This window comes from Canis aureus, chromosome 22 (genome assembly GCF_053574225.1).
Source record: "Canis aureus isolate CA01 chromosome 22, VMU_Caureus_v.1.0, whole genome shotgun sequence".
NCBI classification, from domain to species: domain Eukaryota; kingdom Metazoa; phylum Chordata; class Mammalia; order Carnivora; family Canidae; genus Canis; species Canis aureus.
In genome coordinates this window covers 30184056-30256144 of record NC_135632.1, presented here as the reverse complement: position 1 = coordinate 30256144, position 72089 = coordinate 30184056, and the positions used below count along the sequence as shown (strand labels likewise).

General features: G+C 34.6%; 1 long non-coding RNA gene across 2 annotated transcripts; it reads right to left on the bottom strand.

Annotated features, from left to right (window-relative positions):
• Positions 1-36212: 36212 nt before the first annotated feature.
• LOC144294346 (uncharacterized) lies at positions 36213-62136 on the bottom strand. 2 transcript variants are annotated; one of them, XR_013361753.1, is made up of 3 exons: positions 61785-62136; positions 40794-40844; positions 36213-36704 (listed from the first exon to the last, which is right to left on the bottom strand). It is a non-coding gene; the product is annotated as an uncharacterized LOC144294346 (long non-coding RNA). The 2 variants fall into 2 exon arrangements; XR_013361754.1 differs by lacking the exon at positions 36213-36704 and adding an exon at positions 37245-37599.
• Positions 62137-72089: the final 9953 nt, after the last annotated feature.

Here is a 72089-nt window from a genome sequence, read left to right as displayed (position 1 = left end):
TCAACCATCAACTACTGCATAGGAAACTATGTCAAAACTTAGTAGCTATAAAGAATTTTATTATTTCTTGTGATTCTAAATGTTGACCCAGCTCAGCTGGGTAGTTCTCCTCTACGTGATGTAAGCTAGGGCTACATCATCAGGGAACTTATTTGGGCTGGAACAGCCTTCCTCACATGCTGTCTTTTGACTGGCAGCTCCACTAAGACTCTTGAACAGAATTTCCACTCATGGCCTCCCCATGTGACCTTGGCTTCTGAGCAGCAGATGGATTTTGAGAGGGAGCATCCCACCAGTGATTGCTCCAAAAGTGAGCAAAAAGAAGGTGCTAGATAATTTAAAGCCTAACCTTGCAACTGGCACAGTGTGATTTCTACCGCAGTTTGTTGTTTAAGCAGTCACACAACATAAAGAAACAAACAAACCCAAGGGAAAGGCAATTTCACATGCTGTGTGAGACTGTAACAAAGAACAATAATCATGAATGTACTGCATGCCCAGTCACCAGTTATTTTGGGTGTCATGATAAAATATTCAATCCCCTTAATTTTGTTTCACTTCAAAATTCTGAGATGTACTCTAAGAGTCTCTTTGAACTGAGTTTTCTTCATTCTTGACACGTGTAACATAATGTCAGACATCAACTATGGCTGCTCCAAATGAAATTGAACTTAAGTAAATCTTGAGAGGGAGAATTATATAATGTTTCCTCTTGGCAAGTATGCTACATGCCATCTTTTATATATGCTTTTATGTATGCTTCATTGTTTTCCCTTCCCTGTTTCATTATCATGTATTTGTTTTCTTCCTGTGTCCATGGTTTACACATCTTCAGTGGTCATTCTGTGAATACATAGCAGGAAAAAGTAGGGACATCAGTGATCCTTTGCCCATAGCTGGGATCAACAAGATAATGGCAGACTTGGCAATTTTGCCTTACAGTTTCTCTATATCGTGTCATCATGTCACATCTAGAGCATAGTGGCTGGTTAAAAAAGATGAGAGTTCAAATATGCGTTTTGACATGGAAGGCTAGAGGGGTAAACACTCAAATGGCCTTCAGGAAGGAGAGTGTTTGATGAGTGGTTTTGTGAGTCACTCTGTTCCAGAGTCCATAAAATGGTGCTCATACTGCTCCACCTAAAAATATCAACAGTTTAACTTTTTGGCCTCTTTAAAAATATGAACTTAATTGGGGTATAAGATTTTGTGGCTTAGAGAGCTCACAATGGCCACTCAAGTTTTTCTATCTCCAAATTCCTGCTTCAAGTTCAGCTGCAGTTAATAACAGAAACCCTTGCACTCAAGCCTGAGATAGACCTGAGGATTCTATAGCATTGCCCTAAGTTCACATATCACAAGTATTGCTAGAAGCGAACACTCATTATCTACCTCTAACTCTAAGGAGAGAATCTACACTTTTCAAAGCTGCCTTTTTCAATGGAGAAAGAGGATATATGATGAACAGCTATGCTACAAATGTGCAGCCTGCCCCAACCCTATATCCCCCCCATCTTAGATATTTCACTGGAAACTACTGTCCACTTCTATTTGCAAAGAATATTCTCTAACCCTCAAATGTCCTGAATTATATGGAAAGGAAGCTCAATCAAAGTCCATATTACAGAACTTAATATAGACAATTTCTTTTACTCATAGGTCTTCATTCACAACCTATGTATCTAAGAAAAGTATTATTGAACTTTAGATGTGTATGCAAATAGCTATCAAAGTTTTCCTATTTGGATGCCCCACAGGTCACTCAAAATTCAGAATGTTCAAGAATGAATTATCTCCCCTAAAAGTTTGTCACAATTAATGGCACCACTATCTATCACACCACTCAGGATAGAAAGGAAGACATTTTATCTCATGTTTAATCCCTAGGTTTGGGAGATTCTATCAAATAAATATAACCCAAATCTAGAATTTCCTACAATGTGTGCTATGAAATGCTTCAGTGAAAATTCTGTGTCCATGAAATGCTTCAGTGAAAATTCTTCTACATAGAGAAAAATCTGTTATCCAATACCCAGTTAAGAGTTTTCATAGCATTTTAGCAAATCAGAGTTTGATTTAACCTAATGTTTTTCCAAGTTATTATTTGATTCACCAAACTTTTCTATTTACTACCTAATGAAATCCTTCAAAGCTAACATTTTATGGAATACCCTTAAGGAAATGGTTCTCTAACACATCTTCTCCTGTTATTTTGTCATCACCATCTACCCATCTTAATATGAAAACTAATATAAAACCAATCTTCTAACTAACTCGTCGCCATTCTTCTCCTTTGCTATGTGTCTTTTTCACCATACTAGAAGTGATATTTGTGAAATATAAATCTCATTCTGCTACTTTTCTGCTTTGCCCCATTCTATGGCCTCATAATATTTGCAGGATTGTATTGATAGGAAAATTATCTCCAATTACCATAATCTTAATTAGCAGGAACTCAAACAACATAGATAAGCATTTTATCACATAACAAGTTCAGGAAGGTAGAGAGTTTCAAGATTGGTTAAATTAGCAAAACAAGGATATTACCAGAGATCCATATGTCTCCATCTTTCTGCTTTGCTCTAACAAGGATACAAAAAAGAAAATTCATAGGTGCAGGATACACCTCTCCAGGTATCATGTTATTATACAACAATAACAAAAGTTAGAAACAAGAATATCTCCTGATTTCTCCTTTTGTGTTAGGGGAAAACATTTTTCTATAAGCCCTATAGATAATTTCTTCTCAGTAACTATTGTCCAGCTTAGAATCACATTCCCTGTTGTAGCTTCAAGGAAGATTGGGAAAGGGTAATTCTGATATTTTTCACTTCAGTAACTGAGTAGTCTTATAAGCATGGAAGAAAGTCATGGGGTATTGCTGTTGGTTGGGCAACAGAATTATCCTTGGCATTTGAGACCACTCAAAAGTTAGCCTTAGTCTATCTTTCTAGTATTATTACTGGTCATTTCTGACATTACAACATGTCTTCCAGTACCTTCATCATTTTTTATAATATTGCTTTTACTAAAATTCCCTCTGCACAACTTCTTTATATTCAGGTTTTAAGATTTAGAATAAACATAACAACCTTGACAATCTTAACCACCAAGGGAGTTAATTACTTTCCTGAGAATTACATTTTGGGGGGAAAGAATTTGACTCAGGTGTGTGGCATTTATTTTTTATGGGTTTATTGAAGTGTAATTGATATATTAAAAATGCACATTTAATGTATACAAGTTTTGATGTGTTTGGACATATACATACACCTGTGATACCATACCACAATCGAAATAATAAATATATTCAGCACCTCTGAAAGTTTCCTTGTGTCCCTTTGCTGTGTGTGTATGTGTGTGTGTGATAAGACTACTTAACACAAGATATACCCTCTTAACAAATTTTTAGGTGTACAATACAGTACTGTTAACTGTAAGTACTGTTTTAAAGCAGATCTCTAAAACATATTCATTTTGTATAACTATAACTTTATACCCATTGACAACAACTTCTCATCTCTCCCTGACCCTATCCACTGGCATCAGTGATGTTAAGCATATTTTTATATACCTGTCAGACATTTTTATGTCCTCTTTGGAAAAATGTCTATGTAGGTTCTCTGCTCATTTTTAATTGGATCATTAACTGATTGATTGATTGCTACTGAGCTGTAGGAATTCCTTATACATTTTAGAAATTAACCCCTTTTTAGCTATATAGTTCACAAATATTTTCTTCAATTTCATAGGTTGCCTTTTCATTCTATTGATGCTTCTTTTACTAAAGGGAAGATTTTTAGTTTGATGTAGTTTGACTTGTCTATGTTAGTTTTTATTGCCTGTGCTTTCGGTGTCATACTCATGAAATCACTACCAGGACCACTGGCAGGAAGCTTTCTCCCTATGCTTACATTTAGAGGCTTTACAGTTTTAGGACTTATGTTTGTCTTTACCCCATTTTGAAATTTTTTGTATGGTGTTAGGGGTCCAATTTTATTCTTTTTAAATTTTTTAAAATTTATTCATGAGAGACACACAGAGAAAGATAGGCAGAGAGAGAAGCAGGCTCCATGCAGGGAGCCCTATGTGGGACTCAATCCCGGGGATTACACCCTGGGCCACAGGCAGACACTCAACTGCTGAGCCACGTAGGCATCCCCAATTTTATTCTTTTTCATGTGGATATCCAGTTTTCTCAGCACCAAGCACCATTTGTTGAGGAGACTATCCTTTGCCTATTGTGTATTTTTGATGCCCTTGCTAAAGAGCAGCTGACTGAATATGTGTGGGTTGATTTCTCAGCTCTTTATTCTGCTGTATTGGTCTAAATTTTATCTTTATGCCAGTAGTAGTATGCTGTTTTAATTACTAAAACTTTGTAATATATTTTAAAATCAGGAGGTCTGATGATTCTAGCTTTATTCCTCTTTCTCAAGATAACTTTGGCTATTTTGGGTCTTTTGTTATACTATATGTATATATATATATACACACACACACACACACATATATATACACACACACATACACATATATATACACATATGTTAAGGATTTTTTTATATATAAAAACATATGTGTATGTTTTTATATGTTTATATATACACATATGTTAAGGATTTTTTATATATAAAAACATGTGCATGTTTTTGTATAAACATGTTTATATATGTTTATGTATATACACATATGTTAAGGATTTTTATATATAAAAACATATGTGTATGTTTTTATATATAAGCATATGTGTATATATGTTTATATATACACATATGTTAAGGATTTTTTATATATAAAAACATGTGTATGTTTTTATATATAAACATATGTTTATATATGTTTATATGTGTTTATATATAAACATATAAACATATGATATATACATATATAAGGTTTTTTTCCTATTTATGTAAAAAATGACATTGGAATTTTGATAGGAATTGCATTAAATCTGTAGATTACTTTGGATAGTATGGACATTTTAATAACAGTAAATTTACTGATCCACGAACATGAATGGAATGACTTTCCATTTATTCATGTCTTTAATTTCTTTCATCAGTGTATTATAGTTTCCACTGTACAAGTTTTTCACCACCTTGAGTAAATTTATTCCCAACTATTTTTTAAATGATGTTCTAAGGGTGATTGCTTTATTTTTCAAACTGTTCATAGCTAACATATAGAAACACAACAGATTTTTATGTCAATTTTGTATTCTGCAATTTTATTAAGTGAATTTATTAGTTCTAACAGTTTTTTTGTAGAATCTTTAAGGTCTTCTGTATTTATGATAATTTCATCTGCAAACAGAAAATTTTACTTTATCCTTTTGACTGGGATGCCTTTTATTTCTCTTTAATGCACAGGCTAGGACTTCCAGGACTATATTTAATAGAAGTGATGAGACTGGGAATCCTTATCTTGTTCCTGATCTTAAAGACTTTTTTTCTTCAATTTTACCATTGAATATTATGTTAGCTATGGGTTTGCCTTTATTATGTTGAGGTACATTCTTTCTATACATATTTCATTGAGCATTTTTATCATAACAGAGTATTGAATTTTGTAAAATAATTTTGGTGCATCTATTAAGATGACTGTGGTACTGTGTTTTTTTTTTTGTTTTTTTTTTTTTATCATTCTGTTAGTGTGGATTATCACATTAACTGATTTGCAAATGTTCAATCATTATTGCATCCCCAGGATAAATCCCACTTGATCATGGTCTATAACCTTTTTGATGTACTGTTGAATTTAGTTTGCTAATATTTGGTTGAGAATTTTTGCATCAGGTATATTGGCCTATAATTTTCTTTTACTCTGTCTTGCCTTTGCTGTCATAGTGATCCTGGCATTATTGAATTTGGAAGTGTTCTCTCACCTCTTTAATTGTGGGGGTGAATTTGAAAAGAATTGGCATTAATTGTTTTTTAAATGTTTGGTAGAATTTCCCAGTGAAGACATCTGGTCTTGGGCTTTGCTTTGTTGTTAGATTTCTGATTACTAATATAATCTATTTGTTTTGGGTCTGTTCAGGCTTTCTATTTCTTCTTAATTAATAGAACATAATTTCTCTGTTTTTTCTAAATTATCTTAAGTGTTGGTGTATAATTGTTTATAGTACTCTTGCATGATCCTTTTTATTTCTGTGGCATCAGTTGTCTCCTCTTCCATTTCTAATAATGGTTGAGTTTTCTCTCTTATTTTCTTAGGTCTGTAAACAGTTTTTCTTTTTTTTTTTTTACCTACTCAAAAACATCACTCTGTTTCTTTGATCTTTTCTTTTGTTTTTATTGTCTTTATTTCATTTTTTCCTACTTTAATATTGTTAATTTGGGTTTAGTTTATTTTTTCATAGTTCATTTTTTTCTTGAAAATGCTTTATTGAAATGTGTGACTTATGTGCAGAAGATGTGTTTGAAAAGACCACAGCTTGAAAACTGGTTTTTGAAACGTCTCAACAACCAAATGAAAAGAAAGAAAGAAAGAAAGAAAGAAAGAAGGAAGGAAGGAAGGAAGGAAGGAAGGAAGAAAAGAAAGAAAGAAAGAAAGAAAGAAAGAAAGAAAGAAAGAAAGAAAGAAAGAAAGAAAGAAAGAAAGAAAGAAAGAAAGAAAGAAAGAAAGAAAGAAAGAAAGAAAGAAAGAAAGAAAGAAAGAAAGAAAAGAAAAGAAAAGAAAATCCCCACTGGACTTGACTTCTAGTATAACCAGAAACCTGGTGTAAAATTTTCCTTTAAAACATTTTCCATCACAGAAACTAAGGAAAATAAAACTATTATATTTGGAAATTGTTGGAGTCTGAAGTTTCAGAGGAGGAGAAGCAACAGTTTTTAGACATGTGGGGTGACTTCTTTTTTGGTTACATTTGAACCAACATGGACTTCACAGTTCTTGGAAGAACACCGCAGGGTGTTCAAGTCTGAAATAGAAAATTAGTTTTTTTATTTGAGATCATCTTTTTTAACATAGATATTTATTGCTATAAACTTTCCTTTTGCTACTGATTTAACTACATCTCAAAGTTTTGGTATGCTGTGTTTTTATTTTCACTTGTCTCAAAAAAATTTTTTTATTTCCTTTATAATTTTTTTTGCCCCATCTGTTGTTCAGGAATTTTTTTAAATTTCCATAGATTTTCCAATTCTCTTCCTATTATTAATATCTAGTTTCATATCATTGTAGTAGTTAAGGATATTTAATATTATTTCATATTTCTTAAATTTGTTAAGATTTGTTTAATGGCCTAAGATGATCTATCACGGAGAATGTTTCATGTGTACTTGAGAAGAATGTATATTCTGCTGCTGTTAAGTGGAATATCCTGTTAGGTTTATGTGGTTTATAACTTCATTGAAGTCTGCTGTTTCCTTACTAATTTTCTGTCTAGATATTCTGTGCATTGCTGAAAAGTGGGGTATTCAAGTGTCTTAATATATGCTGTATTACTGCCTATTCTGTCTTCAATTCTGTTAATATCTGCCTTAAATATTTAGGTGCTTTGATACTGGGTGCATATATATTTATAAGTGTTATATCCTTCTGATGGATTTATCCTTTTATCATTATATATCATCCTCTTTGTCTACTGTGACTGTTTTTGACTTAAAGTCTATTTTGTCTGGTATAAGTACAGCCATGTGTGCTCTCTTCTATTCACTATTTGTATGAAATGTCTCTTCCTAACTCTTCACTTTCAGCCTATGTGTGCCCTTAAATCTAAAATGAGTTGTTGTAGACACATGCACTTGAGTCTTTTTTTTTTATTCCATTTAGTTTCAAGTAATTATTGATAGGGAAGGACTTACTATTTCCATTTTATTAACTGCATTCTCTCTCACTTATAACTCTTTTGTTCTTCTTTTTCTCTTTTGTCCTCCTTTGTGTTTCACTGCTTTTAGTGTATATTTTTATTCCTTTATCTTTTTCTTTTGTGTGTCTTTTCTAGATATTTTGTGTGGGTGTATGGTTACCAGAAGGCTAACATAAAACATCTTATAACAGCTGATTTTAAGCTGGTAATATCTTCAATTACATCTATGCTTTGACTTCTTCTCCCACATACTTTATGTTATTGATGTCACTATTTACATAGTTTATATTATGTGTCAATTAATAAATTTTTATAGTTATTCTTAATACTCATATGTTTTAATATTTATACTAAAATTAAGAGTGCTTTTCATACTGCCATTACAATAATACAGTATTCTGTACTTGTCTTATATTCACCTTTATAAAATGAGTTTTCTATTTTCACCTGCTTTATGTTGTTTAGGATCCTTTCATTTCAACTTGAAGAGCTACTCTTAACACTTGTTGCAAAACAGTTCTGAGAATGACAAACTCCCTCAACTTTTGGGGGGCTGAAAACATCTGCATCTCTTCATTTTCAAAAGACTGTTTTGCCAGGTATCAAATTGTTGCCTAGCAACTTTGTCAGGTTGTTGAATATATCATCTCACTACCTACTTTCTTGTAAAATTTCTACTGAGGAATCCACTAATGTTCTTTGGGGACTCCCTTGTACATGACGAGTCACTTCTCTTGCTACTTTTAAAGTCTCTTTGTATTTGACTTAAAATTTTTTAATTATAATATGTCTTTGTAAATTTTGAGCCATCCTGTTTGGAGTCCTTTGTGTTTCATGAACCTGAAAGTATTTTTCCCTTCACAGAGTCATGAAGTTTTGAGCCATTATTTATCTAAGTAAGCTTTCTTTTTCTTCTTCTTTTGGGATTCCTATATTGTATGTATTGACTATCTATCTTGATAATATTTCATAAACCCCTTAAGCTTTCTAGACTGTTTTCTATTCTTTTTTTTTTTTTTTTTTTTTTTTGGTTCCTCTGACTTATCAGTCAAATGACTTTTCTTTGGGTTCTATGCTTCTTTCTTCTGTTTGATTGACTGCTATTGAAGCTCTCTATTGAATTATCAGTTCAGTTACTGTATTCTTCAGCTCCAGAATTTCTCTCAGTGTCTTTTTAATGGTTTCTCTTTGCTAATATTCTCATTTTGACAATGTATCATTTTCCTGATTTCATTTAAATGCCTATCTGTGTTCTCCGGTAGCTCACTGAACTTCTTTAAGGCAAATATTTTGAATTCTATGTCAAGCAATTCATAGGTTTCTTTGGGGTTCATTACGTTTTGTTCCTCTGATAGTGTCATATTTCCCTAATTTGTTGTGTCCCTTCTAGCTTTGAATTAGTGCCTGTCCATTTGAAGAAGCAGCCACCTTTTCCAGTCTTTATGGATTGTCACTGGCAGGGAAAGGTCTTCACCAATCAGATCAGCTTAAGATTCTGAGAGTATCTCAAAACTTATTTTTATGAATATGTGCATTTTATTCCTCCTAGGTGGAAGTCACAGGATTGTGCACCTTTTCCCAATCTCACAGAGCCATGGCAGGTGCTGAATCATCTGCTCCTTTCCCTAGAAAAGTCCACCAAAATGCTGGAACATGAGGTGCAAGCTCCACTTCCCTTCCTTCCTCCCTCCTGAAGAAGAAAACTCATGATTGTACACCCTCTTCCATCCCATTGAAATGTGTTAGGTACTGAGAGCTGCTCTGTTATTTTCCCTTGGGTAGTATACTGAGATTTTGGGATACTAGGTACAGGCTACACTTCTCTCCCTTCCTCCTGAAAAATCTCAGGATTATATGCCATCATTCAATCCTGCAGACCCAAGCTGACTGCTGAGATCCTTGCCATATACTGAGAGTCACCAGCCACTTCCTTGCCTTAGCTGCTCCAAGACATTTCAACTATGCTGGATCCCTCAGCACTCTGGATGAGGTGAGACAGGAATAGTTCCCTCTCCTTGATGCACAAGCTTTCACTCTCTTTTCTCCTCATGGAAAAAGCCACCAAGGGAATCTCACTGTGCTGATTTGGGGGAAGAGGATATATAGATTAAGTAAAAGTATCTTTTTTACCCATTCCAATGTAATTGTTCTTGGTCTTGTGGCTTTCTGGGGTGCTGAAACTTCCTTACTAGAGCTTTGGGGTTGTCATAAAAGTATTATGATCCATATATGATTATTAAATCAGTGTTTTTCTGGAAGGATGAGGGCTGGGACTTCCTATTCCACCACCGTCTTGTAGATGTTGCTTCCTAAATCACTTATTTTGTATTTCTGTGCCTCATTCACACTTGCATTCTATACTCTTAGCCCCACACCAAGCAAGTAATAAGTGGCTAATATATGCTTGTTGAATGAGTGATATAAATTCAATTTTAATAAACATATACCTCTCTTGTGTTCAGCGTCCTGATAGTTGTGAAGGCAGTACACAGGAAAATATAGTTTCCATTATATAATGTAATGACTTATAATTTAATGGTGCAATTAGATATAAATACCTCTGACAGTCAGATGACTGACTTTTTTTTATTTAAAATATATATATATATATATATATATATATATATATATGATGCAATAAAAATTAAATAAGTGCTCTTGATGTGGCTCTGGAAAAAAACAATATTCCAGCTTAGGGTAGGCAAGGTTGATTGTTCATGGAATTGGTAGATCTCTAAAAATATCTCAGTGTTTCGATAAGTGGATATTTTAGAAAAGGACATTCTAGAATTATATATATATTCTTTCTGTTGAACAAGGGCCCTCAAGTGGAGTAATATATTTATTTGGGACAACAGTGTTCAAATGAGTATTATTGTGATGTTGGCGATGGATAGGTAAAAGAAAGAATGAAATATGATAAGAAGTAAGGCTATAAAAACAGCACCTCCATAGTAAAGAATCCACAATTGCTAAGTAAATTATTTAAACTTGGTTTTCTCTCTGAACCTTCTAACAAGATTACTTATAACCCCAAACCCACACAAGTGCCACAGAGAAATAGCATAATAAGATAGGATCACTATCTTAAAGATGCTCTCTTGAAGCTGTATTTAACTTTTATTAAAAAAAAAAAAAAAGACTAGGGAGTGCCTGAGTGACTCAGTCTGTTAGGCATCTGCCTTTGGCTTAATTAATTTTTTTTTTACTTTTTTAAAAAATTTTTATTTATTTATGATAGTCACAGAGAGAGAGAGAGAGGCAGAGACATAGGCAGAGGGAAGAGCAGGCTCCATGCACCGGGAGCCCGACGTTGGATTCGATCCCGGGTCTCCAGGATCGCGCCCTGGGCCAAAGGCCCGCACCAAACCGCTGCGCCACCCAGGGATCCCTGGCTTAATTTATGATCCCAGAGTCTTGGGATCAAGTCCTACACCAAGCTCCCTGCTCAGCAGGGAGTCTGCTTCTCCCTCTTCCTCTCCCCTTTGCTCATGTTCTCCCTCTCTCTCCCCTTTGCTCATGTTCTCTCTCTCTCTCTCTCTCACTCACTCTCAAATAAATAAATGAATACAGACAGACAGACAGACAGACAAAAGGGTAGAGGGCTAAGAACAGCAAAGGTGGCAGAAAGACCAGCTAGGTTTTGGAAATGTCTAAGTAATTCAGTTAGAATTTGCAGTAGAGAGAGACAATGGGAAAAAAAAATGCAGTTAGCTCTGGCTCTAAAAACATCAAAATCAAGTATTTATAAAAAGTTTCTTTTTAATGCTTTCTTTCCCTATGCTCTTTGCATTTATATTTAGATTTTTTTTCATTAATAGATGTTAATGTATGGATGCTTTTGATACCACACTGGGCAACACAATCAAAGGCCTTTAAAGTCACTTGTTTTGCAGAAAAAGATTCCTGGTTTCAATGGGAATTACATTCACTACCATAAAAAGAGCAGAAACCAACAAGTCCTTGTAAAATCCTACAAGAATCTCTATGTAAATAAAAATACAGTTTTAAAGAACTTACTTCCTTACTTTGCTAAAGCAGATACTAGTAGTCCTGAGCATATTGCTCACAGCTATTTTATGGTGAGAGGTAAAACCAAAGGGGAAAATCAGTGTTATTTACACTTTTTTGATTCATGGAAAAAATTATTTCTTTTTGAAGCTTAAGAAAGAAAATCTCTAATTTTTAAAGAACCCTGTGCAATGAACATACACACACATACACAAGCACCCACGCATGCGTGCACATACAAAGAAATGAGGAGATGCATTTTAATTCATCCACAGGTTTCACTGCAAAACATTTCATAAAACCTTCTGGGTCAAATTTGCCAATGTGGATGCCTGAATTATTTCTGCTAGATAAAATCAAGTCAACCTGTCATTTTGCATTATAAACAGATGATCGAGGATGCACAGTTTAACATCTGTATGCATAGTAAGCAGTTGGGCCAGTACAAACATTTGCTGTGATGTGGACAAATGAGTTTGAATCCACACACATTCTCCATATATTATTCAGATGGCTTCATTTGTAAATTAAGGTCTTTAAATATGAAAAAACAGAAAGAAAATAGTTTGATCAAGTTCAAGTATTTTAAGTCAGAATGTTCCTCGAAAAGAAGCAGATTTGTTAATAAAATGTAGCATATTGGAAATTTGGACACAGGGAACACCTGGCACACAATTTTGGCATATAATTAGATAATTGAATACCTATGACAGCTAGTTAATTGTCATAATCAGTGGATAATTTATTTGAGACATAATCTTATTCATGCCTTTCTTATGTACAAATGGACATGTTGCCAGATGTGCATGAAGCATAATTTCAGTTCTACTTTTGCAATGGGATTTGACTTCCATTAGTCTACCTTGGCAAAACATCACCCTTTAACTGGTGGCTTTCAGAAAATAGTGATTTGGAGACAGCTTTTGAAGAGAGGCCTTTACAAGAGAATCATATTGAGTAAACTAAAAGAGAGTCAGTGGTAAAGGGGATGAATAATTACATTTATGTATTTTGTAATGAAAGTTACTTATAAATACTCATTTGTAGTTTCTCAAAGGAAATTTTTTAGATTTCATCACATATTAAGAACTTAGAAAACAGTACACTAATCTGGAGGATACTAGAGATACATTCACATGTGTAAACATTCTTGCACTCTCTTGTAAGATTTAAGGTCTGCATACTTTAGACACAGGCCATCTTACTACAAGTCTCTGTGCTGCTCACTTGAAATCTCTAAATTTCAGGGGGGAAAAGCACATCTCTAGCTCCTTCTATTGATTCATTTAATGGAGAATTGTTGCCATAGAGAATCAACTAGATTTTCAGTAGAAGTTATGAGTCATACAGAAGATTTTGTTGAGTTGAGCCATTCAAATTTGGGATTATTTGATACTACAAACAACATAGCCTACCCTACCTTGCACACAACTTATTTGATCCCTTAGAAATTCTGTATACATTGTTGTGCTCACTATGATATACTCTTCCTAAGGAAGCACCTGAACCTCTGATTTTTTTTTTTTTATACTTCCATGTGGAAGCATCAGTAAACAACTGATATCCAAACCAAAAATAATGAATGACCAATTTTGACACTGGCCCAAAATGAATAATATGTTCAATTCTAACTGGAAAATGTAAAGTATTGCTGGATGAATTTCCCACCCCAATAAAATTGAAGTTCATTGTATAAATAATGAGATAATGATATAGGAAATAAAATTTTCATCTCTGCCACAATCTCCAACCATATTGACATAAACAGGAAAAACTTGATTCAAGGAAGCTGGTTAATTACCTCAAGTGTTAGAATCAAAATTTGAATATTTGAATCCAGATCCCTACATCTCTAGTATATCACTTCTGTTGTCTCAGTTTTGTATCCTACACAAATGTATTTATGGTTAAAAGAGATAATGAACTTTTGTGGCATAGAAGTCTTGGTGTCCACCAGAAATTTATGTCTTATTTCCATCTGAGAGAGCTGGTGCTAGAAAGCACAGAGCAGCCAGGCAATACATTTCCCACCCTCTTTTGCAATAAGTGTGTGTGTGTGTGTGTGCTGTTGCCAACGGAACATAAATAACAATGATGTATGTTGCTTACAGATTGAGGTAATTACAGAATAGAGGCTGGTTGACTAATAAAATAATAAACAAACGGAACTAAATGATTTGTATGTCAATCAGGCATCAGTCGGAGAAATGGGATTCTTTGGGAAGAAGGAACTTTCTTTGGCCTAAAGATATGTGATTTACAGGTCCTATCCTAAGGCTAGACCATGAAGTGATGGGAAAGATCTTATTGAAAAGTAGAAGAAAAAAGTTATTATAAAGTGAGCTAAGAAAGCAGAGTTAGTTAAAAGAAACTCACATTTCAATTAATTATGCAAAGATTATAAGAACAAAGGTTAACTAGCAAAACTTCAGTGGTAACTCTGCAAGCAGATATATTCCCCAGAGTCCATTTAAAGTCTGGAAATACTTCAAATTTTATTTAACTAAAAGTCAAAATAGACAATTAGAGGTCCCAATTGCTCTCAGGCTGTGCTACTTAATCACTTAGCTGTTGAGTACTTGAAATGTGACTAGTTCAAATTGAGATGTACTAGAAGTCTAAAATACACATGAAATATTGAAGACAGCATAAAAAGAATGTAAAATACCTTGATAATAATTTTTACATTGATTATAAGTTCAAATTATATTTTGGACATATTAGGTTAAGTTAAATATAATAAAAATAATTTTATCTTTTTTTCCTTTTTAAAAACGTGGCTACTAAAACATTTAAATTAAATAGGAGGTTCATATGACATTCCTATTAAACAATACTCTGCTAAAAGATATACAGTGTGTTGCATTTGCTCTGGCAAATTTAGGGTTGGGGAAAGATATGTAATGACAAACACTTATGCAGGAAAGTCAACTTTGTCAAAAAATTATGAAAGAAAATAAGGGGTTGAGTTGGTTCAGTAGATTTCTAAGCATGTTATTTACAAATGAATAAAGAGTGCCCTCTCCAATCCATGTATCAGTGACTCTTGAATAAAAACAAACAAAACAAACTTTAAAAATACACACACATCCATATAACAGTTTGATATTCTCTCACCAATAGCACTCTTGGCCCTTACATACAGCGTTAAAGTCATTATGCTTCAGTTTCCTAGTATTTAAAATAGAAGAAATTGGGGCATCTAGGTGGCTCAGTTAGTGAAGCATCAGACTCTTGGTTCAGCCCAAGTCATGAACTCAAGGGTCATAAGATTGAGCCCTACATCAGGATCTGTGCTCAGTGGAGGAAGATTCTCTCCCTTTGGGCAATCCAGGTGGCTCAGCAGTTTAACGCTGCCTTTAGCTCAGGGCCTGAACCTGGAGACCTGGGATCGAGTCCCACCTCGGGCTCCCAGCATGGAGCTTGCTTGTGTCTCTGCCTCTCCGTGTGTCTCTCATGAATAAATAATTTTTTTTTAAAAAAAAGAAAATTCTCTCCCTTTGCACTCCCCTCAAATAAATAAACAAATCTTAATAAAACAAAGTAAAATAAAATGGAAAAAATTTGCTTTCCTTATATAATTATGGCAATCAAATGTGAAAACATGCATTAAAACATGTTAGGAAGTCATATGAGTGCTCTACAACTGTAAGAAAGAAAATATTTGCAAATTAGGAGATTTAATAACTGAACAGAAAATATTACAGCTCTTTCTAAATAATGTTTGAACCTACAGGTATTGCATATAAATGATTTAATGGGCATTTAAGAAATTTTTTTCATTCTAAATCATGCCAAGGATTCAATTAGATTCTCATAATAATAATAAAATTACTACTTCTATCATAAATTTTTTTTTAAATGTGATAACATATTTTTTGCATCAAATGTGTTCTATGTCCCTTCACACTCACTCTAAAGAGTGTAATACAGAGCCAGTCTCAGGAGCCAAGTCACTTACATTTGAGGTAAGCCTGGTATTTTAAAATTTATAAAACATACTGCCATATTCCATGAAAAATTGTTATATACATAAAATTTTGAATGGAAAACATGAAGTCATTAAAAATATATCTAAGGTCGGGATCCCTGGGTGGCGCAGCGGTTTAGCGCCTGCCTTTGGCCCAGGGCGTGATCCTGGAGACCCAGGATCGAATCCCACGTCAGGCTCCCAGTGCATGGAGCCTGCTTCTTCCTCTGCCTGTGTCTCTGCCTGTCTCTCTCACTGTGTGCCTATCATAAATAAATTAAAAAAAAAAAAGCTTTAAAAAAAATATATATATATATATCTAAGGTCTTAGAGAATATATTCCACAACTTTTTTTGGGAAGCACAGTGGGTTTTATGTTTTTTTAAAATCTGTATATCTTCAAGGATTATTTCAGATTCTTGATTTCAAACAAATGTCAACTTATGTAACCTGTTTTTAATTTTGTCCTTAGTCACATTGGCATTATGTATATTCATTCAATGTAGACAATTACATTTCTGGTTATCTTATATTTTTGTTTCATATATCATTCTTTGGAAAAATTAAACCACTGTACATATATGAATGTGTCATTTTCCCCATCTGCTCTTCAAATTACAAACAATTTTTAAAAAATAACCTTTGCTAACTGTGTAAGTTAAACTGGAATTTCATGAGACTTTTAATTGTGTTTTTTTAGCTATCAGAGGATCTAAACCTACTTTAATTGGCCACCTTAAACTTCTCTTTTCTCATTTTAGTCCATTTAATATATAAGGTGTCTATAATTTTATTATTGTTTTTAAATAGCTTTTATGTCAAAGATATCACTTCTTTTTCATCATATATGTTTAATATACTTATCCAAATATGTCCCATTTTGTAACTTATTTTAGCTATATTCTCAATTGTATATGTACTTTATATGTACTTTGCTGATGCTTAGCACTTCATCATGTAATTGAGAAATACATACCCCTTTGGTTTTGTTATGTCAGTCTGTATAATGCAGTGGTACAAAGAGGACTCTGCTGCTAAAATTCTTCAGTTTAAGTCCCATCCTTAATCTGCCGTATAATCATATATATATTGTTTAACTCATTTTAGCTTCAATTTTCTAATTTTAAAAGCAAGGGTAATGCTGATATCTCCACAATAGGTGCTAATATAGGCAAAAGTAGCATAACATTTTATACACAAAGATTACTCATCATGATAGTTATCATTATGATAACAATTGAATTCTTATGAACCCATGAATCAGTTTTTCATCTCTCCATTCTGTTGCATAGATATAATTGAGATTTAAAGTCTTGGGTTAATTTCACAATGAATGAAATCTTGCCATTTGCGGCAACGTAGATGGAGCTAAAGAGTATTATGCTAAGTGAAATAAGTCAAAGAAAGATACTGTATGATTTTACTCGTGTGTGGATTTTTTTATTTTATTTATTTATTTTATGATAGGCACGCAGAGAGAGAGAGAGGCAGAGACACAGGCAGAGGGAGAAGCAGGCTCCATGCACCGGGAGCCCAACGCGGGACTCGATCCCACGTCTCCAGGATCACGCCCTGGGCCAAAGGCGGGCGCCAAACCGCTGCGCCACCCAGGGATCCCTCTCGTGGGTGGATTTTAAGAAACAAAATAGATGAACATATGGGAAGGGGGGGGAAGAGAGAAGGAAAAGAACCATAAGAGACTCTTAACGATAGAGAACAAACTGAAGTTGATGGAGGAAGATGGGTGGCAGATGAGCTAAACTAGATGGGTGATAGGTATTAAGGAGGGCACTTGTTACGATGAGCACTAGGTGGTGTATGTAAGTGATGACTCACTGAATTCTACTCCTGAAACCAATATTGTATTGTTTGTTAACTAACTAGAATTTAAATGAAAATTTAAAAAGAGAAAAATATAATAAAGTTATGGGCTGGAAATCATTGCAGAAATGCAAGGGAAGACTACCAGCGTATCCTTGTCTCCACATCCAGAATATCTGACTCTATCTTACAGAGATGATATGATATTTTATAAATAAATAGATAAATATGCATATCTATAATTACAAGAACTTTCTGAGATTGAGGATTGGGTTTGCCCTTTTTATTCCAAGGAAATAGCAGTATATTAGGGGGAAGAAATTACGGTAGAACACATTATTGAGACCCATCTGCATTTCTGGAGACTGGCATTGCATTGGTGAACCTGTTGAAGGAAATGTTTTTGTTCTGTTTTGTTTCATTCTGATTTTCTTTAGATTCTAAAAGAGATTAATTGATTGGTACATTTTGGATCACATCCAAGTACTTTCTGGTATCTGAGAGGTATTCTTGTGGGATATAAATTTCTATCCGTGCTAAGTTTGAAATTCTCCATGTTGAACTTCCAAAATAGAGAGCATGTATTCTAAAAAAAATTGGACAATCATTCAATTAAGTCTTAACCTGAGTAACAGTACCTTGCCATTGTGTGCCAGTGATTCCCATTTATCACCTTTGATATCTCTCAAGTACTTTGTCTACAAAGTACTAAGGAGCTGTTCACAATGGAAAAAGCTTGAACCCTGGGATCAGATAGTGTGCAATTCATTTTCAGCTGAGTCATTTACTTACTGTGTGACTTTAGACAATATTTATGTTTTCTGACCTTTCATTTTTATATAAAAAGGAATCAAGGTACCTATATTATTGGACTGATGTGAGCACTAGAGAACATGCATGGCAAGAATGTAGCATGTTATTGCTAAATGAATGTTAGTAATATTAATATAAGGTTAATATTTTCATAAATTAATTTTTCTCAATTGTTTTGAGAAATGTAATGGCTGTGGCAGAATAATCTGATTTTTTGGCTTTCAAATAAATCACGGTTCAATGATTTTAGAAGAGAATGGCATTTTTAAATTAATAACTCTAGGTTAAATTTTATCTATGGTACTGATTTTAGACAGGTTATTTAAACTTCCTAAATATTACTTTTATCGTTTAAAAAATAATAGAAATATCTCATAAAGTTGTAAGATAACATGACACTCTTGATAGTGTTTTGCATAGTAACTGTTTAAGGTCATCTGAACCTACTGTTTATATGAAGCAAAAATAACCATCGCAGGGCATTATTAATCCTATTGAGGACCTCAGTCATCATAAACTTGAATTTTTGAAAGATAGCCTAACGTTGTGCTTAACATAAGTATTGGATCTTTACTTAGTCTGCTAGATTTGGCTCTTAGGCAAATTAATATTTTCTTTCTCTCTCACTCTCTCATCATCTGCAAAATAAGAGTGAATGATAGAACAACCAGTTTCAGTGTATTAAAAACATTAAATCTAATAAAATATTGAGTGCCCGAGCACATTGCCAACCATGTAAGTATTCAAAAAATAAATAAAATTAAGCTGGAAATTGAGCTCTACATTATGAATTTTAAAAATATGTATATATTTATTTTTTATTTTTTAAGGATTTTATTTGAGAGAGAATGAGCACGAGAGACAGAGAGAGCATGAGTGGAATGAGGGACAGAGGGAGAAGCAGACTCTCCACAGAGCAAGAAGCCTAATTTGGGGCTCTATCCCAGTACTCTAGGATTATCACCTGAGCCAAAGGCAGATGCTTAACCAACTGAGCTACCCAGGTGCTCCACTAATTTGTTTTAATCATTCATGGTGACTTCAGTGAAAATAATGGATTAGAAGCTTTTCAAAGTCTGTCCCTTTATAAATAAACAAAAACAAACCTGGGAAAATTTTTTTCAGAATCAATTTTTTAAAAATCTGGAAACTAACCAAAGGCTTACAGCAATATAAGAGCATTTAATCAAGAAAAATGGCTATCAGTAAGAGTAGCAAGCTTCAGGGTATTTTAAATTGCACTAGCCCATCTCCCATTCCCCAGATAAGTGGTAGGTTTAAGAATAATGAATTATGTTACCAGAACTAGGAAAAAGAATGAATCTCATTTCCAATGAATTACCCCCATTTTTTTTTTTCTTTTTTTGCCTGATGGATACTTGGAAGATCCCACTCAAAAGGTTTCTCTTTACTTGACCTCACCCAAACTCACCTAGTGCTAAACATGCCTCCCTGGTGGGAACCACTAAGCAGATTGAGTGAACTTCAGTAGCCACCAATGAAAAAGATACAGACTTTATAGAATTTGCTTAGAAAATTACTAAATAAACAAGAACGACTACAACAAACAACAGCCAAACAGCCATGGCAATCCTTGGAAAGAGATAGGATCTGTTTCCCAGAGTTGCCACATTATATTTGAAATATTCAATTTTCAAAAAAAAAATTTTTAATTTTCAAACAAAAACTTATGATTTATACAGAGAGATAAAAATGTAAGGCCTATTCCCAGGGTGGCAGAGGGGAAGTCAATGGAAATTATCACTGAGAAAACACAGACATTGGATTTAGATGAAGTCTTTAGATTAGCTATTTTAAATATTTCAAAGAGCTAAAGGAAATCACATCTAAAGAACTAAGGACAATATGAGAACATAAATAAAGAGACATAAAAAGAACCATCTAGATATTATGGAGCTGAAAAGTATTCAGAAATATGAAGCTGAAGTGAAAATTCACTAGAGCATTTCAACATCAGATTAGAGCATGCAGAAGAAAGAAGTGGTGAAGTTGAGACAGGTCAATTGAGGATCAAAAGAAGAAGAGGAAGAGGAAGAAGAAAACTAAGAACAACAAGAAGGACAAGAACAGGAGGAGAAGTAGAGGACGAAGAGCAGGAGGAAGAAGGAGGAGGAGAGGGAGAAGAGTGAGGAAGAGGAGAATGAGGAAGAGGAGGAGGAGAAAGAGAGGAGGAAGAAGGAGAGGAAGAAGAAAAATCAACATAACCCTAGAAACCTGTTCAACATCATAAGCATAGAAACATATGCATATGGTCAAGAATTAGAAGAGATAATGGTTAAAATTTTCCCAAATTTGATGAAAGATATGAATCTACACGTCTAAAGAGTATAGTAACTCCAAGTAGGATAAACTCAAAGATCCTCTCTGAAACACATTATAATAATATTGGTAAAATAAAAAAGAGAATCTTGAAAGAACAGGAAAGAAGTGTCTTACTACATATAAGGGATCCTCAATAAACATAGCAGCTGATTTCATGTAAGAAATCACAAGGGCAAGAAGATTGTGAGATGACACAGTCAAAGTTTTAAAAGGAATGGTCAATTGAGAATCCTATTTCTGGCAAAACTGTTTTTCAAAAATAAAGGAAAATTTTTTAAATTGCAGATAAAAAAAACTAATATTTTTTGTTGCTAGCAGCTTTCCATTAGAATAAAATCTAAAGAAACCTTTCTGGCAGAAATGAATAACAACATTTAGACAGTAACCTGAATCCACATGAAAAGTTAGAGTATTGATAAAGATAACTACATAGGTAAATATAAAAGACAATGTAAATCTATTTTTGTTTATAACTTTAAAAAATATTTGATTATTTGATTTAAAAGGCAACTGCATAATGCAATATTTGTCAATCTAAGTTGACGTGCATGCAATATATAAAGATATAATTTGTGACAAAAGTATAAAGGAGGGAGGAAAGTAAAACTATATAGGAGCATGTTTTATACAATATTTAAATTATAGGATGCGGTAAAATCAGTGCTTAGAGGGAAATCTATAATTTTAAGTACCTACATTAGAAAAGAAACAAGACTTCAAATAAAAAACCTAACTCCTTAGGAAACCAGAAAAAGAAGAGCAAACTAAATTCAAAGCAAAGGAAGAAGAAAAAAATGATAAGAACAGAAAAAAACATCAGACAAGTAGCTGAAGAAAAAAAATAAGTGGCATATTTATTTTTGGCACAGTGTGGGCAAACAAGTGGTTGACTGAACATGATTTAATCTTCCACTTTTCACCTGTCTATTTTGGCACCATTCAGAGACATTCATAATGAATGTAAAGCAATAAGATTAAATGGGTCATGAAAGACAACAAAAGTCTTGCTTGCCTTTTTTCTTCTACTTAGAATATGTTTGCCTCTGAATATGTGTCATTTGCATTTCAGACTTAAGCACATCTGCCTCAAAGCCTTGGATAAATGGTTTATGATAGAGGTATACCTGAGACAGTTCCCTTGTATAAGATCAGAGAAATAATGTTGGTTAGTTTACTTCATTTACATTACTTAAAATAATTTCACTGAGAGTAACTGCTACTATATTTTCACAATTATTCTTATGTAAGTTCTAAATTTATATTAATAATCTGTTATAAAGCTTCTTTCATGTGTAAAGTATTTTTCACTTATTGAACACTCATAACCATATGATTTTACTAAAAGATGTCACACCCTTGGACTTCCACAAAGCATCAAAAGTAGTTCTCCAAAGTCCTCTAACTAGTATGAACTTTACCACAACCACGGAGAGCAAATATGCCACCTCTGTTCTTTAATTAATCATTCCAACTCTTCATGACTTATTAGCAGAGAGCTCACCAGTCCCCATCAAGACTCATTTTCCTTGCCCTTTAATTATCCAGGATCCCAGGGTAAGCTTACCTAGTCCAAAGTTAAGTCAATTTTCTCCCGACAGTAAGAGTAGAAGGATCTGGAGACTGGCTTAAGTACTACTGCTGTTATTCTTGCAGCAGAATCCTACACAGTCCTTTGGAAATTTGTCCACAGGATAATACCAGGTCCATATGCTTACCATAGTTCCTAACGTGGTGCCACTTGTGTGCCCCAAATTATAGCTGTTATAGTTTGTACTCACATATATAGTTAGTATTCCCCAAAGCAAATTTCTTGTCAAGTATTTGGATTCAGATCAAGTGCCAGAGTAGCCACAGTTAAACCTACAGTAATTCAGGTTACTCAAGTTTAGATTTCTAAGATGATGTATTTCTAGGAAACTTATCATACGTGCTTGCCACCAACCTTGGCTGGAGCTCTGTACTTCACTAAAGTAAATCTCCCTAAAACTGAAATTAAAAAACAAAAACTTATTCTTGATAGCTCTCAAATTCTTGGACTGTATGTTTTGAAAGAGTAGAAACTAGCACTTGGGCTAGTATCATGCCTTTTAACAAAAGATCTGATTATTAAAATATTATTTTCATGTACCTTCTATGGCAAAAAATTTAAATAAAAATGCTCTCTTATATTAAATGAGAAAGAGGAAACATTGTTCATTTACTTCCAGGTAGAACCTGAGGTTCTTGGGCAAAGTCTTCCTTTTCATTCCCACTTAGCAAGTTTACATATGAGGGATCACAGGAGTTGTGACTGCGCATGCCACAGAAGGGTCCATCAAAAGCTAATCTCTATGCCTGAGGTTATTTAAAGGCTCCTAAACAAAAGTTACAATCTGTATAAACTGAAATCTCAACCTGCAAACATAAGAAATGCTGATATTTTAAAGACTTCCTTTGAAAGGAATTCTTCACTAAAAATTATTGCCTTGGCAGGTATAGTCTACCCCCTAGAAAAACATCATCCAAAAAACTAGAGAGCCATCAAAACAGTATTTTCATTCATAAGTCTTCAACATACCTCTCATTCCTTTGTTCTTTTAAATTGATTCATTTCCAATAAATGAATTTAGAGTGAGCTATATACCCAAGGATATAGAGGAATTGGACTTGTCCATAGATATGCACATTTCAGTAGATATGTCAACAAATGACTAGAAAACTATATAATACATGCTTTAATGGGACTATGAACCAAATACCAAGGAAACGCAGAGAGTGGCTGACTGCCTACAAGAAAGCATCAGAGCAGAAATAGAATTTGAGTTGCTCCTAAGCTAGGTGTGAGCCTGGCCAGACTCCACACCTGCCATGCTACTAATTAGCAGGATTGATTTATTAGATTATCTATGGTTTAGCACTGTCTCCTTACTTTCATACATCTCCCCTCTGGAAGGTAAAAGCTTTGCCAGAGAATAACTTTCTCAAATAATGATAAATTTATACTTGTGTTTTTATATTAGAACCTACAGATATGCTGTGAATATCCACTTACAAGGAGTACCAAATGATTCCTTAGGCAAAGATGAGGCAGTAAGTCACTCTAGGCAAAGGGCAATATATATATTTCTCTAAAAATACACATAAAGGCATTAAAAGAGGTAGAAGTTTCAGAAATAGATAAAATAATTCCACTGGATTTATTAATAGAGACACTGCCACTGCTCATTATAGAAGTTAAGGGTGGAGGAGAGGAGTTGTGAGCTGTCTAGAAAAATAGGTTGTGAGGTCCTTCTGTGTGTAGAGATAATAGAGACAAACATAAAAAAGGTTTTGTTCAAGAAAGATATATAGCCAAGTTTGAGTTTTAGAAAGATAATCATCTAGACGATAAGGGAACATGGAAGATGGACTAAAATGAGAAGGAATGATAACAGGAAGATCAGGTAGGACAGTCTCACAATGAGAAAGGTGGGAGGAAGAATTATTGATCAGATAAGAGCACTTGACCTACAAAGACAACTGGATTTGAGATTCTATGATTGGACAACAAATGATTTGGGACTGATTCCCTGATATGGGGAGATGAAGGGAGAGTGTTTCATGAACAACTTGGAGGATAGTGGTTCCATAATCCAGGATGGGAGCAAAAGATGGAGAGCAGATTGTGATGGATTGTGGAGAAGAAATTGTTGGATATGGTAAATGTTAAGTTTCAGGGGCCAGAGTGAGACTTTGATGGTGCATAGTAGGCAACTAAAAATGTGAGTCTGGAGCTTTATGCAAAATTTGGAACTAAAAATCCAAACATAAATAGTTGCCAGTATAAATAGAGTAGTTACAGTCATGACTAAGAGAAAACAGAATTTGGAGTGAAATGCATAGTAGCCTAGGATGAATCTGGAGAACAATATTTAACTGGTGGCAGAGAAAGAAAACTCAAAGGAGGAAATTGGAGATATCTAGTTAGAGATGAAAGAAAACAAAATTCAAAATGAGTTTTCATTCATTAAGTCATTCTATAACATTTATTATATGCTTGCTACATGCCTGGTACCTCTAGAGTTGGAAATGAAAACATACACAAGGGAAACATATTTCCTGCTTGCATAGAGTTTACGTAAGAATGAAGAGATAAAAGTCATGAAATATTATAGAATTGAAAATAGTCAGTGAGATTTGCTAGTATGAAGGTCGTTGGTAACTTTAACTTTAGAGAGAATATCTATAATAAAGAGGAGGCCAAAATGCAGATTACATTGAGAGAGAGAAAAAAAGAAATGTGGCAACTGGATACAAGCACTTATTTCTATACCTTTCTGAAATGACATAACAAAAGTATAAACCCACTGGGACTGGAAGAAAAATGGGAGAATGATAGCAGTAGCATTTTTGTGGCTGGAAAGCATCCAAATGAGTAATTATGATTGAGGTTGCTGAAGAGAACTGAAATCAAAGCTGATGGCTGCAGAGAGGCCAGTTACCTAGCCTCTAGATTCGACCAGATTTATGAGTTGCTCTAAATATATTGTAAAAGTCTTATCACTGGAAAAAATATAAAATAGTAAAAAGTATAGTTTCACTTGTTTATTCATATAATATTTACCAAGGACTAGGCAATATGCTTGGTAGGAAGAATAGATACAATTTATGACAAAACATACAATCCAGAGAAATGTTTTCTTTTTTTTATAATAAATGTATTTTTATTGGTGTTCAATTTACCAACATACAGAATAACACCCAGTGCTCATCCCGTCAAGTGCCCCCCTCAGTGCCCATCACCCATTCACCCCCACCCCCTGCCCTCCTCCCCTTCCACCACCCCTAGTTCGTTTCCCAGAGTTAGGAGTCTTTTTTTTTTTTTTTTTTTTTAAAGATTTTATTTATTTATTCATGATAGTCACAGAGGAGAGAGAGAGAGGCAGAGACACAGGCAGAGGGAGAAGCAGGCTCCATGCACCGGGAGCCCGACGTGGGATTCGATCCCGGGTCTCCAGGATCGTGCCCTGGGCCAAAGGCAGGCGCCAAACCGCTGCGCCACCCAGGGATCCCGAGTTAGGAGTCTTTATGTTCTGTCTCCCTTTCTGATATTTCCCACACATTTCTTCTCCCTTCCCTTATATTCCCTTTCACTATTATTTATATTCCCCAAATGAATGAGACCCTATAATGTTTGTCCTTCTCCGATTGACTTACTTCACTCAGCATAATACCCTCCAGTTTCATCCACGTTGAAGCAAATGGTGGGTATTTGTCTAATGGCTAAGAAATGTTTTCTTTTTAAAATTATTATAATTAAGATGGGTCAGCCCAGGTGGCTCAGCGGTTTAGTGCCGCTTTCAGCTCAGGGCCTGATCCTGGAGACCCGGGATCAAGTCCCACGTTCGGCTCCCTGCATGGAGCCTGCTTCTCCCTCTGCCTGTGTCTCTGCCTCTCTCTCTCTCTCTCTCTCTCTCTCTCTGTGTCTCATGAATAAATAAATCCTAAAAAAAAGAATTCACTTTAAAAAAATTATTATAATTAAGAAATATAAGAAATCACTGAGAGTTAAACATTAAGAGATGTCACTGTAGCACATATAACTGTCTTATTCAATACAGTAGCCACTAGCCACATGTGGCCTTTGAATATTTGAATGTGGCTAGCAAATCTAAGAATGTAACTTTTAATTTAATTTAAATTTATTTATATTTAAAAACTTAATTGGCATAGAATATTTTTTGTTATACTACCTTATTATTTTGGTAGAGCTACATTTCATTTTAACTGTTGGATCATATAAGATATTACTGTTATATTATAATGCATATTTTGGAAACACTCATTAATTCTAGGATTATACATAAGTCTATCATATCAATATCATTGATTAAATCAATGTGAATATTTTTATGTATCAATGTAACACTGTAACATATTTATTTTAATTTGAATATTTTATGAAGACAGCAAAAGTTGCAATGGTACCTGTGTAAACTGTAATTGACAATTAAGTTGAAATATTTGTTATTTTAATTATAACATAATTAAATTATTTTTAATTACAAAATACATATGGCTATTAAAATTAACTGCAGCAGAGCAAAATCTAAAGGTTGCTTCATTTGCAAAAACATTCTTAGGGATAATAAAGAGAGAACAGTGTTAAGCGGACATAATAAATTTGAAAAAAAATTTTATCTCAGTAGCCAAAAAAGAATTGAAGAAATTAGTCATTTAAAATAAAAATTAAGGTGCCTGAGAGACTCACAGTCAATTAAGCATCCAACTCTTGATTTTGGCTCAGTCACAATCTCAGGGTTATGAGATCAAGCCCCACATTGGGCTCCACACTGGGCATGGAGCCTGCTTAAAATTCTCTCTCCCTCTCTCTCATCCCTCCCCACTCTAAAAAACTAATAAATAAAATAAAAATTAAATACTAAAAAAATTATAAATTATTTTTAACAGGTCTAAGATTATAACATTGACTGGCCATAAAACAACTTGGGTTCTTGTACACACACACACACACACAAAGCTATTTTTAGATCAAGAGATGGTAAAATAAATTATTTCAGTTATGAAAATTTACTGAGTCATGAGGAAAAGATTTTTATTTTTCAAACTTGAGAGATCTTTAGTGAAGCTACCAAACAATTGCCCATAGTACACTTTTCCAAGAACGTCAAAGATTGGTTGATTCAAAATTTGAAAAATTGCAATATCCTGTTTTTTTTTTTGTTTGTTTGTTTGTTTTTGTTGTTTTCTTTTTTTTTGCTTTAGATAAGTCATGCAAAACAAAACACTATCCAATTAAATATTTGGGCTCACATACTATCCAATTAAATATTTGGGCTCAATGGACTTTCAAATTTATAAAGCAACATTGTCAATTTGCAATCTAAAATATCCACCTCAGGGCATCTTTACCTTTGAATATTTTGCATCTTTCAAAGAAGGATTTCAGCTGAATATAAAAAATAAGTTTTTTAATCACAATGAACAGTACCCTATATTAGGTCAAAAACACGGATTTATTGAGATTTTTTTTTAAATTTTAAACCACATTTTGATTTTTTTAAAGATTTTATTTACTTATTCATGAGAAACGTAGAGATAAAGGCAGAGACATAGAGGTAGAAGTAGGCTCCTTGCAAGGAGCCATAAGTGGGACTCCATCCACAGACTAAGGATCATGCCCTGAGCTGAAGGCAGATTTTTAACCAACTGAGCCACCCAGGTGCCCCAATTTACTGAGATTTTAAAACATGACATTGATATTTCCCTTATTGCTTTATCCCACTATATAACACATGTTAAAAATATTTATGCTTTGGCTTTTGAAGTAGATGATCAAAAGTGTCATAAATACATGAATCATAGCCAATTTTTGGAAAATTTAAAGATATACAGACGATACATTTAATAATCTTTAGTGCTTTGTCAATGCTCATTGGTTAAGGCATGGAAGAGATTTAAAAATTTACTGTATTATAAAATCAAAATCAGAATTTTCTGAAAACAAGAGAAATCCTTGATATTCAAGAATCAAAGATATATATAGCAATATGAATTAGGATTTATTTCACTGCCTATGAACAAATTAATGTATTAAATGTATTAGTATATTAATATTAATACACTATTAATATTAATTATGCATGTTTAGTTTTACTTTGTTAATGTAATATTAGAAAATGTTAAAATAAATAAGTGGCTCACATATTTCTATCAGATAGTTCAGATTCAAGAACCGCATATAATTAGAACACAAATAGCAAAATGATAATCATACTAATATTTAATATCTGATACCAAAAATTAGTTAAACACCATCTATGCCTAAAAGAATATTTTCATATGAGCAGAACTAAGAGAAAATTTTTTTAAAGTAGAAGAAAGACAAGTTGTTTCAAATAGAAAATAAACAGGAATTTTAAGGAAGGCTAGAGAGCAGAAAAGAGAAAGGAGAGGGGAGGCTCAAGACTATGTTGGCAGAAACTTTGAGACACTTTACGAAACAACCAAACTAATAATGAATATTTTGTTGTCTTCAATATGAACACTAAACATGAACACACACATGCCCAACATTACAAAAAATCTTCAGTGTTGTCTTTGGGAGAAATATTTTTGTGAGTGGTGTCTTTGGGAGAAATCAAATTTAACAATTTCACATCTAGACTTCAGCAAAGCATAGTGGGAAAGAAGATAATTCTTTCTCTATTCCAGTGGATACCACAGATCAGAGCAATAATTAGCTAGGAAAAACATAAACTACTCAGGATGCATAAAGAAAACAAAAAGGATATGGAGCCTCCATTACATGTAGTCACACAATTTTGTTTGCATCAAGAAAACCTTAATAACTCAGCTGACTTCTGTTACTCATTTCCAATTTATAATACTTTTCCATGTAAGAATTTCCACTTATTCACATGTTGACCTTCGTTACCATTATTTTTACTTACAATTGGCATATTTAACCAAAAGCAGAAGGTATTTGAAAAAATATTTTCCGGAAACCAACTCCAGAAAACAATTTGAGTAAGAAGTTTGTAAAAAGTGAATGAGATTAGATTTATTTACTATAATAGAGATTGTTAGTTTTCACTGTAGAATATGCTTTTGTCTTCCATAGTAATAGCAGCCCTAATTTTATACAGGTATATGGCCTTCATGATAATGAGTGTATTTCTCAACCTCCCTTAGAGTCAGCTATGGTTGCCACTAGTTCTGACCAATGGGTTCTGACCAATGTGATGTGTGCTCTTTTGAGAGCACACTCTCTTCTTCCCTTTGTGCCCTTCCCACGGGATGGCAAGTAGTACTGAATTAGAGAAGAACCCTGGAGATCGAAGGGCAGGGGTGAGATCTGGGTGAAAGATCTAATCTAGCTCCGAACCATTTATGCACATATTGTTACCTTTTTAAAAAATTGTTTTGTTGATTAAACCATTATTATTTTCACTCTTTGTTAGAAGAGCTCATCATAATCCTGCCATCCTACATTTCAGAAACAAGTGTAAAAGTTTGTTTTCTCATATATATTTCCACAATCTTTTCAGAAATTTCATATAATCAAATTTGTACATTTCTGTTAAGAATACAAATTGGGGGGTGGGAATAATCAGAGATAAGGCACTTATTTTAATATGGCTGGCAAAATAAGTACACAAGTGACTGATGTTTTTATAAGATAGTCTGCAAGGCTCTATCTAGGAGAATTTAATCAACTTGCCTAGTGTTTCCTCTCTAAACAGAAATTTTCTGTTGTGTAATTTACTTTATTAATATTTGCTTTTATTTATACTTGTAATTCTGATAACTACCACAATCAGCACTTGGTGTCTTCCATGAAAACACTCTATGACCACCCTAATTTCACCATATATACTTTCTCTCACCTAAAACCTCTCAGAGGCTTTCCTCAGGACTTTTAGTTTCCTGATATCATGGCTTCATATCAGCATACTACACGAAGAGATGAAAGCATGCACAGGCTTATTGTTTTATGTAACATATGAACATTACAGAATTAATTACTGATTAACTTGCCATTATACTTGCTAAGAGGAAGGAAATAATTCTTTATCACTCCTGAAAAAATGTCACCATAGTTATGATGCTCAAAATGTAACTCTCATATAGTTTAGAAGACTTTCATCAATATGCTATAAGGAGAAAGAAGAGAGAAGAAGGACAGAATCAGAGAGGTGTCAACTAGAATTTAATCTTCAGTCACTCATCCATCCATCCATTTTATCCATCCATCCATCCATCCATCCATTCATTCATAAATATTGGTGAACACCTAAAATGTGCAAAGAATTATTATATGGCCTCAATATTTGTATTCCTCCAAAATTCATACATTGAAACTCTAATTCCCAGTGTAATGTTGCTTGGAGATGGGATGTATGGAAGATACTTAGGTAATGAGGATGGAGCCCTTAAAAATGGGATTAGTGTTCTTTTAGAAGAGAGCTCACTTAGCCACCTCTATCATGTGAGGATACAGTTAGAAGTTGGTAGTTTGCAACCTGGAAAGGAACTTGGAAAGGGCCTCCACCAGAAAACAACCATGCTGGAACATGCTCTTGGACTTCTGGCCTTAGAAACTGTGAGAAATAAATTTCTGTTGTATATAAGTTATCCATTCTGTCCTGTTCTGTTATAGCAGCCCAAATGGACTAATACAAACTGTTTAAGTGCTTGAGAAACAGCAGTGAAAAAAATAGTCTCTTCCCATATATAACTGATATTTTATCAGGGAGATATACATTTTTTAAAAAAGGACTATAAAAAGAAATGTATGATTTTATGAGAGCTTAACCATGACACTGACCAGATCTGGAGAGTTCTAAAACATTATCTAGAAAGATCAGTGTTTGAGCAGAGCTCTGAAGAAGGCAGTAAATTAGGAAAAAAATAGAAAAGGAGAGCATTTAAGGCAGAAGGAAGGCATGTATGAATGTCTGAAAATAGAAAGGACATAAAGTTTTTAAGGAACTTGAGTTGACTTTTACGACTAAAATTAGGAGAGCTAGGGAGAAGTTAGCACTAGATAAAGTTGGTAATGTAGGCAAAGGCCAGATCATACCTGGTCTTGGAAGCCATATTAATGATTTAGTATTTATTCTAAAGACAATAAAAAATATTTAAATCTTTGAGCACAGTGATGGTGGTATGTGTGTATTCACAGTGACAGAATTATATTTTGCTGTTTCAGCTTGGCTGTAGTGGGAAGAATGGATAAAAGAGAGGAGAGAAGATTTTAAGAATCAGTTAAGGACATCTGCCAGCTGAGAAATGATAGAAGTGTGAGCATGGATGTTGACAGTATAGGTGGAATAAAATGAAGAGATCCCATTTACTCAGAAGTGACAGAATTTTAGATATGGTAGAAAGGAGTGTTATAGATAACTCTGAAGTTCTTCGTTTGCATAATCACATATAAAATATGGTCATTCACTAGAAAAGAACACATTGGAAGAGGTGTGGCCTTAGTAGGAAGATAATGAATCATACTTTGAATAAATTGAGTATGAAATTCCAGTAGGACACTGATGATGTAGTTATAAAGACAGAAATATATAGAGGTCTGAACTATTCAAAGAGGTCTAAGTAGAAGGAAAGAAAGAGATAAAGAGAGAGAACACTCCATGTGTAAATGGTAAACAGAGCCATTAATTTATCCATTTCACAAATATGTACTGAGGATCTATTATGTCTCAGGAACTATTCTACACACTGAGAATACATCAGTAAACAAAACTGACAAAAATTCCTGGGCTTATTAGCTCACATTCTATTATTAGCAGACATGTACATAATTGGTAAGTGTATTATATAATATGCTAAAGGCAGTATATACAATGGAGAAAAAATGCATGGAAGCTAAGCTTCAGAGTTCTAAGAGTGGGCACTACAATATTAAGTTGTCAGGGTGGAGATAATTGAGAAGATAGCATTTGAGCAATGACTTAAAATAAATGAGGTGCATATGTATTTAGAGAGTATAACAGAGGGAGCAACCAACACAAGATCTTAAGAGAAGACAGTTCAAGGAATAAAAGTCATTGTGGCTATTGCAAAATAATGAGTAGCGGAGTTGTAGCAAAGTCAGAACAGAGAAAGCAGTGGGTCTAAGCCATTGTAAGGATATTAGCATTTATTCTGAGTGAAGTAGGGAGTCACTGAAGGATCTGAATAGAAGATTCACTTGTATTTTTAAAAGACAACTCTGGGCATGATCTGGAGAATAAATGCTAAGGTGACCATTTGTCCCAGCTTCCTGGGACTGAGGGGTGTCCTGGGACATAAGACTTACCTTAAACCCAGCTAAGTCCCAGGAAAACCAGGGTGGTTGCTCAACTTAATAGTAGATGAGAAGATGAAGAATAGAAATGGGACAATGAGTTTTGAGGCTATTGCAGTAATATCAAGCAATTGTAGTGCTTAGAACCACAACGGTAGTCATAAAGATGACAAGATATGATTATTTCATACATTTATTCTGAAATTACTGTCAACTGGATTTGCTGACAGATTGAATAGCACGATATGAGAGGAGAAAAGTCAAGGATTACTCCAACTGAATAGAATGATGCTAGAAGGAGCAGTGACATGGGTGTGAGCATGGTGGTATAAGATGTTCCTCCTTTTGTCCCTATTTATTTTTTTAACACTGAATTAGATACCCACCTATTAACAAAAGCACCTTTGTGGGTGTTATGGCCATCTAGTGCCAGATGCCAAGGGACCTGGAAGGAGTCTTACCCATCTGTGTATCCAATAATAACCAGATAGACCTCCATAAAGGCTGCAGTATCAGCAGAGCCAGCAAACATGCCACAGCTCCTCACACGGTAGTACTGAAAAAACTTGGAGAGTGCCACCTGGGCAAATTATCATGGACAAAAGAAAATTTACAGAAATAACAGTTTTCCCAAAAAAATTTCAGCACACCATTGGAGCAGTAAAACAAATGGATAAGAAAACCAAAATCAAACCAAACCAAACCAAAACAAAACCCGAAGATAAGTTTAGTCACAGTGGTAAGAGGAACTTTCCCAGGGTCACTCCACCCTCACAAGGCAACATAGCATAGAGGTGAATTGTATTATGACAGTATTTTTCTATGTATTTATTGGCCGTTTGGATGTCTTCATTGGAAAAATATCTATTTTGTTCCTCTAGCCACTTTAAAATTAGGTTGCTTTTATTTTGGTCATTGCATTGTATGAATTCTTTATAAATTTTAGACATTAACCTCTTATCTAATATATAGTTTGCTTATATTTGCTCCCATTCCATATAGATTGCCTTTAAAAAAAAAATGTGTTTTTTTTTTTTTTTGTTGCAGAAGCTTTTTATTTTGACGTAGTTTTACTTACTGATTTTTGTTTTTGTTGCTTGAACTTTTGATGCCACATCCAATAAAAAAAAATAATTGCCCAGACCAGTTTCAGCTTATCCCCAGGTTTCTCCTAGGAGTTTTATGTTATCAGGTCTTCAATGCCAGATTTCAGGTTGTACTACAAAGCTGTGGTCATCAAGACAGTGTGGTACTGGCACAAAAGCAGACACATAGATCAATGGAACAGAATAGAGAACCCAGAAGTAGACCCTGAACTTTATGGTCAACTAATATTCGATAAAGGAGGAAAGACTATCCACTGGAAGAAAGACAGTCTCTTCAATAAATGGTGCTGGGAAAATTGGACATCCACATGCAGAAGAATGAAACTTGACTTCTTTAATCTATGTTGTATTAATTTTTATGAGTGGTACAAAACAAGGGTCTAATTTCATTTTTCTGTGTGTGGTTATCCAGTTTTCCCAATCCCATTTGTTGAAGTAACTGTCTTTTCCTTATTGAGTGTGAATCTAAAAAAGCTGAACTTGTTAAAAACAGAGAGTGGAATGGTGTTTATCAGAGGGTGAGGAGTGGGTAAATTAGAGAAATGCCTAAGGGTACAAACTTGGAAATAATAGATAAATAAGTCTTGGTGATCTAATGCATGCTATAATGATTATAAACATCAATAGTGTGCTATAAACTTCAAAGTTACTAAAAGACTAGATCTTAAGTGTTCCCACAACAAAAAAAGAAATGCTAATTAAGTGACATGATAGAGGTGTGTGTTAATGCTATGGTCCTAATCATACTATAATATATAATATATCAAATCAACATGTGCACCTTAAACATACATAATTTTATGTGTCGATTATATCTCAGTAAAAATAAAATGTGAAAAACAATGATTGAATTGCCATTAACTGAGATGAGCAAGGCTATCAACAGAAGTGAATATTTAGAGGGAAGTATTTATTTGGGCCATGTTGAGCTTGAAATGTGCATTGGACACCACATGAAGATATTAATTAGGTAGTCAGATATATAAATATGAAGTAGAGGGGTAAGGTCTCAGCTAGAAATCTACTTTGGGGACGTAGAAGCAAGAAAACTGTGTTTAAAGTCATAAGATTAGCTGAAATCTTATAGTTAAAGAAAATAAGGACTACCAGAGATCACTGGATTTATCGACATGGTGATTATTGGTAACTTTGCAAAGTCCTTTCAGTTCAGTGCTAAGTGAATCAGACTACAGTAGCTAGAATAGGGAGTGGGATTTAATGAAACTAGAGACGGTGATGAATCAATACTTTTCAGTAAACTTTTCATTCATTCATTCATTCATTCATTCACTTAAAGTAGGCTCCACACCCAGCATGGAGCCCAACATGGGATTTGAACTCACAATCCCGAGATCAAGATCTGGATGCTTAACCAATAAAACCTTTTATTTTAGAATGTTTTTAGATTTACAGCAAAATTGCAAGATAGCAGAGTTCCAGAGTATTCCACACCTAATTTTTCTGATTGTTAACATTCTACATTAGAGAACACTGATCTCAGGCATCTCATTCTAAACAAAGGGACAATGGGTAGCCAGGCTTACATAGCTAGAGGGGAAACTGAGGTCAAAGGGTTTAGCTTTTTGAATCAATCGCTGATTCCTTTTTTTTTTTTTTCTTTATTTTTTTTTTTTATTGGTGTTCAATTTACTAACATACAGAATAACACCCAGTGCCCGTCACCCATTCACTCCCACCCCCCGCCCTCCTCCCCTTCTACCACCCCTAGTTCGTTTCCCAGAGTTAGCAGTCTTTACGTTCTGTCTCCCTTTCTGATATTTCCTTTCACTGGTTTTGTCTCTCTGTCAGTTTGTTAAAGATGAAATGGACCTGATATATAAATGATTAGAATAATCCTGAAGACAGAGGATGACAAATGCTTTGAGATGTGACTTCTTAGAGTATAATTGACATTTTGATGGTTTTAGACAAACTGTTAAAAGCTATTTGGCTTAATGCACACCACATTGTCAAGATATTCTAGGGAAGTTCTAATGTGCCTTTCCTATTCTAAAAAATGAACACTGGCCTTATAACTGAAGTTATTATTACCAGCTTATGTCCACTATAATGGTACTTCTATGTACCAGGCTATACAGAGAAATTCAGTTTAAATCTTTTATCCCATATCTAAATGCTATATATTGACTGATAATCTCTTACGGCTTCCCACCAAAAGGTGACAGAACTTAAGGTGGAGGACTTCACAACTTTCTCTGATGACTTCACTTCAGCTCATCTTACTGTAGCACATTAAGAAGAGAGAAAAGTGAAATTCAGTATTTACTATAGTGACTAGAACATTTTGGCTCCTTCCAATGATGGAGAACATATCATTCAGTAACATTTGTGATTGCAAATATATGAAATGAATTAATATGTTAAAGAATTCAATTTGAATCAATATGATGTTTTAAGAAGTTTTCTCAAAGAGATTTGGAGCCAAAAAGTAAAGATTTTAAGAAAACTACCTGGGAGGAGAAATAAAAATGCACTAAAGTGCATTAGAAAAAGTTCAAACAAAAAAAAAAAAAGAAAAAGTTCAAACAAATCTAGGAGGGCAGTTCATGGTCTGAGCTTTTGAGAGCAGTTGTCAAGGACAAAAGCAGAGTGCAAAGCAGAACTTGCTCTTGCTTCCTGCCTTACTCCATTTTTTTTCACATCAGGGAGCTGGGAGCATTCTCTCCTTCAAACTAATGCATAATTTCATTTTCTTTCTCTAAAACCAAGGCTGATGTACAACACAGCCAGGTTTCCCCCAGATAGAAGAACCATAGTGTAAGAAAAGGCACACTTAGGTAGATCAGGAGACTTCACATTGTTGTAATAAACAGCTTGTAAGGTACATGAAATCGGGGCCAAGCAACCTGGCAATGTCCTTATTTTCTGCTTCACTGCTCTTCTTTGATCGAACCCTTTTCCACATGTCTTGCCTCTTCTTTTATTCACCTTGTACCTGTATTACTGAATGCTGATGAGGTCTGACTTGGGTCAGCTCCAGCCTCTCATTTTCAGGTAATTTGCTTGGGCACTAAATACTGGCTGAAATTGCAAGAAAATTTGTAGGTTAAACATCACCCCCATGGATAGAGGAAAAAATGCTACCCATGGGTGTAGAGTAGCTCTGCAAACCCTCTCAGTTGGAAAGAGCATACCTGGAATATCCAGAGGTTAGGAATGTAATGTGAGACTGACAAACACTCAAGTCAGATGTCACAGCTTTTGTCTTTCACTAACAGAACAAACTAAATTTAGAGAATAGCATGTACACTGTAGAAAAAAGCTCATGTCAACAAAAGGCTAAAAAATAAACAAACAGGCCTGCATGTTGCCTAGAATCTTGCTAAGTTTGCTCCATGTGATTCCACTTCAGGAGCATGAGTCATTTTATCTAGAAGAGGGGAGAATATTTCAGGACACAACATGGTAATATTACTCTTTGTTATTTCATGCAATTCCAAACACTTTAAGGACACCTGCACACTGGGGATATTTTTTCGATTTGCATTTTAGTTTATTTGCATGCTATCCTCTCTGCAGCCTCAGAGCATAGTCCCATCATTGACCTGTCCCATTGTAGCAGTGTCGGGCAATAGAGAGAGCCCTGGAGCAGGAGTCTACAGACTCCTGAGCAGGACACAGATGTTCCACTTAGCAGACACATACATCTGTGCAAGGCACACAATCATAGCTTGTAAACTGGGGATGAAACATTGGAAACATAACATTTCTTATGTTATTAGAAATCACCTGTTATTTTCACCTCCATTTTGTTGAAAAGGAAGCTTCCTATAGAGATTATAATTTGTTGAAGGCTACACAAGGATGGAATGATTGGAAGAGTCTCAAAATCTGTTCCTTTTTCTTTAAAATGGGAATGATACCAGCTTCACTGGCTTCAAAAAATGTCACAGAGGAGGGATATAGGTGATAATATCTGTGAAGTATAAAACATGATACAAAAATAAGGAGGCGTTACATGTAGAGACCTGAGTGATTTTGAAAGAGGAAATGTCTCCACCAAGAAAAAGCACAAAACCTATCATTTACCCAGCTTCTCTACCCCAGGCCCCACCCCAAACTGTTCTGTCCTAGAGAGAGTTGCCTCTGTGAAGGTTAAAGCCTTCTTAGAGGCTTCCCACAACCAATGATTGATTGGTCAGTGTAGTGTATAAAGGTCTGACTCTCATCCCCAGCATGTAGAAAAAGTGAATAGCTATCTCAGTCATTTTCATCCATTAGGATGGTTAAAAATTTAATTGAGACTGCATCACAGCCCAAGCTTTCCTTATGCCCCATCTTTCCTCCTCCCCTTTCTGATCTAGGAGTATTGCTCTCAAGAGCATTCCCTAATAAATTTGCCATGCACTAACCTCTCTTCAAGTGACTGCCTGGGGAACCTGACCTGTAACACCAACATCTTTACCCAAAGACAAGGAGTATGTTTTATAAACATTGTTGCATTGGTTAAGGTGCATTTTTGTTCTGTGAATAAAACTAATTTTTATGATCCCACCATTGCAATTGGTATCTATAAAGGAGCTATGCACTCAAGGATGGTGACTAAATAGCTAAGTAGGCGAGCACCCCCTGATAAAATGTAGTTTGGAGAATGTGGCTCACTCCAGATGGTGTCAGTGTCCTTCTGCCTCCCATGTCTAAGGTCACCAGTCTAAGGTCACTGTTTCTAAGGACCTCTTGTGTCCTTCTGCCTCCCAAGTCTAAGGTCACCAGTCTAAGGTCACTGTGAAGTACACTTAAGTCTGGATTACAGGCTGGTCATAGGCTCAGGGTGCAATTCCAAATCCATTGCACTTTAATACTGTAAAAGTATCCAGATGAAACAGGACTTATTGTCCTCTCTCCCTATAATGGCCATTTTAAGAAAGAAGAAACTAAAACTTAAAAGAATTAAATAACACAAGGGCCTCCCCTTTTATTAAATAGCAGAGGTGGAACATGACTAAAGCTGTGTCTAAAATTCTTGGTGGAATATGAGTGAAATCATATGGTATTTGTCTTTCTCTGACTGATTTATTTTGTTTAGTATGGTACCCTCTAGTTCCATTCATGTTGCTGCAAATGGCAAGATTTCATTCTTTTTGATGGCTGATTAGTATTCCATTGTGTCTATATCCCAGATGTTGTATTATTGCCCAATATTTTTTTTTTACTTTGCTTTTTGTGTTTTTGTGGTCCTGAATTGTTTTTAATGTCAAACATTGTTGTATATTTTTAATAATAAATTCTGATTCTATTGCATTAAAAAAATTCTTGGTGGATATTTCAATAAATATTCATGGGAAGACTTGTGTTTGGGGGCAGGGGCCTCATGTAGATGCAAGAAAGTGACCCCTCATGGTACAATGTGAGTGACATCATAACACCTATTGAGTGAGGACAACAGCTTTGAAAAAAAGAAGATTCTGGAGGAAACAGGTATATCCTGGACTATTCCAAAAAAAAAGAAAAGGAGCATAGCTATCTTAAAAAAAAAAAAAAAAAAAAGGTTCCACTCCACCACTATCCCACCCCAGTGACCTCCTAGGTACCAGAGTAGAAAGAATTGAAGGAGGAACCGAAAAGTTTATTCAGGAAAAAAGAAAAGAAGCCGCTGTATCTTGCTGAAGTTGAGGTGAAAGGACTCAGAAATAGCAAAATAAATGGTATCCCCAGAACTGTGTTTTTCTTCAAATTGAGTGTGGGGTGGAAAAAGCTAGCTTTCTAGCTGATACCAATTGCTCTCACAATATCTTAGTCACATTTATCCATGCATCTTCAGTGAGCTGTGCCACATCAATATGCAGTCAAAAGCCCAGGACAAGGTCGGCTATGATAATAAATTGTTCTGCATAATGATGTTCCATGTCCATGCCCCCACTGACAGGACATCATATCACTGCTTTGTTAATCTGATTGCGAAGATTTTGTCAGGCTCTGCCAGGTGTGGAGAGCTGCTTCCTGAGCCTTGAGCCCTGATTAATCATATCCTGCACTGTCAGGTCTGGATCCTGAGCAGAGGAAAGACATGAATCTCTCCTTATAGGTTACAAACCCAAATGCCCAGCCTATTGTTGTTATACGGTAACACTGGCCCAGAGGCTCCAAATCTTTCAGTTTTTCAAGGAAATCCATATTGTCTGTAACCTATGGGTTGGATGCCATATGTTGGCCAAACAAAATAGATCTGCATATGGCACATAATCCTCAGATTACCTTATAATATATATAGTGCTCAGTTGTTATCAAACACTTCATTACTGTTGGTATCAGTAGAATCTTGGAAGGTAGGTAAGATAAATACCATTCCTATTTTATATGTGAGGAAAATGCGATTTATAGGAGTGAAGGGTCTTGCTTATAATTATATACCCAGGAAGAGGAAAGACTAAATGCTGGTTTGAGCCTGGACTCACGGTCTTTTCAGCAACCTGCCTTCTATATTAAATACACTGTTTCTCTATTAATGTCTTCTCCCTAGTAACTGCTTTCATTCTCTTGATCCCAGTCCCACTGATGCACTGCTTTGCTCAAATTAGTGGCTTCAATCTGTTAACATGGTGCTAGACTTACTGTTTGGCTTAACCTTCGGCTTCATTCTTGAAATCACAAGTCTTCTGGGTTTTGTCCTCTGGCCCTGTTCACTACTGCTCAAGCCTAGCCCAGCTGATGCCCAACTAAAAGTAATAGTTGATTACTGATTCTTGGTTTCAGCTCAGGTCATGATCTTGGGGTCCTGGGATTAAGCCCTGTGTGGGGCTCAGTGCAGAGTCTTCTTGTCCCTCTCCCTCTTCTCCTCCCTCTTGATTTCTCTCTCTCTAAAAATAAATAAAATCTTATTTTAAAAAGTAATATAGTGTGACACATGGCTTATTACATTGCTCATTATTTAAGTCAATGCCAGTGGAATACAGAAAAGTGAAATTTAAATGTGGGTTGACAATTCACTATTAGACAATTAAGGCTGGAATAGGGGATCAAAATTTATATATACTTTGACTCTTTACATGTTTATTTTCCTTTCCAGTTCTGATAAGCAGCCAAGTCTCACAAAGTAAATGCTAATTCTACCACTTCTGAGATGAGAAACGCTGAGCACTGCTATCAGAGAAAAATAATTTAAATGCCTACCTTGCACTTCACCTCTGTTGAAGAACCTTTATAGAAGTTTTCATGGGGTGCCTAAAGCAACAGAAGTACTATCATTAGAAATATACAAAAACCAGAAATGATATAGAAATGATTCATAATTTGTCCATCACCTATGCTTTGAAAATTGGAAGCTGAAAACTCAAAACATTCTAGTAAGTGTCAAAGCTTAACCATAAGAGGTAGATGTTGACAAACAGCTGTGGTAATAACAAAAATATCTGCCATTTTCCTGAGCTTCTACATTGTGCAAGACTCTCTACTCAGAACTATGAAGATGATACCAACAATACTTATAACAGCCCTCCAAGTTAGGTTTTAGAATTTCAACATACTATGTTTGATAGAATTGTGATCTAGAGAGACCACACAATTAGAATGTAATGAATCCAGGATTTAAGCAAGGCCAACCGAGAAGGACCACATATAGCATAGAGGCTCTAAAGATGGTAACACTCATAAAAGCCACACGTGTTAAAAAAAAAAAAAAAAAAAAAAAGGACTCTGCAAGGGGCTTATTGATAGCCCAAGGCAAACACAGTTTTGAGATAAGTACAGACGTTTAAAGTAAATACATGAACACCAATAAAAAAATAAATTAAAAAAAAATAAATAAAGTAAATACAAATAAAGTAAGGGCTGTATTGTATGCCTCTGAAGCCAATCTATGGCTGCACTGAGCACCATGAATCTCTCTCCACAGTCTCCCTTTCCTCCATGTTTCACATTTTCTCTATTCTTTCAGGCAAGTGATTAATTTAATTTAGTTTTTTTTTTATTTCTCATCTTTTCTTTTCCTTAACACATTCCTTTTAGAAAACAAGTTTATTTGGCCAAATTTAGTAGGGATATGTCCCCATTCTACCCAGGGAGAGTAATGAACGCAATCAGGCAGAATGGAGACAGCATCAGTTCCAGAAGGAGAGCTGATGGCCCATAGGAAGATAGACACTGAAAAGACAAAATGAGAGACAGCTATGATTAGTTAAGAACTTCCTTCTGCAATTTTATTCTCTCCTTCATTTATTGTCCTTATAAAATCCCAAAGTTTCACTCAAATGTATACTCAAGAAATATCCACCTAACCTCTCAAATTGCTTAGATTTAGGAATTCAGAGGAAAGGGAAGAACTGTGTCATCTTTCTGTTACTATACTTTGAAGAGGTCCCACTTTATGTTTTTTTATGTATCCAAAAAATGTGCAGAGAAAGAACAAGCCTTCAATAAATTGTTATTTATTCCTAAAAGACAATTCTGATTTTACCCTATCTTAAATCAAGGTAGCCTACTACTTTGAAAATCAAATGGAACACATATACCCATAGGAACTTAAGAGCAACAAAACACAGAGATTGAGCCCCAGGCTCTCCACTCCTCAGAAACTAACACTTTCAAGCATGGGGAGGGGGGTGATCAGCATTTGTGTCAGGCTGGCTCTCTGTTATACCAATGTGTATAGAAAAACATGTGGCTTTACTTCAGCAGTTTTCTTGGCCAGAGAATTATTGCTTCCTTCACTTTGTAAATTTGCTGAGTCCTCAGGAAGGACAGCTTAAAAAAAAATCAATGCCAGGTGGTTCTAGAAGAAATGCTTACAAGGATTCTGATGTCATTTTACCTTGGGAGAGAGTGCAGGGGATGTAATATCATCACTGTTTATCAACAGAAATGAAACATCCTAATATCTACTCTTCTCCTTGAGATGACAATGAGAGGTTCCAGACAGAAATTAACACATCCCCCCCCCCATTAGTAGTAACTTTTGTCATGAGAAGAACTTCCCTCAGTGGCTTCCCCAAATTACTCACACAAAGCAGACAACTCTGTTGTGAAGTACAGGTTGGCAAAATGAAATATACAATATAGGGACCCTAGTCTTTTTGTTATATATAAATTTATTTTTTATTGGTGTTCAATTTGCCAACATATAGAATAACACCCAGTGCTCATCCCCTCAAGTGCCCCCCTCAGTGCCCGTCACCCAGTCACCCCCACCCCCTGCCCACCTCCCCTTCCACCAACCCTAGGTTCGTTTCCCAGAGTTAAGAGTCTCTCATGTTATGTCTCCCTTTCTGATATTTCCCACTCATTTTTTCTCCTTTCCCCTTTATTCCCTTTCACTATTTTTATATTCCCCAAATGAATGAGACCCTATAATGTTTGTCCTTCTCCAATTGACTTATTTCACTCAGCATAATACCCTCCAGTTCCATCCACGTCGAAGCAAATGGTGGGTATTTGACATTTCTAATGGCTGAGGAATATTTCATTGTATACATAAACCACATCTTCTTTATCCATTCATCTTTCGATGGACACCAAGGCTCCTTCCACAGTTTGGCTATTGTGGACATTGCTGCTATAAACATTGGGTGCAGGTGTCCTGGAGTTTCATTGCATCTGTATCTTTGGGGTAAATCCTCAGCAGTGTAATTGCTGGGTTGTAGGGCAGGTCTATTTTTAACTCTTTGAGGAACCTCCACACAGTTTTCCAGAGTGGCTGCACTCACATTCCCACCAACAGTGCAGGAGGGTTTAGGGACTCTAGTCTTGAGATGCTCCTTAATTCATCTATTACTTTATTAGACAAATATTGGGGGGGGGCAATTAATATGTAATAAGCACTGTGCTACATATTGGGATTCAAGTGATCATAACAATATAAATAATGACAACTTATTTATTAAATGCTTCATAACATTCAGTAAGCCATGAACCATGCCTTAAATTCACATTCATTTTCTTATTAACTGTCTCCAAAAAAAAGTACTGAGATACAAATATTACTTTATTGCATAGATTTAAAAACCTAAAGCTTAGAATAGGTAAACATCTTGCCAAAGGTCCCAAAGATAGAACTCGATGGTATCAGGATTCAAATCCATGACCTCATCTGGAGGTTTTCAAGAGATGTGGCATATCAGTAGATTCTGAATATTGTATTTTGTTAAAAAGGGAGAGTTGATCGGGCAGTTATCTTTAAAATAAACATATTAGTAAAGGTGATCACACATTAATTCAATTTATCTTTAGTTTTACTATAAGTAAAGGGAGTTGGGATCACTCACTTATCAAGAATACTCAGTGTGGCTATTAACCTAGTACTAGAAGTCCTAGCCTCAGCAATCAGGCAACAAAAAGAAATAAAAGGCATTCAAATTGGCAAAGAAGAAGTCAAATTCTCCTTCTTCGCAGATGACATGATACTGTACATAGAAAACCCAAAGACTCCACTCCAAGTTTTCTAGAACTCGTACAGCAATTCAGCAGTGTGGCAGGACACAAAATCAATGCCCAGAAATCAGTAGTATTTCTATACATTAACAATGAGACTGAAGAAAGAGAAATTAAGGAGTCAATCCCATTTACAATTGCACCCAAAACCATAATATTCCTAGGAAGAAACCTAATCAGAGTGGTAAAGGATCTATACTCTAAAAACTACAGAACACTTCTGAAAGAAATTGAGGAAGACACAAAGAGAAGGAAAGATATTCCATGCTCATGGATTGGAAGAATTAATATTGTGAAAATGTCAATGCTACCCAGGGCAATTTACACATTTCATGCAATCCCTATTAAAATATCATAGACTTTCTTCAGAGAGTTGGAACAAATCATCTTAAGATTTGTGTGGAATCAGAAAAGACCCCGAATAGCCAGGGGAATATTGAAAAAGAAAACCAGATTTGGGGGCATCACAATGCCGAATTTCAGGTTGTACTACAAAGTTGTGATCATCAAGACAGTGTGGTACTGGCACAAAAACAGATACATAGATCAATGGAACAGAAGAGAGAACCCAGAAGAAGGCCCTCAACTCTATGGTCAACTAATATTCGACAAAGCAGGAAAGACTATCCACTGGAAAAAGGACAGTCTCTTCAATAAATGGTGCTGGGAAAATTGGACAGCCACATGCAGAAGAATGAAACTGGACCATTCTCTTACACCATACCCAAAGAGAAACTCAAAATGGATGAAAGATCTAAATAGGAGACAAGAATCCATCAAAATCCTAGAGGAGAACACAGGCAACACCCTTTTTGAACTTGGCCACAGCAACTTCTCACAAGATACATCTATGAAGGCAAGGGAAACAAAAGCAAAAATGAACTATTGGGACTTAAGATAAAAAGCTTCTACACAGCCAAAGAAACAGTCAACAAAACTAAAAGACGACCTACAGAATGGGAGAAGATATTTGCAAATGACATATCAGATAAAGGGCTAGTATCCAAGATCTATAAAGAACTTATTAAACTCAACAGCAAAGAAACAAACAATCCAATCATTAAATGGGCAAAATACATGAACAGAAATTTCACAGAGGAAGACATACACATGGCCAACAAGCACATGAGAAAATGCTCCGTATCACTTGCCATCAGGGAAATACAAATCAAAACCACAATGAGATACCACCTCACACCAGTGAGAATGGTGAAAATTAGCAAGACAGAAAACAACACATATTGGAGAGGATGTGAGAAAGGGGAACCCTCTTGCACTGTTGGTGGGAATGTGAACTGGTACAGCCACTCTGGAAAACTGTGTGGAGGTTCCTCAAAGAGTTAAAAAGGGAACTGCCCTACGACCCAGCAATTGCACTGGTGGGTATTACCCCAAAGATACAGATGCAGTGAAACACTGGAACACCTGCACTGCAATGTTTATAGCAGCAATGTCCACAATAGCCAAACTGTGGAAGGAGCTTCAGTATCCATCAAAAGGTGAATGGATAAAGATGTGGTCTATATATACAATGGAATATTACTCAGCCATTAGAAATGACAAATACCACCATTTGCTTCGATGTGGATGGAACTGGAGGCTATTATGGTGAGTGAAGTCAGTCAACCGGAAAAGGACAAACATTATAGGGTCTCATTCATTTGGGGAATATAAAAAATAGTGAGAGAATAAAGGGGAAAGGAGTGAAAATGAGAGGCAAATATCAGAGAGGGTGATAGAACATGAAAGACTCCTAACTCTGGGAAACGAATAAGGGATAGTGGAAAGGGAGGTGGGCGGGGGGATGGGATGACTGGGCGATGGGCACTGAGGTAGGCACTTGATGGGATGAGCTCTGGGTGTTATGCTGTATGTTGGCATATTGAACTCCAATAAAAATATATATATACAAAAAAAAGAATACTCAGTGGGAATTGCTGGTTATAGAAAAGATAGAGATTCAAAGAATAACTGATATGGAGCAGACTTAGAAATCTTCATGTCACTAGTATAGAAGTTATTATTTTTAATATAGAACAAATATATTTATTTAAATTTAGTATAGCATAAAAATGTATTTATTTCAAATAAAAATTTGATTATAAATACATGTTTTAAAAAAGCTTACAGTGAAATAATTTTCAGGTATAAAAAGAAATGAAATATGGATACATGTTACAACATGTGAAAACATTAAGCTAAATGAAAGAAGCCAATCACAAAAGACTAACAATTATGTGATTCCATTCATAAGAAATTTCCATAAAAGAAAAATCTGTAGAGAAAGAAAGTAGTTTAGTGGTTCTCTAAAACTGGGGTGACAAGTGAGGTGTTAGAGTACTAGGTAGAGAATTCAGAGTTTCTTCTAAGATGAAAATATTATAAAATTGACTGTGGTAATAGTTGCACATATCTGTGAATATGCTAAAAATCATGAAATTGTATGCTTTAAATAAATGAGTGACTTGTATATAAATTATATCTCAATAAAGCTATTTTTTTAAAAAAAGGCCAGTGTTGAAGCATAGAGCCCCATTCCTATCCTTTCCTTCTACAATGAGACCTCTGAGTCAATTCTACAGAGCTTTATGTTAAAAACAAAACAAAACCCAAAAAATTCACAACACTATTTTAAGCAATTTTATGAAAGACAGAACAGAAACCACTTCTCAAAATTTGTGAGGTAGAGCAGGAAAAACCTTATTTCTCTTCCTTATTCACTCTAGACCTAAAGAAGATTATTGATGAGTTAGTCATGCCATTAAATTAAATATACAATGGAATATTACTCAGTCATTAGAAATGACAACATGTAAACCATGTTGCTAAAGTTTGGAGCTTTCCCACTCATGATGGAAGGCATTAAAGTTCAGAGCTGATATGGAATATTCTCTTTATCCACTGTTCCCTTCAGTCATTTGAAGAGCAAAACGGGCTTGGAATTGTTTCCACGTAGGAGGTAATCCTTTTCTAGAAAGACTTAAAACAGCTCAATTTAACTCAAAGGCCTAAGAAAAAGTGTTCTCTCCCCTCCTTTTCTTGGCTTGGTGTTTCATGGAATTATTTTTTTTACCTTTAAAGTAGTATGATATCATGTTATCTCCTTTTCACTTCTCAAAGATTTTAAAGATGGGGCTATGCCAATCTCTTTCAGTAGCCTGTTTCAATGTTATGTGTAAGACAAGCAAGGAAGTCTCTACAATGGTTAGTCAAGTCATCCCTACTGTGCTTATGCCAAATTGTTCTTTTTGTCATCCCCCAAAATAGAGAAATACATCTTACCTGCTCTAAGAGATCTTTATTTTCTACATTTCATATTAGAATGAAAGTGAAAAATAGAATCTTGCTAATGGGCCATGAAGCTTCCAACCTCCAATTTTATTCTGATGAAGCATAAGTAAAAGTAAAAACTCTTGGTACACTGAAAAACAAAACTACCATATAACCAAACGTCAGACTCTTGGCTGCATCACCATTAATTTAACACTAATTAATCACTGGGGTGTTAGGAAGGTTGCTTCATGTCAAATGAAGATTTCATCTCTTGATACAATTACTGTTTTACAAAAGAGAGGTGGTAATAAGATACTTTTTGCTTCACTACTGTCCATACCTGAGCCAAATCTGCATCAATAAGAATATTAAGTAGTTGTTCCTCATCTCCGGTGATGCTGATTTTGGAAAAAGAAAAACCCACTTTAAGATGAAGGAAGCTACTGAACTTCCAGGGAGATGTGTATATCCAGTCCTTCCAGATGGAAGAATGGGGTTACACTCTCTTAGGCAGCTGACTGCCACAAAACCAGATGAGCTCTTGGATCCTATCCAGAACATACTGTCCATTGCCCACATTCTGCAACATGTATTCAAGCCTTCTGCCCACTTTTAAGTTGGTCTTTTGGGGATAGTGATGTCTGCAAATGGTGGTAAAAGAATTTTAGTGGACATTCCCTCCCAAAATAATCAATTTGAACAATTATCTGCATGAAAATGCCATTACAAAGGTTAAGAATTCCCATGAGAGATTACAACACCTAAATCAAGTACAGAAATAAGAAGACACAAAGAGGAAAGTAGGAAAAATGGATTTACAGTACTCCCATCACACTTCCACTAAGCCTGAGCAGACCTACACGTGGAGACATTCTCCCTATGGGAGAAAGAGTGAAATGAGTACCTAATTTCATCATAGACCTCCTCCCCCATGAATGCTCCAGCACCAGGCCAACTCCTGTGGTTCTAGGTAGTTCCCAGTGGATTTAGGCCTCTGGATTACCCAGTAATCTGCTGGCTCCATTGGTCCTAGGTGGCTTCCATGGCCCGAGATGACTTCTATGACACCAGGTTCCTAGTTGGTCACCATGAACTCAGGCCCTTGGCCTACCTTGGCATCATCCCTGGGTGGTTCCTGGGGCAACAAGCTCAAAATCAGCCCCTGTGGATCCAGATCCCAGCTAGGCTCACTACCATAGGCCTTTGGCCCAACCTGGCAAGTTAACAGCCTAAAATTCAGTTACATGTATGGGGTTTTTTATATAAGAATCATGGTAACCAGAATACAAAAACCTAAAATAGATACAGAAAAAATAAAGAGAAGAGAATCAAAGAATACCACTATATGAAAAGGATCAATACGTAAAGAAAAACAGCAAAAAGGAAGAAAGGAACAATGGAACTACAAAACAGCCAAAAAAATTAAGATGGCATTAGTAAGTCCTTACCTATTAATAATTACTTTAGATGTAAATGGAATACATTCTCCTATCAAAAGGCATGAAGTGGCTGAATGGATTAAACAACAAGACCCAATCATATGCCAATATGATCAACAACAATGCCAATCAACAAAAGACTTCAACTACAAGGACACACACAAATTGAAAGTGAAGAGATGGTAAAAAATATTCTGTGCAAATGGAAACTAATAGAACGCAGGGATAGCTATATGTTCAGGCAAACAGAAGACAAAAACTGTAACAAGAGACAAATAAGGTCATTATATAATGAAAATTGGGTCAATTCATCAAGAATATATAACAATTGTAAATAAATATGCATTGATTATTGGAACATCTAAAAAATATAAGAAAATACTCAAAGATCTGGAGGGAAATATAGACAACAACACAACAGTAGTTGGAAAGCTTTCAATATCTCAATTCCAGCAATGCAGAGATTAGCAAAAAATCAATAAACAAACATTGAATTTGAAGTATACTTTATGCAAAATTGATCTAGCAAATATAGAACATTTCATCTCCAAAGTATCTGAATACAATTTTTTTTTCAAGTAGACATGAAACATCCTCCAGGATATGGAGATTAAACAATATGTTATTGAATAACCAATAGATAAAAAAAACCCAAAATTTATTTATTTATTTAGTTATTTATTTATTTATTTATTTATTTAAATTTGAAAACAGTTATGTGCTTTATTTTTTTTTAATTTTTTATTGGAGTTCAATTTTCCAACATATAGCATAACAGCCAGTGCTCATCCCTCCAAGTGCCCCCCTCAGTGCCCATCACCCAGTCACCCCAACCCCCCACCCACCTCCTCTTCCACTACCCCTTGTTCATTTCCCAGAGTTAGGTGTCTCTCATGTTTTATCACCCTCACTAATATTTTCATTCATTTTCTCTCCTTTCCCTTAATTCCCTTTCACTCAAAAAATTTTTTAATCTTGAGATAAAAATGAAAACAAAGCATATAAAACATAAAAGATGCAGCAAAAGCAGTTCTAAGAGGGAATTTTTATAGTGATAAACTTCTACCTTAAGAAAATGATGAAGATCTCAAATAAGCAACCGAACATTATGCCTAAATTTAGTAACTAAACCCAAATTTAGCAGAAGGAAGGAAATAAACAAAGAGCAAAAGTAAATGAAACAGAGACCAGAAAAGTAATGGAAAAGTTCAGTGAAAATAGAGATGGTTTTGTGAAAAGATTGTTGACAAACCTTTAACTAGACTAAGAATAAAAAAGACTCAAAATCAGAAATGAAAGAGAAGACATTATAATTGACACCACAAAATCAGAGGATCATAAGAAACTGTTATTGATTATAACACAACAAATTGGATAATGGAAGGAATGGATAAATCCTTAAAAAATACCATCTACCAAGACTGAATCATGAAAATGATCAGGCTAGTTACTAAAATGGAGATTAAATCAGTAATCAAAAATTCCCCAGGGGGAAAAAAAAATCCCAGAAGCAGATGGTTTCACTGGTAAATCTTGCTAAATATTTGAAGAAGAATTAACAGCAATCCTCCTGAAACTAACGTTTGAAGAAATGAAATTGAAAAAAAAAAAATTGAAGATGAAGCAATACTCCTAAACTTATTTTATGAGACCAATGTTATCCTGATGCCAAAACCAGACTAGGACACTATAAGAAAACTAAAGGCCAATATCGCTGATGATTATGCAAAAATTCTCGACAAAATACCAGCAAACCAAATTCAATAGCACATTAAAAGATCACACACCATGGTCAAGTGTGATTTATCCCTGGGTTGTAGGGATGGTTCCACATAAGCAAATCATTAAATGTGATTAAATTTAATTAATAGATTGTAAGAGAAAAATGATATGATCATCTCAATAGATGCAGAAAAAAGCAGTTGAAAAAAATTCAATATCATTTTATTATAAAAACTCAAGAATTTTGATGTAGACGAAGCACACTTAAGAATACAGTCCATGCATAACAAATCTATAGCTAACATGATACTCAACGGTGAAAGTTTGAAAGCTTTTCCTGTAATACCAGCAATAAGACAAGGATGCCACTTTCACCACTCTTATTCAATGTAGTACTCAAAGTCCTAGCTGGTATAGTCAAGATAAAGAAATAAAAGGCATCCAAATTGGAAGGGAATAATTAAAATTGTCTGTTTTCAGATGATATTATCTTTTATATAGGAAAGCCCACATACATACGTTAGTAGTAATAAATAAATTCAACAAAATTACAGGATATAAAATCAATATACAAAAATTGGTTCTGTACACTAACAATGAGCTGAGAAAAATAAAAAGACCAATTCATTTATGATAATATCACAAATAATAATATACTTAGGAATATTTTTTTTAAATATTTATTTATTTATTTTTTATGATAGTCACAGAGAGAGAGAGAGGCAGAGACACAGGCAGAGGGAGAAGCAGGCTCCATGCACCGGGAGCCTGATGTGGGATTCGATCCCGGGTCTCCAGGATCACGCCCTGGGCCAAAGGCAGGCGCCAAACCACTGCGCCACCCAGGGATCCCACTTAGGAATAAATTTAACCAAAGAAGTAAAATATCTGTATACTAAAAATAACAAGATATTGATGAAAGGAATTGAAGGAGACACAGATAATTAGAAAGATATCTCATGTTCCTAGATCAGAATAATCAGTATTATTAAAATGTCCATACCACCCAAGGTAATCTACATATTCAGTGCAATCCCTATCAAAATTCGAATGGTATTTTCACAGAAATAGAAAAAAAATAATCCTGAAGTTTGTATAGAACCACAAAAAACCTGAATAGCCAAAGGAGTCATAAGAAGGAAGAACAAAGTTACAAGCATCTCAATTCCTTATTTCAAATTTATTGCAAAGTTATAGTGATCAAAACAGTATGGCACTGGTATAAAACCTGACATAGATCTATTAAATGGAATTCAGAGTCCAGAAGTAAACTCACAGATAAATGGTCAACAAATAAATATTTGATGAAGGTGCCAAGAATACTGAATGGGGAAAGGATAGTCTTTTCAAATAAATGGTGGTGAGAAAACTGGATATTAACATGCAAAAAAGTGAAATTAGACCTCTATCTAATACCACTCAGACAATTCAAAATTAAAGTCTTAAATGAAAAAAAAAAAAAAAGTCTTAAATGTAAGATCCCAAACTATAACAGTATTAGATGAAAACATAGGTTAAAAAAAGCTCCTTGATAGTGGTCTTGGCAATTATTATTTGTATATGCCCCAAAACATAAGCAACATTAGTAAAAAAAAAAAAAAAAAAAGACAAGTAGAACTTCATCAAATTAAAAAGCTTCAGCAAAGCAAAAGGAACAATCAGCAAAATGAAAAGGCAACCCATGAATGTAGGAAATACTGGCAAAGCATATATCTGATAAATAGTTAATATCCAACATATATAAGGAGCTCATAAAACTCAATAGCAAAACAAGAGCAACAACAACAAAACCCAATCTGATTAAAAAATAGTCAGAGGACTTGAATAGATATTTTCCCGAAGACATCTAAATGGTCACTAGGTACATGAAATATACCCAAAGTTAAATGAAATTACTATCTGGAAAAGATATCTTCACTCCCATGTTCATTGTCACATTATTCACAATAGTCAAAACATGGGAACCACCTACATGTCCACCGAAGGATGAATGTGTAAAGAAACCAGGGCATGAAACACACAGAGGATTATTACTCAGCCATTTAAATATAGAAGGAAATCCTGCCTTTTGTAACAACATAGATGTATCTTAAGGGCATTATGGTAAGAGAAACAGTTTATATATAAACTTTATGCATACATAAAGGCCGAATTCATAGAAAAAACAGAGTAGAATGGGGGTTGTCAAGGAATAGAGGATGGGGGAAATAGAGAAATGCTATTCAAAGAGTACAAACTTCCTATATAAGATAAATAAGTTCTGGAGATTTAATGTACAGTATAATGACTATGATTAACAATAAGTAATTATATACTTGAAAGTTGTCCGAAAGATCTTACATGCTTTTTCCACAAAAGCAATTTTAATTATGTGAACAGATGGAGGTGTTAACTAACTTTGTTGTAGTAATCGTTTTTGTAGTATATACACGTGTCTAATTATCACATTGTACACCTTAAAGTCACATTTCATATGTCAAATAGTATCTCAATAAAGCTGGAAAAATAAACATATAAGTAAAATGTCTTTTTTTTTCCTATTGATTTATAGAAGTTCTTAAATATCTAGATGCTTGGTACTTGCTTGATTTATACTTTTTCATTATTTTACTTTCAACCTTCCCATGTGTTTGTTTTATAAATGTCCCTTTTTTAAAGCATAAAGCTTGACTTTTTGTCCTCCCTTAATGTCCAGCCTATCAGCAATTCCTGTAAATTCCCCTTCATTAATATTCTTTGACTTGATCCCATTGTCTACACTCAGTGCTACAATACTTGCTCAATTTACTGTCTTGTCACTTGGACCACTATTTTTTAATATATCTTTTTTATTCAGATATATTCTCCTTCAACCCAGTCTCCATTTTCAAGCACATCTGAGATTCTTGAAATGTAAAGCTGATTACATCACTCTTGAAGTTAAGAACTCTTTAATTATTGCTAATATAATCTCCAAATCCCAGCATGGATTACAACACCCCTCAGGATCTTAATTCTGCTAATCTCACCATCCTTACCCTATGTCATTCTTTTCATTGATCTCTATGCTGTAGCCATACATTTGTTCTGTTCCTCAAATATGCCTTCTGACCTGTGAGCTTTCACATATCCTGCTTCCTGCATCTCTGATATTTTTGTCTAACAGATGTTAATCCATTTATTTAAGGAAACCTCAACTGCTCCCATCCACAAACATACATATTTCAGATAAAGTTAGCTATAACAAGCTCCAAAAATTTACTAATAACGTCTGCTTTTAATACTTTTATTTTGGTGCTTTATGAAATGTATAATATTTATAAAAAATATATACATAAATAATAATAAATAATGCATAGCCACATTTTCAATATTAAAAAGTAAACCAATCTGTACCAGTTCATACTCTGTACAAATATACAGAGTAAAAATGCAAAAATTTCTCACATAATTGCTCTATTTGTCCTTCTCCAAGAACATTATTTCTTGTCCCAGAGATAAGTATTGCTATTGATTTGATATATAGCCAATGGACCTTCATTTATATGCACTTAAGTATAGAAAGGTTTTTTATTTCATTTTCATAAAAAAGTATCGTATCTATTATTTGATGATTTTTCCCACTGGATGATATGTCTTGGAATCCTTATTTTTAAATTAAATATGTCATCATTTACCTGTTCACCTATTGAAAAACATTTGAGTGATTTCTAAATGTGAATTATTAGAAACAACGCTTCAGTAAGTTCCTCTATACAAATGTCATTTTGCGAAAGTGCTAACATTTCTATAAAATATATATCATAGAAATAGTATTGCTAAGTTATAAAATATGCACGTTTTTGTTGCTATTTTCTTTTTTTTTCAAAATATTCTTAAGTATTCTTACACTTTCCCCCTTCCATTGAACTTTACAATTTGTCAGTTCTATTAAGAAACTGTGCACACAAAAGAATCCATTAAAAATGATATGCTAGAAGAATGACATTGAAAGGCATTTAGAATATATATTATTACATTTTAAAAAGTAGATAATAAAACTTTTTAAAGTGTGGTCCCATTGGAAGAGAAATAAATCTATTTATCTAGACAGTCCAAAAAATAAATAAACTAAAACATTACTAGTGATTATCACTGGTGGATAGGAACACTGATTTTTATTTTCTTATATTTTTAACTGACTCTTACATTTTACATAATGAACATTATGACATATAATATAAAACAGTATTTCTTCTCAAAACACAAAATGAGTCTGCTAACATGGGTATCTCTAGAAGAAGCAATGTATCTGAAAAACTCTTCAACTGAAACAAAGAAATTAGTTTAAGTACAGTCTATTTGCTTCCAGAAGGAAGAGTGGATGTGGGCTGCCTAATTTTATCGTCGAATTTTCATGTAAATAAAATCCTTTCCTCATTGCCTGAAGATATTATGTTGGGTGGCAGTAAACAAGAAAAGATGAAGTGGAAATTCAATAAAAAATTTTTATTTCGACAGAAAACCCTAATATTGTAGTACACATAAATGTGCTAGCTGGTCTCACTTTAAATTTATGACCACAAACTTCAAGTAGGCCCTCAGGGCTGCCTAGCAATCCTCCTCCATTTCCCCACCCAATTTGCTCTCCCTTCTTTGGAGCTCTTGCTACTCATTTCACAGAGAAAAAAATGCAATCAGAAAATAACTGCCATATTTTCATGCTTTTTCCAAGTTTACCAATTTGCCTCTATTGACATATACTCCACCTTCCATTTAACAGAAGGAACAGATTAATTTGTATAATCCTGAACTCATTTACCCACCTGTGTCCTGGAGCCTACATACAGCCTTTACAGTTACACCTTCTCTTCTCTCTCTCTCTATTGCATAAATACAATGAGCATAAACAACTTCTAAATAGGAAAAAAATTATAGTTATATTTAGGTTTTATTCTACATACTTTTTTCTGCATGTTCATTATGACAACAGAAAACAGAATTAACACTTGTCTTCTTAGGATCAATGAATTGTCAACATACAAGGAAGCAATATCCTCATTTTTCTCAGCCCTTGGATCTCGTCTATTAACAGGACCTCAAAGTCAAGCATCCCACTGTCTTACCTCTCACAGTTCCAACTTACTCTTTCCAGTAACATGTATCCAATGAATTTTAAGCTGACAAGAACTTTTAATCTGTGAGCAATATACATTTTTACTGCCTGTCACCCCTGTCAATCCCTTGTCCCCTTGCCTGACAGCCCTTCTTCATTACATTATTCCCAACAGCCTTCAAACATGATGTGCTATCTCATACATTAAAAAATTATTTATTCATCACTATCCAATCACTGTCCCATTTCTCTAATCTTTTCTTTAGGCTATCTAAAAATAATTTTTTTTGCATCTTTTTCCAATATCTGTCTTCTAACTCGCTCTTGAATACTCTCTGAGAAGGCTTTCATTCCTACCTCTCTACTAAAACCATTTTGGTTCAAGTCACCAAGGACCTCACCACCAAAGTCCACATTACCCAGTTCAACAGTCACTTATCAGTCCTTTTTTTTTTTTTTTTTTTATCAGTCCTTTTTAAATCCAGTTTCCTAGTGGCATTTGACAAAGGTAATCATGCTTGCTTTTGAAATACTCTTTACCTGTTCCTTGAGATCCCATACTCACCTAGCTTTTCCTTCTACTTAGTTTACTATTAGGATCTTTCTTTACTTCCAAACATCTAAATATTGCAGTACCCCAGGGCTAATATCTAGGTGTGAACTTGACCAGATCTGTGGTTTTAAATATCTACATACAAATTTCTCCAAAAATATGTGAAGTTTCAACTTCTCTGAAATAAACACTCACAAATCCTACTGTCTACTGAATAGCTTCTCTTAAGTTTCAAGTAAACATCTCAAGTTTAATTTGTCCAAAATTAAAATTTTACATCCTTCCCCATTTTTTTCCCCATTTGTGTTCTCTAGCTCAATAAATTATATCACCGCTTAGGTACTAAGGCCAAAAAACTTGGAATCACCCGACTCATTGACCCTTTTATTCTTTTATACTCTGCATCCAATCTATTAGAAAATAAGTTCTCTTCATCTTCAAAATAGATCCAATCTCCAAACTTGATCCATCACATCTACAACAACCAAACCCTACGATTTCTCACCTCAGCTACTGCAATGCTGTCTGAACTGTCTCTTCTCTCAGTTATACTCACTATGGTCCATTCTCTACAGTGCCATTGGAATGGAAATATAGTATATAAATTACAGCATGGTAGTGCTCTGCCTCAAACCTTCCAATGCATTCCCTCCTCAATGAGAATAAAATTCAAGGTTCTTATCCTGGCCTTGGAGCCAACAGCTTCCTCTACAACATGATCTTCTGACGCTACTCCTTACTAAGCATGCTCCATCCCTACTAGCTTGGTTGCTATTCCATAAACCTGCCAAGCATGTGGTAGCTCCAGGCTTTGGGGCACACTAAGTCTTCCAGCTACTTTTTTTTTCCAGCCGGGCCTCTAACTTTATTTAGGCTTCTTCTCAAATGTTACCTCCCCAGAAAGGACTTCCCTGACATTTGTATATAAAAACTGCAAACTCTCTACCACCCTCCCCAAAATAAATAAAATAAAAATAAAAATAGCAAACTCCCTGAATACTGCCTATTCTCATTTCCTAAGCTGATTTTCTGATTCTCCATTATATTTGTTAATACTAATTTTATATAATACATTTTCTTATTTTCTCACCAGACTGAAATGTCCATTAACAGAGGACTTTGTTTTGTGGCTATATTCTTAATGTCTAGATCAGTGCTTGGTAGGTAGTTGCCACTCAATAAATATTTGTTGGATAAGTGAATGAAATAAATCATGATTTATATGCCACCTACATTTTTAATCAGCAGTTTTAAATTCACTAACCTCATTGCTAGGGCATGACTTCAAGCTTAGACATTTTATCCAAGAATTACAAAGCCATGTTAACAAGGTGTCTGGAAACTTAAGGACATTTTTAATATAAAAATCATCATAAGGATTGAGATAATATACTAATGTGTAAGAAATAAATGGCTCCTCAGGAGCCCACCCTGCTCAGTGTTTTTGGGTAGCAATGTAAAACCTCTGGTCTTTTCAGAGGAATGTCTTTCCCCAAGGCTCCTAGTCCATTGGCAGGCTGTGGTTATAATTTTGTTTGAAAAAAATCCCAGGACTTGGAATGCTGAATTCTATTCCCAGCTCTGCTAATTACTAACTGTGTGACTTTAGCCATGTGGCTCCACCTTCTCTGGGTTTCAGATTTCTCACCTGTAAAACTAAGACAATTATACTGACATTGCTTCCCAGGGATGTTATGAGGAACAGTTAATGATAATAATCATTAAAGAATTATTTCCATCTCCATTGGCTATTAATTAAGTTCCACTATGTGCAGGACTCTATTAACTCTTTAACAGGCAGAGTGGATGTGTAACATAAAACAATTCAGACATCTTTTTCTGCCTAAAGAAATATCTGCTAGAAAATATAAGAAAGCAATAGCATTATGCTGAAAAAAATAACTGCTCTCTTTATGGCCATAATTTCCTGTCATGTTTCTTCTTTACCCCAAACTTCACTCTCTCAGCTGTTAATTGGTAGGAGGATATTATGACATCATTTCACAGAATTTCAGAGCCTTGAAGACCCCAGCAGTTCTCTGCCTCTAGCTATACACTTTAACTTAGAGATAAAGTAATTGACAACTAGAGAGATTTGAGAGTTTTCCAAACTCACCAGGCTGGGTCTCTAATCTCTGATCCCCAATTCATTGTGCTTATTGATATATTAGGCTGCACTTTATTGTCCCAAACAATAACATGGTGGACAGATAATATTTCAGGCAGCATGAATGGCCAGCTCTTTTTTGATGAGAAGCCCAGTAATTTAAGGCTATTGGCTTACAGTTAGTTTTGGCCCTAAGGATGAATTCTAATAGAAAATAATGAATAAAAATTCACATTTTTTGAACTCCATAATGTTTTGTATTGAAAAATTCTACTAGCTCTTTATATCTACTATTTCAGTTCACCCTCATGATAACCATACAAGAGAGGTATTGTCATACTTAATTAACAAAGAATAATGTTTGTATATTTATTCAGTAACTGAAATTCCAGAAGTTTAAAAGAATGCATTCATTAAGCAATAGGGTTAAGATTTGAATCCAGATTTATCTAGTTCCCAAATTCTTATTTTACCATTACACAATATAGAGGAAAATTTGTTTTTTAATGGAAACTTAGACATTATCTATAGCAAGGGTCAGCATACGTTTCCTTAAAGGACCTAACAGTAAACATTTTAGTTAGGCTAGAGACCATTAGGTTGCATCTATTCAATTATGCCATTTAGCATCATAAGCAGTACATAAACAAATAGGCATGGTTGTATTCCAATAAAACTTTATTTACTAAACAGATGGTTGGCCCTCAGCTATACTTTGCCAACTCTTACTCTAGAGCTTACTTTTGAGTTATGGGGCTGACTCTGTGGGAGCTATCTCACAACTAGCACTGTTACTTATAGATAACTGATAGCAGTGCTAAATAATTCATGTCTATAGACATGTACACTTTGTTTCTCAGAGGTTCATTTGACTTTCTTTTCCCACTGTAGAAGCCAATTTTTCCTTCCATTTTTACATTCATTCCAATAAGCTTCATTTACACATATGCCTGTTCTTTTGATTTGCCTTTGAACTGGCTTGATACATGCTGATCCCCTTATTTTGTTAATGAATTAAATAAAATCTTTAATACACATTCAATTTATACCTGTCTGAGAGTCATTATATTGCCTTTTTTGAAAGTGATCCTTTAACAACAGTACAGTAAAAAGCATTAGCACACTCCCTCTACTACATCCTATCTCGTAAAAGTGTATCCATGTTTAAAATGACTTCATCTTTTTTTCCTCTTCTTCTTCTTAGCTTGAGGAGAAATGAGAACACAAATGTTTCTGGACCCCCGCAGAGATTTAGAGAGCTTCTCTGTGCCAGACACCCTCCATTGGCTGCAAGGTGCCATTATTTTCCTCCTCCTATGCAATATGAAGGTTGCTTCATATCAATCATGTCAGTACAAGTCATAACAGAGAACATCAACTCAATTTACTTGTCTTTTACAATCCAAAGTTGATAAGAAGGAAAAAAGTTGCCAATGTGATAAAGCAGTTTCCTCCACCGATTTGACAGAAGTATTCTCCATTTTATGCTTAGCTGGTGCACTGAAAACAAAGCACATTGATTCTGGAAATAAACATATTTCTTCACATTTACCATCTACCTCTCCCTCTCTCAGCTCCTTCTTGAAATGCACTGTTCAGTAATGGATTCACCAGGGCTAGCAAATGACAGCTATTTATTAGCAAACCTTAGAATCTCAGAGTTGGGAAGAAACCTTAAGGGTCATCTCTTTCATGACAACAACTAAAACAATAGTAATATCACAACAATAATAAGATCTAAAATCTCTTTATCATTTGTGTCAGGTAATTTCTTAAATGTTTTCTTTATAAAATTCCTATGGTAGAACACCTGTTATCTTGAAAAAATTATTTATAATCCTCTCTTCACTCTGAAAAGTAACTCAGTTTTGAAGATAAATTATATGATTACTCATTTATGTATAATATCTTATTTGACCTTCACATAATTTTATGAAGTAGGTATGATGGTGATAAATACAGAAAAGTAATATGTCTAATGTGCCTGAGTGGCTCAGTTGGTTAAGGGTCTGACTTGGAATTTCAGCTCAGGTCATGATCTCACCAGTCATGAGATTGAGCTCTGCATGGGGCACCACACTCAGTGAGTGTCTGCCTCAGATTCTCACCTTCTGCCCTTCCCCCAACTTGCGTTTGCTCTCTCACTCTCTCCCTCTCCTTCAGATAAATAAATAAATCTTTAACAAAAGTAATGTGCCTAAGTGCATGAAACTAGTGAGTAAAATTGTGATTTGAACCTTGGAAGTCTGAGCATTCATTAACTACTATGTTTTTTTCCATTTATATACCCATCACATCTGGAACAGTATACCCAAGTGGTTGTTCACGGAGAGTGAAATCATTATCTGTGATAAGAACCAGTTCTATCTTTGGATAATGCTGTTGAAGTTCACTTGCTTATTAGGCTGAAATCTATTCTCTCATAGTTTCAGAAACCTGGGCAAAAAAAAATTAGAACCAAATCATAAAAGGTCTTATTCCATGTGAAGAACATTATATTGTATTTGAACCTGAAAGCAAGAAGAGGCAAGAAAGTTGCATTTTCTTTTTTAAAGAATGTTAAGGTCAGAGGCATTGATTATGAATTATACAGGAGGAGAAAGAGAGTTTCACTAATCCTGAGGACAATCATTAGCATTTTTTGCTCTTTCACAGCAATTTAGAGCTTTATATTTGCTTTTACACTTAGAGCCAAAGTTCATAAAAAAATGTGGATGAACAGCTATGTTGTAGAATGATGGATGTTAAGGGCTGTTGAGATCTTTATCTTCACTAATACATAGACACAATTTAGTAGATACTAGATAGATTGCAATGATCTCCTGAACTTGACCAGCAAGTAGAAGCTCTAATATCATTAAGATAATGAAAACATACACACAAAATGTGTTTTCTCTCCCTTTTCAGAGGTTTATGTGGCAGACCTGTCAAATTCATCCTATAAAACATTATGTCTTGGAGATAGTTTTGTTTTAGAGAGGTTTAGCCAACTGCATAAAACCATGAAGTTGAGATTCAACCAATGGAGGATACACAAATATATGAACATGTGTGGGAAATGGGAAAATTCATTGGCCAATAGGGGAAAATTTTCAAAATATCTTGAATAGCTGTAGCTTTGTGTGACGAAGCTAAAGGAAATATGTGTGAAGAGAGCCAAGTCCTCATTTTGAAAAAACATTTCCCAGATGCATTTTCCTTTTTCTTCCTGGGTTTTGTGATCAGATTATCCAGCTCTAAAGTAGCCAAAACATCCACTTGAGTATATTTACTACTTTTAAGAGCATTACATTAAATTCACTGTTTTTCATTTAAGAATGGGAGAAGTTTGATTGCCAACTTTAGAACCCTCTCAAAAACAACAGCTTTGGAGTTCAGCGTAGCACGGAAGCTTTTTAACTTCACGTTCCATTTGCCTGTGGCAACATCTGACCTCTTTCCTCAAGCCTGCCATTTAAATTTCTTCTTTATTCCCCTCACAGCCTTGGAAACAAGTCAACAATTACTTTTAAACAGGAATCTTTATAGTTTAAATATCACACGCTCTTACTTGGTTATGAAAACATTTTACCTTTAATTAAGCTTTTTTCAAAAATCCATGTTTTCAATCAAAGAGAAAATGTGCTGTGAAGTTCAAAAATGATTCACCATTGGAAAAGGTGATGTGTTTTAGAATGTTTCCGAGGGATTTTGTGGAACTTGGAACAATAATTTGTTCCATTTAAGGGGAGCTATCTCAGTCCATTCAGCTTCTCTAATGCAATACCACAGACTAGGTGGCTTATAAACAACTGTTTCACAGTTCTGGAAGTCCAAGATCAAGTTGTTGGCAGATTTGGTGTCTGATAAGGAATTTTCTCCTGGTTCACAGATGGCCATCTTCTCATTGTGTCTTCACAGAGTGAAAGGGAGAACTTTGGGCAGTAACTCCATTCATAATGGCTCTACCACCACATTGGGGGTCAGGGTTTCAAGGTATGAATCTGAGGACACAAAGATCCAGTCTACTGCAAGAGCTATTTGCTTCTATACATTCTAAACATCAGTGCCACCACTTTGCACAATCTAAGGAGCATCATTCTCATCAGATTCATTACACAATGTCATGTGGCCTCCTGGACTTAGTAACTCCATGTAACAATTTTGATGACATGGGCTATGATCACAATTGCCAAGGTTGTCAGATAAAAGGAACATGATAAAATTATTAAAGGGATCAACTGTAAGGAAGTGTGCATCTCAAGTTAGAAGACAATGATTAACTTCAGGATGCATAAGTGGTATGGAAGTGGAAATCAAATTTTCTGTGTTCTTGGATCTTCAAGTTGAATCATCTTGGCAAAAAAAAAATATTTGTAATGGTGTAAAACTGAACAAAATTCTTGCTATTAAAGAACTAAAGTGCTTCTGATACCTAAGGAAAAACATACCTTTGTTTATACTTTTGTTTACAAACATTTTTTACCTTTGTTTATAAACTTAATAAATTATGGCACTAGCTTCTCCATTTCCTAGAATTTAATTGTTTTCTTGCTCACCTATCCACTTGTCCTAGTAGAACTGAGTTCATATTCAGTACAGATTATTACACGATTTCAGTTTATTGCCAAATAAGTTAACTTTTCTTTTTAAATTCTCTGAAGTTCCATGATTACAGAGGTCTTAAAATGACCATCATTTATAGCCTAGTGACAAGGTTGTCTATTAGAAACACCTGGCAGACATATCTGAAGTTTGGATGGGATGACCACTCAAAAGCAGGTGTTTACCAGAACAGGGCAATAAGTGGTATTGCAATTAGGGATGTCAAGGGTATATTTAAAACCCAGTGCATGGCTAGTGCCAATTAAAATACACCGACCTAACCAAAAGCCCATAACGAATTGATCTCACAATGTTCAAATAAATAAATTTGACAGAACTTGGCCATGAAATAAATGTCTATTTTAGCCCAGGAGTATGCTCACAACCACCTCGGGGCTGGTAGGGATTGAGAGAAATGTTATTAAGGAACAGAACTCCAGATGGTCCCACAGACAGAGTTTGTTTTGTTATAATAAACATAATGGAAGGCTGACAAGCTCTATGAATGACAGATAAATACAACAGGCAATAAATGAGATGCTAACACTGATGCCTTACAGAAAGAAGCTGAGCAGCTTCAAGTAAATATGGCATATAAAAAGGAAAGAAATTTGCTGGAGAATGAGGAATAAAAATATTCCCAGTGAAGGCCCAGGAAGAAAGAGGAGACAGCCTATTTCCATGTATGTCATTTGTGCATACTGCTGTCCCCAGGATCAGCATACACTTATTATTATTTTAAGTTTTAATTATGAAATACTTCAAGCATATACAAAACTAGACAGAATGATAAAATGAACTCTCTTGTACCACCAATGAGCTGTTCTCAATTCATGGTTAAACTTGTTTTATTCTGATTCCCACCCACTTTCCACATCTCTTATTTTTTTAAATCAAATATTAAACATCATATAATTTCATGTGTTATGTACTTGTTATGTTTGTAAAATATGAGGTTTTTCTAACATCTAAAAATTTTCAGAATATCTAAAAATGTAACAACAGTTTCTTAGTATCATCAAACATGCAGACAATTCAAATTTTCAGTTACATCTCTCTCTTTCTCCTTGGGATTTATCTACTCAGGAAATGTGGTCCTATAGAATAGCCACGATTTCAATTTTGCTGACTGAATCTTCATGTTTTTTTAACATGGTCCTCTATGTTCTACATGTCCTATAATTTGATAGCTGGATTTAGAAGCTTAATCAAATTTAGTATTGCTTTGGTTTTGGTATTGTTACCTCAGAGATAATATTGAGTTCTTTCATTAGGAGCATAAATGTCTAGTTGCTTCTCATTTTGTGATATTAGCAGCTGCTGATCTTTAGGGCAGAAAGCCATTAAGTGTTTAAAGGTTGTAAAATGACATATAAAGTGCATATACATTGAAATATACAAATGAGATGGCATATCACTGCAAAATTACAATATCATATTTCTATTTTTTTTCATTTACTAGCAGAATATTTCTTTAAAAAGACACTTATCCTCAATGTGTTTCCCCATGACACAGTTAATATTAAAGGGGAAGAATAAATGATTCTTTTAAGTCTTAAAAATAGGGTTTTGAGTTGATTGGAGCACCTGGGTGGCTCAGCAGTTGAGTATCTGCCTTTGGCTCAGGTTGTTATCCTGGGGTCCTCGGATCGAGTCCCTCATTGGGCTCCCCATAGGGAGCCTGCTTCTACCTCTGCCTGTGTCTCTGACTCTCTCTCTGTGTCTCTCATGAATAAATAAATGTTTTTTTAAAAAATAGTGAGTTGATTAATTATCATTCTTTGCTGGTGATCAATCTTTTTAAAAATGATTTTTAAATCATTGATTCAATGTACTTGAAGTTCTAAATCTTACTTGTAATTGTTACTTTGATTGATTTAAAAATTATCTTAATTTTGGCCATGAGAGCCATTTCAAATTCGTCTTTTTAATTATTTTGACCCAACTCTAGGGCCCAAAGATAACTTCCTTGCCATCAGATCTGTAAAGTTGTTACAGACTTACACACCTATTGTCCTAGATCTGAAATCAGCAATTTCTCCAAATGCCCTGGTTATTTATGATGTGGCCACAATATAGAAACTAAGGATACTCATGTCTTCTAATTTGTTTTTAGTCCTCTTCATTGGATAAATCAAGACATATTTTTGTGATATAATAAGTAACAAAATCATGAAGATACTTTAAAGTCAAAGTCCGTATTACAAGATTTTTATATAACTTCTTCTGTCTTACATTTTCATCTACTCTCTTTAATGTTGAAAAAGTCTAGATGTCAAGAAAAGTGGAGATGCTAATATTAAAATATCATGTGATTACCCATTAATTTTATTCCACTTACACATAGTGAAACAAAATTATAATACTGATAACTACACTAAAAATATTACCATAAATTGTATAAATTTTTATTTTGTAGTTCTTGCAATTCAATATAATTTTTAGTATTATCAGATTAATGTGTTCCAAATGACTTAAACTAATCTTTTTCTGTGTCACCAGGGACATGCCTTGGTTTGGCCACTTAGTGAATCATTTGAAATTTTAGAAGCTTAAAAAATATTTAACATTTCATTTTTACAGTAGATATTTACATAGTTCCATATTAAATCTACCAAGTAAGTCACATTTTAAAAAGCATAAACTCTATCCCTGTTTCTCTCTTTCCTCCCTCTCTTACAGGTTAATTAATTAGTTATTTGATAGTTTATCCTTCCATCATTTTTTAGGAAGAACAAATATCTATAAAGTACCACCTTTTATGTAGAGGGTAGCATATCATATTTTAACATATGTTTCTTTTAGAAAAGTTTGCATTTTGTTCCCATGTTTACTTTCATATTAACACTATCTTATGATATATTTTCAAGAATTATTTTCAATTAGTACTTTACTAAGAAAAAACTGAAAGTAGCTAATGAACTTTTCTTCTTTTACTTCAACATCATTAGGCTTCAACTATAGCATATAATTTGAAGTAGTATCATTTTATCTACAGGTAATAACTGGTATAGTATATTTTAATGTGCTCTTCTTATTGTCCTCTTTTTTTTATTTTTTGGGAAGATTTTATTTTTAAGTAATCTCTACAACCCACTTGAGGCTTGAACTTACAATCACAAAATCAAGAGTTGTATGCTCCACTGACTGAGCCCACCAAGCACCAGTGTCCTTTACTTTTTTTAAATAATTGAACTGTATCTTCGTCAAAGCATATACATAATATACTATACTTTCTCCCTTTTAATCATAATTTATTCTTAGTTCCAAATACACTATTTTTATATATTTAGTCTTTTTATATCTATCTTCCTAATAATTTTCGTAAAGTTCATTCTATAGCAAATGCCTTAGAAGTCTCAAGGGAATAAAATTCTCTGGGTTTTTTTTAAGATTTTATTTATTTATTCATGAGAGAGAGAGAGAGAGGCAGGGACACAGGTAGAGGGAGAAGCAGGCTCCATGCAGGAAGCCTGATGTGGGATTCGATCCCAGGTCTCCAGGATCATGTCCTGAGCTGAAGGTGGCGCTAAACCGCTGAGCCACACTGATTGGAGAAGCCTCCCAATCCTTCTCTGGGATTTTGCTAACTTTAGTTCTACTTTTATTTTGAAAATGAGTTTTTAGGGATGCCTGGGTGGCTCAGCAGTTGAGAGTCTGCCTTTCTCTCAGGGGTGGTCCTGGGGTTCAGGATCCAGTCTGCATTGGGATCTCTGAGGGCTAAAATAGACTAAGGAAAATAATAAAGACTATGCTTCTCCCTCTGCCTATGTCTCTCACTCTCTGTGTCTCTCATAAATAAATAAATCTTTTTTAAAAAATAGTTTGTAAAAATATAATATACTTGATTCATATATTCTTTCCCTGAATATCTTTCCTTTAGTAAGCATTGTCATCTGAAAACAAAGGTTGCTATTAAAAAATTCTGATGACATGATCATTCTTTAATAAATGACTTGCTCTTTTTGTTTAGATTGCTAAAGAGTATTTTTAAGGTTTATTGTATTTTTACCAGACTAAGTCTTAGTGTTTATCATTCTAATGAATTTTCAATTTCTTTAATTTCTATTATTAGTATGTGGGTTCTTTGAATTTTCTTCTTTGGGAATTATACAAATATTGTATCCTCTTGGCATATCTTCTACATTTACCATTTCCCCCTCTTCATCTTTTATTTATCTTGAAGAATTATCTGTTGTTTTAATTACCATTTATGCTTTTTTTAGTTTAATATTAATTTCTGAAATATTTTTCTTTTATTTCAATTCTGTCTTGATTTCTATAATTTCACTTCTGATTTTTCATAATTGTAGTTTGCATTTTTATTTCATAGTCTTTGTTATTTTCCTTAGTCTATTTTAGCTCATTTTGAAATATTGGGTTATAGTTTCATCAGTTTGGCATGCTATTTTTATTTTTTGGTCTCTAGGTATGTTATGTGGTTCTTCCCCCAACCCCCCTGCCTTTTTTCTTATAATACCATTGTATGGGATTCAAACACAGTATTTTCCTATTCCTAATTTTTCTGTAATTTTAATTTTCCTAAATTTTAAGGAGGAGGTTTGGATCAAAGAGATCATTTCAGCTTCACAGTGTATAGCACCAGTTTCTCTTGCTTTTGTAAAGTGGCTAAAAATATGGTGTCATACTTGCAAAGATCTCCAGGCACTGATTCTCTTGCCCATATCTATCTGCTCTTCTCTTTCCTTCGCCCTGTCTTCAATATAGATCCACATCTCAATATTCTCTCCTTAGTGTTTGGTCTTGTTGGAGAAGGTAATTTTGTCTTGTTGGTTTTCAGACTTCATAGGGAAAGCACAGACTCTTCTGCTCCTTCAGATCTTACCATGAACCACTTCTAGTGTGCAATAGTCTTTTATTTTCAACTACTATGTTCAAATTGCCTCCAGATCTTTGCAGTATCTGTTAGCTATTTGGGTTCTATTATTCTTAGTTCTTCCAGATGTTCTATTCATTATTTTTATTTTACACTTTACAGAGACTGATAGTACTTGTTTAGCTGTTACTGGTTTGTCTCCAATCATTCATATTTAGAAGTTCATTAAGATGTATTTTACCCCAATTTTGTTCTACATGTTTTATGTTGGCTTCTCCACCATTTTTCTAGGGATTTTAAGTACACCACCATCATCCATCCAGCAGTCCCAATGACTATACTTTCAAAATAAACTAGAAAACACCTAAACCTGAAAAGTATTTTTTAAATACTTTTACATGGATCTCATATTAGGCTTTTTTGATTATAGCTCATAAGTCATCAAAATGTATTTTATATATGTAAATCTTTAAAAATAATCATTTCACTCTAAAACATGGTTTTCTTAATTAGATCTATGCTTCCAGATAGGAAGTTAAATCTCATTAGTAGTTCCCTGGACAATGTTTTGTTGTCGAAAGAAAAACAAAACCAAAAATGTACAATTATTTTGCTTCGTCTGAGTGAAATTGATAAAAATTGATAAAACCGAATTTTTTACATAATGACTGGGGTCTTTTTACATAATAAAAGAGGCATATCAAGGATCAGGAGTCATTGCTTTGCAGAACATTTAATCTTATCAGGTAGGCATCAAAGTCTTTATTTGTAAGTAAATAAATTACAGTAAAAGTATTTGACAGGTTTCAATACCTATTTATGACTGCAGTCATCACAAAACAAGAATGGAAAAATCTTTTTGTTCCATAAATTCCTTATAACTAAAATTACCACATGGAGGTATTTGCTCTAGCAAAATCAAAACTATATTTTATAAAGTTTTAGGAATTAAGGGAGTATAAAGGATGAGAAATATTGGTACAAATTAAAAAAAAATAGTCTATTGAAATAAAACCAAAGCCCAGAAAGAGAACCAAATAGACACAAAGACTGAAGTATAGGGGCACCTGGGTAGCTCAGTGGTTGAGTGTCTGCCTTTGGCTCAGGTCATGATCCAAGGGTCCTGGGGTAGAGTCCTGCATCAGGCTCCCCACAGGGAACCTGCTTCTCCCTCTGCCTGTGTCGTCTGCCTCTCTCTCTCTGTGTGTGTATCTCATGAATAAATAAATAAAATCTTAAAAAAAAAGACTAAAATATTTGAGATGCATTTGCATAGAAGTCAATGAAGAATGGACTAATCAATAAATGTGACAATTGGTTAACTACATGGAAAATAAATAAGCACAACTGGAGCCTTACCAAATATCATAAAGAAAAGCCAATTTCAATTTCAGGTAGACTCAAAGCTTATATGTATAAAACAAGTTTTAATAAAATATAAAAGTAAAATTAGTATTCTTAAAGATGATACAATCACAAAGACATGGACTATTAGAAACTTTGTATATTAAAATATATAACCTTTTATAAGTTGAAGAATGCACAGACAAGGCACACACTGGAAAAAGTATATAAAACACTTAAAAATGATACAGGGTTATTATCTAGAACAGGTAAAGAGCTATTTTGTATCAACACATAAAAGAAGGAAAGAAAAATTTATGTAAGAACAGATTAATGAGTTTTCTGTCAATATAAGAAAAAAGCTCAACCTTAAAGTAATCAGAAAAATAAAAATTAAAATAATGTGTTATCATTTTTCAACAATTAGATTGGCAAAATAGGCCAGGCAATTTAAAAGATGCAGTAAAAAAGGCATATGCTACAAAACATCAAGGTGTATTTATAAAGACGTAGCAATTAAGAGGTATGGTATGAACTCGAGGATATACAAACTAACCAATAAAATAGAATAGAGAGCATATAAAAGGGCCTATGCATATAGTGTCATCTGATTTTTGACAACAGCAAAACTAATTTTGTGAGTATAATTTTTTGAATGAAAATAGTCATGTGAAAATATGACTCTTACCCCATACCTTCAACAAAATAATCAGTTCTGGATGATCAAATATTAATTGTGACATGTAAAACAATAAACTCTTTGGAGAAAAACAGAAAATCTTTATTCCCTGAGTGTAGTTAGAGATTTCTTAACAGGGTCCCCAAAATGCTATGTATATGTATTTTTAAAAAGGCAAATGGCTATATTTTAAGAATTCATAATTACCTGGACACCTGGGTGCTCAGTCAGTTACACAGCTGACTCTTGACTTTGGCTCAAGTCATGATCTCAGAATCCTGGGATCCAGCCCTGTGTCAGGCTCCATGCTCAGCAGAGTTTGTTTCAGGATTCTCTCATCTGTCCCTCCTGCTGCTTGCTTGCTCTCTCTGTCTATCTAAAATAAATAAACATTAAAAGTATTTATATTTATCAAGATACTGCCACCAGCTAGCCCCCAAGACCTGGTCTTCACTGCCTACCTGCTTATACTCTCTAACCTTTGTCTTACTTTTTCCTTACATTCTTCTTTCTAGCTTTCCTCTTAACTCAGGGAAATGAAACCCAAAGCAACACCCTAGTTGATGGCAACTGCCCTGAGAAGACCCCTGGCCAGCCCAGACCAACCCAGGCCATTTGAACCAAGCCTGACTTGTGTCTCCACAGACCTTTAGAATGACCTACAATCATCTTTATCTCATTATAGCACTAAAATCTTCACCCAAGGAGGAGCCTCAGTCTCATTTACATAATATACAATATGTGTCTAGGCATGTTTCTTTAAGGCACATGCACGACTTTAGGCTCCCCTCACTATGACAGGGCTTCTCTATCTAAATATTCATCTTAACCATAAACAAAGGGAACCACATTCACCCTCTCTCGGAAGGGTTGGGGGCCACAGGGGGTCACAGCTTTGGAAGCTATTCCTTATGAGCTTCGTATCTGCTGCAAATAAAAGTTTTCTTTGTGCAACAACTCAAATTGGAACAGTTTCCAACTCACCAATGAGTCAATGGACCTTCTGGTTATAACATGATTAGTAGAATGAAAAAGCAACACATAAAATGGGAGAATATATTCACTCTTCTTGTATATTTTTTAAAGATTTTATTCATTTGTTTGAGAGAAAGAGAGAGAACACAAGCTGGAGGGAAAGGGAGAGAGAATCTGCAGCAGACTCTGCACTGAGCCCTAAGCCTCACATGAGATCATAAAACCAAGAGCTGGCCACTCAACCGACTGAGCCACCCAGGCACCCAGCACTCTTCATACATTTAACATTCTTAACGTTTTATTCTGAGTATGGATCCATACTCAGAATAAAAAAACTCTTGCATCAATAAGAAAACTCTGACAACACAGTAGATAATGGGTTAAGGACTGACCAGACACACCACAAAAAAGAATCTAAACATAGGAATTGGTGTTAAACTTTCCAAGAAATGCAAATTAAGTCCTCAATGAGAACCACTACACACCTGCCAGAATAGCTAAAGTAAAAAGTCAGAAAATAACCACTATTTTGAGCACAGCAGAATAACCAAAACTCTAATGCAATGCTGAGAATGTAAACTGGCACAGCCACTCTGCATCATTGTTCGGTGGCACCTACTGAAGCTGAAGACATGCAAACCCCAGGACTTTCTACACGTGTTCACCAGAGGGCTAACACTGAACTATTTACTGCAGTACTACTAGAAAGAGCTTCCACCTGGAAATATTCCAACTGCCCATCAACAGTAGAATGGATATATAAATATTAGTATATTCACAAGTAGAATTCTATACAATAATAATGAATATTGGTAACAACCTATAATGTCACGGTTTAACCTCAGAGCATAATGTTCAACCAAAGAAGCCATATGCAAAGAAATACATAGCATGTTCCATTAAAAAAGATAATTAAGACACGTGAAATGTTGGTATGCTGTAAGGAAGCATGATCGTTAACCATTATGAGATAATAACTAGAGGAGAGAACAACGTTAACTTCCTGAGTGATGGTATTTCATTCTTGATCTGGGAGCTGAGCACATGAGAAGGTGTAACTTATGAACACCTACTAAGATGGACATTTATTATATGTTTACTTCTTTGTATATGTATGTACTCAGGAAACAAATATTTAAGCAAAAATGACAGAACTAGGAAAAGAAATAGTCAAATTCAAAATTATAGTTGGAAATCTACCATACTTCTCTCAATAATTAATGGACAAAACTATGTTCAAAACAAACAAAACCTCTGTGTGAATGTAGAAGCTTTGAACAATGTGACTGGGAAACGTAACTTAATTGAAGAATATAAAGCACAGCAAGAAAATTACAGAATAAACTGTTATTTGCCAAGTGTATATCAAACATTAAACAAAAATGATATGGGCTGAGTCAAAAAGCCAGACTCGACAAACTTTAAAGGTTTGAAGTCATTCAGAAACTATTTTCTGC